The sequence below is a fragment of the Phalaenopsis equestris genome, unplaced genomic scaffold, assembly GCF_001263595.1.
Source record: "Phalaenopsis equestris unplaced genomic scaffold, ASM126359v1 Scaffold000006, whole genome shotgun sequence".
Lineage (NCBI taxonomy): Eukaryota > Viridiplantae > Streptophyta > Magnoliopsida > Asparagales > Orchidaceae > Phalaenopsis > Phalaenopsis equestris.
In genome coordinates this window covers 1,037,137-1,109,225 of record NW_018164448.1, presented here as the reverse complement: position 1 = coordinate 1,109,225, position 72,089 = coordinate 1,037,137, and the positions used below count along the sequence as shown (strand labels likewise).

At 35.3% G+C, this 72,089-nt stretch overlaps 3 protein-coding genes across 3 annotated transcripts; 2 read left to right on the top strand and 1 right to left on the bottom strand.

Moving 5' to 3' along the window:
- The first annotated feature begins 2,264 nt into the window (after positions 1-2,264).
- On the top strand, positions 2,265-4,209 carry LOC110018245 (UPF0503 protein At3g09070, chloroplastic-like). The gene has a single exon (XM_020715509.1). The coding sequence runs from the start codon at positions 2,520-2,522 to the stop codon at positions 4,098-4,100; it is 1,581 nt and encodes a 526-aa protein (XP_020571168.1). The 5' UTR covers positions 2,265-2,519; the 3' UTR covers positions 4,101-4,209.
- Positions 4,210-16,624: 12,415 nt separating this feature from the next.
- LOC110018296 (sedoheptulose-1,7-bisphosphatase, chloroplastic) lies at positions 16,625-22,875 on the bottom strand. Its single transcript, XM_020715566.1, has 8 exons — positions 22,643-22,875; positions 22,457-22,570; positions 22,175-22,360; positions 22,010-22,091; positions 18,910-19,131; positions 18,724-18,824; positions 18,036-18,107; positions 16,625-17,042 (listed from the first exon to the last, which is right to left on the bottom strand). The coding sequence occupies exons 1-8, from the start codon at positions 22,757-22,759 to the stop codon at positions 16,761-16,763; spliced, it is 1,176 nt and encodes a 391-aa protein (XP_020571225.1). The 5' UTR covers positions 22,760-22,875; the 3' UTR covers positions 16,625-16,760.
- Positions 22,876-32,026: 9,151 nt separating this feature from the next.
- Positions 32,027-59,167, top strand: LOC110018237 (probable anion transporter 3, chloroplastic). The gene is made up of 8 exons (XM_020715501.1): positions 32,027-32,539; positions 43,528-43,754; positions 44,126-44,489; positions 44,585-44,629; positions 44,718-44,864; positions 58,251-58,388; positions 58,478-58,511; positions 58,781-59,167. Exons 1-8 carry the CDS (start codon positions 32,111-32,113, stop codon positions 58,963-58,965), a joined length of 1,569 nt encoding a protein of 522 aa, XP_020571160.1. The 5' UTR covers positions 32,027-32,110; the 3' UTR covers positions 58,966-59,167.
- Positions 59,168-72,089: the final 12,922 nt, after the last annotated feature.

Genomic DNA, 72,089 nt, shown 5'->3' with positions numbered 1-72,089 from the left:
ATTATTATACTTGTGAATGACTAATGATTTAATTTTATTATTTATGAACTTGATTATACTTATTTTTTATCATGAAATATATTGAGAGAATTTCTTTCAGATGTTTGATATAACCCTACAAACACTATCATTTGATATCATTTTTGTTTCCTTTTTTTATTATTGAAAATATATTTGATTGGTTTATATTTTTTAAAAAAGAAAATAAATAAACTTGTTTTAAAACCATTAAAAACACTTAAAATATGTTTGTTGAGTTTGTTAAAATAATTAGCTCAATTAAACATATTTTAATTTAAATCAACGAGTTAATAAAAAACAAAAAAATAAAAAAATAAAAAAAAATAATCCAAAATAATTCTAAGAAAATATTTTCTAGAAAATATTTCCAATAAGTTTATACTTAAAAATGTCAAGTATATTATTTGTAATTAAATTTTAAATTTGATTTTAACTATGTTATCTAATAATAATTAATGATGAATGAAGACATTGACATGTTTATTAAATTTCATTGCATCCATATACAAAATGTATTAATATGTTCTCACATTTGATTTTTAAATTTTTATTAAAATAAATTATTAATGTATTTGGTAGTCATTCACTTAATTTATGCTTTTTTACTAAGCAATGTTACCTTTTACAATAATGAAATGATTTTTTTTTTTTTTTTTGTAAAATTTGAGTACTTTTATACCCTTAAAAATCATTAAATTTAAAATTTTAAGCAAGAAGTAAATTTAAATTTTTTATGAATTTAAGCAAGAAATAAAGTTTTGTTCAAAATTTTAGCAATGTTTTTTATTACATCAAACTCATATTTAAAAAATATTGAAAATTTTTCTCATTTTCTTTCTTTTTCCTCAATTTGTTTTTTTATCATTCTGATAAATTGTTATATAATTTTATTAAAAAATTTAAAATAGTTGTTATAAATTCACATCATTTTTTATGAACTTATAATTTTTAATGAAAAAGTGAAAAATTTATTGTATGCTCGATATACAAAATTAAATATAAAAAGTAAAATAATGCAATAAAAATATTTTCAAAGCTTAGTAATACTTTTTTAAAATGAATAAAATTTTTTTATTTTTTCTACTTATACATAGATTGACAACTATTCTTATTGACTCATATATTTGAGTCTTAAATTGATGGGTTTTTTTCTTGGATTATATTATTTTCCTTTTTGAAAATTAGATTGAACAAAAAAATATTTTACGCAAAAAATTTAAAACTTGGTATCATTATTAGAAATAGTACTCACTATTTTTAATTTTTTTTAAAAAAATAGAAATAATGTCATTCCAAAGTAAACCTTTCATAATATATAAGTTTTAGAGAGAAAAAAAAAAGAAGCTATTTAGTTGTATCATAGCAATTTATTTATTAGTGAAGTTAGTTTTTGGGAAAAATTCTCTTAAAAATTAAGAGTTCATTTGGCATAATTTTTTGTTTTTTGTTTTCATAATAATAATAATAATATTAATAATAATAATAATTATTATTATTATTATTATTATGAAAGTATGTTTGATTAGTATAATTTTTATATCTTTTTATCTAAAAAATAAATAAATATATTTATTTATTAAAAAACAATCGAAACATCTAAAAGATATTTTTGAGTATTTTTAAAATAATCATCTCTAACAAGCATGTTTTAATTTAAAATTACATAAAATTTAAAAAAATATATCAAGCTATCCAAACTACCCCTAAGACAATTATTTATATATTTTTAGTTTGGATTAAAGCCACTTTTTAGTAAAAATATATTTATAGATCAATCTGTTTTTTATTTAAATATTTGCATGTAAATAAATTTTATAAATAAGATGAACTAAGCTTTTTTACTTTTTTGTGTGTATATCTATATGTATGTATGTGTATATATATATATATATATCTATATGTATGTATATATAATCAATGTTGTATCTTACGAATGATGCATGCTATTACTATTTTCATAAAACAAAAAATAACTCCAAACTGTGTTTCTTTTTTATTAAATTATAACTCAAATATCAAATCACGACAACTCCAAACTCATATATTTTTTTTCTTTTAATTTAGTCATATTTGAGTTAGTCTGATCGTGGCACATTCAAATACATTCATTAATTTAATCTTTAAGAAAAGACAGATAATTAAATTGCAATTAACAATATTTCAAGGGTTCCACATGTAATCATTATTTTTTGTTAAGATGCAGCTCTCTTTAGTCCCGAGCTATAGATTCTTCCCTCCCTCTCTTCTCCATGAAAAATGACTCACTACCCGAGTCCCCTTTTCTTCTTCCCCAGCCCTGTTGCCTGCTTCCCCCCTCTGTATCTCCCTTGCCCCTTGTAATGCGTAAGCAAAATCACATTTTTTTTTCTCCCATTTCTTCCCCGTGTCAATATTGATGCGTGAAGAGGACCATTTGTTAAAAATCATGTCTTCCGCTTCAAGGGTTTAGAAAAGCAGCGGCGGCGATCAGCCGAATTGAAGGTCTTGCGGACATTGCCATGAACATGGAAATGGAGATCCAGCCGCCCATACCGGCTCCGTTTAACCACCATCTCCCTCAAACCTCCTGTGACCGCCACCCCGGCGAACCAGTCATCGGCTTCTGCGCTTCTTGCCTGCGCGAACGTCTCGCCGGCCTCGAAGCAACAGAAGTCCCTCGAAAATCTACCTCCAACGCCTTAAAGTCCATTTTTTTCCGTTCCTCTGGAGCTTCCTCGAACTCATTTCACCAGCCGGAGCTCCGGCGATGCAAGTCCTTCTCCTCCTCACGCGCCACCGCCGCCGCTGTTGAACCCCAACGCAAGTCCTGCGACGTCCGCACCCGTAACACTCTGTCATCTCTGTTCCACCAGGATGACAGGGATCACGGGTGTCTTAATCTTGGGTTTCCCCCTTCCATTACCGTCCCCGTGGAGGAACGGAGCGAGAATATCGACGAAATCGTGGCTGCTTCTGATGAAGAGATGGTGGAGGAAGAAAAAGAGGAACCTTTGGCGGAAATGAAGCCCATGAAAGACCACATAGATCTCGATTCTCAGGCGAAGAAGCTCCCACCCAAAGACCTCAAAGACATCGCCGGAAGCTTCTGGTTGGCCGCTTCCGTCTTCAGTAAAAAGCTCGGGATTTGGAGAAGAAAGCAGAAGCTGAAGAAGAAACCGGAGAACAGAGTTGACACCATCGGCACCCTCGGCACCGTCGGCCGGCGGTCGTGCGACATCGAACCAAGGTTCTCTCTTGACGCTGGCCGGTTCTCCTTCGACGACCCTCGCTTCTCTTGGGATGAACCTCGTGCTTCATGGGATGGGTACCTCATCAGCGGCGGGCGAACAATGCATCCTCGGCTGCCGTCAATGTTATCCGTAGTGGAAGACGCTCCGGCGGTGGTTGTTCAGCGATTTGACGGCGAGATCCCGGTGGAGGAGGATTTAGTAGTTCCAGGAGGAGCGTTGCAGACGAGGGATTACTATGAGGGCCGCCGTCGAAGCCTGGACCGCTCGAGTTCAACTAGAAAGCAGTCATTTGAGACCAATGAGATCCTTCTGTCCTCCCATGGAAGCAAGCATGAAAGAGATTCCAGAGAGCTCTTCGCCGAAAGTTTCGACTCTGGTTTGAGAGATCAACGACCAAAGGTGCCGCCTTTGAAGAAGTCACGGCGGTGGAGCAAAGCATGGAATATTTGGGCGTTTATTCACCGGCGAAATGTTGGTAGGAACAGGTCAAATGAGGTGGAGAGGTCCTTCTCCGAGACATGGCCAGAACTGCAAGCAAACAGGTATAATAGGAGCCTTTTCAGAAGCAACAGCAATGTGAGCTTAAGGAGTTCAGCTTCAGTTAATGGTGGAATTGGAAGTATGAGTAGGAATGGTTTGGATCGCAATGGCCATAGGATGAAGAAGAAAAAGGAGGAAGTCGTGTTGGAGAGGAATCGGAGTGCGAGGTATTCGCCGAGCCATTTCGACAATGGATTGCTGAGGTTTTATTTGCCACCCATGAAAGATGGCCGGAGAGGGAGAGGCTGGGGGAGGAACAAGTATAGCAGTCCTCATTCCTTTACAGGGAGCATGCTGAGCTTGTACTGAAGCTGAATCTTAGCTTGTTTTGAGGTTCTTGTTTTTGTCTGGATTGTGATGAGAAATATTTTCTGGTATTGGTTTTTCTTTCTTGATGAACTGGGATAAAATGTGCATTTTGGGCATTAATATCTACTTGTTTCAATGGATTTTTTTTTCTATTCTTTTGAATGAGTTGCTTTTATGAATTTGATTGCTGCTGAAATACTGAAACTGAGCTTCAGGGTTCATAATGGAAGGAATTGTGAACTTACTTTTAGTTCCTTTGGGGATTTTGCAGTTAAGTTTTGAATATTCAGAGTTTGTAGCCTGCAAGTAGATTTTTTTGCTGAAGTTTGAAGGCTGGATTTTGAAAATAATGATTATGTAGGCCCATCAGGTTGGAAACCAGGTTTTAAAACTATGTTTTGATTATAAATTTATAGTTTCTGTAGTTCTGTCAGAACTTGAAACGAAATTATTAAAATGCAAAGCATGTTTATAAAAATGGCAATTTTAACTTTCACAGATTTCATTACAAATCAAATTTCACAAATTTCTTCTCAACCCCCATAAAAATGGCAATTTTAACTTCACTGTCAAACTGATTCTGAAATCGAAATCCTATAATGTATGTTCTTAACTCTATGGGCAACCGAACGTACTCTTTTGAACTCTATTTTCTATTATTAGACGCTTGTCTTTTAAGCTTTATCTTCCTAATTCAGTCTGCAAAGTTCCAAGAAATTCCTCATTCCCTTAACTCACAGATTGCCTCAATGATAGATGCCTAATATTGGAGTGGAGCAGATTGTCTATAAAAAACTAGGTGAGAGGACAAAGCTCTGATGATGGGACCTCACTAATTCTAGGCCAGAAGACCAATTCTCTGTGCCTTTATTGAATGTATATTCTCTCTCATTCTCTTTGCCTTTATTGATAGATGCCTAATATTGAATTTACATACACACCATTTGATTCTGGTGTATTTTTATATTTGTACATAAACAAAAGTGTTCGCATTGATCTTGAAAATGTCTAATGGATAATTAGGAAAGAGTATGATAAAGACAAACCCACTAGTACGAGATCATGCGGCCACTTGACCAAATGAGCCAAGCCAATCAGGCCAAGACTGACTGAGCCCCGAGGCGGACAAGAAGACGACCGAATGATCCGAGCTGAGTCATCCGACCGAAAACAAGATAAAAGAGTATATGAACCAATCGCTACAGGAAAGTTGATTCGATACTATAGCCTACCCCTCAATAAAGTCAATACAAAGGAAGTTCAAGTTCCACAAATTATCCCTAACCATCTCATAGAGACTTCAAAGGCTCCTCACTGGGGATCGAGGACAGTCAACCAAGCTGAATCGGTAGACCGAACTACACTGACTAAGCTCAACCAATCAAGCTGAACTTGTCGGCCCAAAGTCAACTAAACGTAGTCCGACGAGCTAGAATGTGGCTAAATGACAAGTCAATACATCTAAAATTTCTAGAAACACCCTTGTACAGGCCCCTTCCTATCAAGGGTAAAAATATAATAGTATAATTGTATCATCTCCTCTATAAATAAGAGAAATATTTTATGAAAGAGACATTATTCATCACTATTCCTCTCTCTCTCTCTCTCTCGCTCTCTCTCTCTCTCTCTCCTTACTTTATGCTTTGTTCCTTAGTTGTAATTCATGGGCAATCTCAAATTTAACATTTTAAAAGATGCAGTAAGAGTAGATCATGCCACAAAAGAGAAGAGGAGTCAGACAAAGAGAAGATCCTCACAACAAAAAAATTGATGACAACGTGGAGTGCCACAGAGAATTTGTACCCCCAACAAATCGAGGATCTAAAAGATACGATGCTAGAAAAGATTTGAGGTGCCCTAAATTAGGAGCAGAAGCAGCAACCTCGACAGGATGTCCTGACACCAAACGACAGAAGAGTCCACCCGGTCTAAGAAAGGGAAGATGAAGCATAGTACCTCGATAGTGTTAGGTCTCCACCAATCAAAAGTCATCGGTTCATACATGTTGACGCACCGCGCTAACCATAGAATGTGTTCTCCCGATAGATCACTGGTGCCTAGCTGTTGGAACCGTTCAAGAACTTGACGCTTGAGTCTTACATGGAGCGGACAGACAACCCTTGTTTTTTAGTCAGAATTAAGCAAAAAGCTATTATCAACCTCCAAAAAGAATCGACAATGGAGAAGGGTGGAAATCGAGTCATAACCCTTGCTCTTCTACCCTAGCTTGCTTCTAGAATTTTTGGAGACACTCAAATAATCAGAAAACCGACATGTCCCATTACCAGGAAAATCAAGTTTGATACACCGAGAGGCAACTGACTCGATACGAGGAGTGACAAACACTTCTTCATGAGAACCCCATGGAAACTCCTTTAAGAGTTTCAATGGTTGAGATAGTGAAGTCCATCCAAAAACAAAGATTATTTTAAGAAGACAACTCTGATGAAAGATGGAGCGTATCTCCAGTACCTGAAGAAGCGTTGTGCATACCATTAAAACCACATTCAAAAATTGAGTGTTGGCACCTTCGATGCTTGATCAAGGATATGATCAAAACCGAGTAGCTAATGAAGCTTGTGGCATACAGAGAGACCACCTAGCAACAAGGAAAAGCTCCTTTTGAAGAAATTGTGAATGAGTCAGTTTTAACCCATGTAATATATCATCATAGTCCCTACCATCTTTTGAGTAGATGGAATAGAGTCATCCCATTCTGTCATTTAAAGAGTTCTTAGATGTATGAATTATGTGAAATTACCCTGGTGTCGTTGTTGGCGTCAATTTTTTTTATGTTGCATGCTCGAGATGTCCACACAAGTGATACAAGGTTGTGTTCAGTTTCATGTAGTCTAAGACATTCAATAGGACCTCCTGGTACGTGCCTCGGGCTAGAATCAGGATCAGTACCGATTTTGCCCTACCCAGGAGAATCCACCATGGGTAGATTTAAATTTTGTCATGGGACATGCTTGTTGCCCATTATGGTACCTTATAGGCCATATCGCTCTTATTCGGAGCTTTCGGCGGCCAAGGGGAGTCATCAAACTCTCCCACGCGTGCTTTGGCAAAATTCATGTTCTTAAACCTGACTACCACATGTGATCTGAATCCTTAAGGAGGAATAAAAGACAGGTGTCCTGCATCTGATCCACCTCCCCTCAAGTCATCATCAATCGCTCGGTTGCGACGATCAACCTAAAAGCTTTCAGAGAGTATTTTAAAACCATTTGAACATAACACAGAGAAAAAAAGCCGAGGGAATGAGGAGAAGTGAAGATAAAAAAAAAGGTAATAAAAAATAGCTTCAATCCAAACCCCAACCCTTATATATCGGGTAACAAAAGAAGTGAAACCATCACATTGAGGTCGAAACATATTCAATACACTAATTTTGAAAACAAGCAGATAAAAAAATATATCAACACAAGATTTGAGAAGGTAAAATAAATTTTATTTCAAAAATAAACATTAAAATTATGCTTGAAAGCTAATATGAGAGGATATATTTTACATGGGGATCATCTGCCGTCTTAATCAAGAAGTAGCCCAGCCGATGCAACCTTTTATACAAAACTTTGGACGTCTGACAAATTTGAGTGACGAGTAGCCATCTCCTCCATCTTCTAAAATCTCTCAATACAAGCCAACAGCTTGTGTATCTCTACAGCTCATTGAATCACAGTTGACCAAGCAAAGGAATTCTCAATCTTGTCCAAGCGGCGAGTCAACGAACTGAGGGTTGTTCGGTGTCTATTAGTTTCATTATGGGCCACATGAGGACTACCTAGGTGATCAATCCCATAATCCTAAATCAAGATTTAGCTACACTTGAAGAACTTATGGGCAGCCTCCACTGGTGTTGCGGAAGGATTCCCACCAACTTCTGCCTGAGGCAAGTCATCACTTATGTTTAGTGGACCAACTGCATAAAAAACTACATAAAAAAGAAGACCTAGAGAAAATCAAAACCCATTAAGTAAGATCAAAACTCCTCATATCAAGGATTTGATTCTACTCATGACTCATACGAAGTGATTGACACGGCACCTTCACCAAGTGGTGGCAGAGCACCAGCAACCTCTTGTGCCCCGAACGGCTGTAGAACTCCAGTAGCTTCATGCTTCCTGGGTTGCGGCAAAGCACTGGTAAAAACTTATGTGGTTTGATCAGTCAGCGGTTCTTTTGTTGCATTAGAAAGTTGAGCTGACAGATCGATGGCTAGGTTGGTAGCCCAAACTTTCCTTTGCTAAGGACCAAGGAGTGAATCAGATGACCCGCCTAATCTAATTGCGAGATTTCCTTTCTCTTATTGGCAGTTGTTTTCGTCTTCTTTTAACCTTCTCGTAAATACCAATTCTTTAATCTCTTAAAGGAGGCAAGAAGCATTTCTTTTTCGGGGGATCGATTGGAAGATTTAACACTTTCTCCATGATAACGCTTAGAAACAGACTGATCCAGACAAGAAGAGATGCAAGGAAAGTATGGAATGTAATAGAGTCCCATTGCACCCTATATATATAAATCAAATGCGCAAAAATTAAGAAAATTTAATTATTGAATTATTGATTAAGAATATATGTTACTTTTTGCATTAAATTTCGTATTCTTATTGTAGTATCGCTTTTAAGAAGTAGAAGAATTGAGAGAATAAAATATGTATAAAAAAAGTGTCAGCGTTGATTTTGAGGAGTTCTATTGGCTAGAATGAAGATAGTATGACAAAGGATAACCCTCTGACATAAGATCAAGAGGCTCACTTATTGATCGGATGTAGCCGACTGAGCCAGATTAAAGAAGGCCAATGCCGACCGAGTCACGAAGACGACCGAATGACCTGAATCTGAGCCACTCGATAAAAAAGGAGAAAACTATATATTCAAGATAAATACTATAAGGAAGCCGACGAAAGGCAACAACCTATCTTTCAATAGATCTGATATGAGGAAAAGATGCAACCTCACAATATCATCAACTATCCCACGAACGCCCCCGAGGCTCCTCATTAGGGATTAAGAATTAATAGTACAACAAAGAGTCTTATAATCATCTCTCAGGATCTCTTAATTAAAGAGCGAGCTATCTATTGAATTACGGTGATTCATCCTCTGTTCGATAGTCCAGCGTTGACACTCTGTCGAAAAGAGTTTCTCATCACGGATCAAGTGTCTACAACTAGACTAGATCAATCGATATATCAGCAACAACAACTAAGCCTAGCCAACCGAACTAGTAATGCCAACTTAAAACCAATTAAGCTCAGTCAACCAATGACTCCGACTAAGCCCAAAAAATTGATCTGGACCTATTGAGTTGAATCCATACCAGCTTAGCTGACCAACCCAGAGAGCAGCTGAGCTATAGACTCATATATATAAAATACCTAAAATATACTGTCCAACACTCATTAAAGTATGAACAAAAAATATAACATCACATATTGTACGCACTCTCTCCTCGATAAATAGGGAGATAATTTCATTAATAAGACACAACTATTACTGCTCATTAGTGCTCACTGCTTTATTAGTCTCTCTCACCTTTCTTACGCTTTATTACTCAGGGCGTACTTTACGAATAAATCAGGATTCTACACATACATTCCACAATTCCTGTGCATTTATTTATCCAACACCTAAATCTTATTTATTACATTTGTAACATTCAAATAGTTCATACCACTTCAAAAATACCATCATTTCAACTTTTATAAATGAAATGCATACTTTCATGAATAAAAAAGTGACATGCTTATAAAAATGAAAATTTAGATGCTACATAAATATATAGCAATTGAGGGGTATGTATGTAAATCTTTAAAGTTAATAATAATGATATATTTTATGCAATATTAAAATATAAATGTTATATATAAAAATATATACCAATTGTGTGTCACGTATATAAACAACCTCTTTTTAATATAAAATAGTTGGCTTAGTAGGCTTAGGCTTTGTTTTCATAATTGTTTGTCAATCTTGTCATCATAATTCATGCCCAGGCATGCCATTTCATTTTTATGTCTCTTCACTTGTCTTCTGCATGTACATGGAAATACTCATGTACTGTGTGTTTTCCTTGAAGACCACACCAGATTTATCAAATGCTCCTTTCTATTATTATTATCATTTGAAAAGTTCAGGTTTAAAGGGTAATAAGTATCTCATAATATAAAATTAAATCCTTAATCTTTATCATCTCTGCTCCTTATTTTGTAAGGCTCTTGAAGCTTCAGCCCCACCTAAAAATCATGGAATTCTAACACAGGTGCTGACAGAACGAATCAAAGCTATGAAATCCAATTCATTCTGAAGCCATCATCAGGTATTTTTCAGAGTTTTTAAATGTTTCATTTTGTTGGAATATTTCTCATGTACTCTAGTGTAATTTACATAAACGTCCTTTTATTTAATCTTTATTTAATAGTTGGTACAAATTTTGCATAAATTTACATACATACATATCTAATATTTGAAGTTTACTCGTGTTAAGAAAAGCAGAGGTAGACCTGGGAAGACTTGGGCTTACTGTAAAAAAAATGATCTTAATTTACTAGAACTAAATGAAAATATGACACTAAATAGGACGCAATGGAGAAAAATGATTCATGTAACTGACCCCACGTAATGGGATTAAGGCTTTGTTGTTGTTGTTGTTGTTGTTGATATCTAATATTTGAAGTTTGATATTAATAGTTATAACACTTTGGTGTTATAAATTCATGCATGAAGATGTGTACTTCACATTTAAAAATTTAATAATGATAGTATTTGGTTCGAGTGTTACAAATATAATTATGAAAGTTAAAAGTATGTAAATGTGCCTTATTCAAAACAATGAGTTTTCCTGTTATTGATTCTACTTTAAGATAAGAATAGTATATAAAAAAGTGTTAATTGTAAATCTATATTATATTTACTGCAAAGTAAATTTAAAAACCAGCCCAGATTTTAACAGAAATAATAGAATCAATTAGAATTGAGAACTCACCAATACCGTGAATCTGCTGCTCCATACTTCAAAAGTCAATTTTTGCAACATTTTGGTGTTAAAAAACTCATTTTGACTTAAAAAACTTACATGGCAGAAAGCTAATTATTGTGTAATTCATGTTTCGGCAGTGTTTATAGCTTGTTAGTACAGAAGAGGACCGAAGAAGGAGTAGCTTGGCTAGGCCTGCTTCACGGGGATGGGCTGCATGAATTTGAAAGCTGAGGACCAAAATGCAAAGAACTGAGACAAGAGTAAAATGCAAATGCAGTGCTACTGAATGCAGTATGTCCCTATTGAGATGACAATAATAGATGAATGCAAATGCAGTGCTACAGAATGCAGTATGTCCCTATTGAGATGACAATAATAGATGAAGAATATTTACTTGATTCTGGATTGAACGATGCGAAATAGCAGTTTTCTGCATGTTTTTTTTTCAGAAAATCACTCACTGAAAGCCACATGATCGGTTTTTATTTTATTTTATTTTTTTATTGATGTTTTGATAAAATGATTATTTTTATATTTTTTTGATTAGAAATTTAACTTGCATAAAAAGTATTTGGTTGGTTGAATTTATCTTTGTTTTTAAATTTAGATGTGTCTATCACAGAATACTTTCACGGGTTGTTGAATTTAAGTATTTTCAGATGGAAAATTGTACAACAGCAAAAAAATATGAAGGGGACCAAGCCAAGAAAATATTTTATACACCTGTGATCAGAAAATGAAAGAAATAGCATCTATATCTATAACATATCATAACCACATAAATGAACAAATAGAGACAATTATATCCAAAGAAATCATAACAAATATAATAATAAATCTCAACATATCATTTGATATAAGAGTGTTTGTAAAATAATGAAAAAGTACAAATGAATTTCTACATACATAGAGAAAAACTTAATTGTACTTGTGGTCCTCGAGCCTCCTCTACCTCTGCCTCAATCAATAGTCGTATGCCACGGCGATGTGCCTCGCACTTCAAATGCTCAATCATAGCTTTGAGCCTCTTGACTAGCATCCCTGCTTGCTTTGTTGCCTTCAGCCTAGACTCCATCACACATAGATGGGCCGCGAAGCTGGTCCTCAACTTTTCAGTGAATGCGACCACACTCCTTGCTACTTCAACTTCAACAAATGATACCTATAACCATAAATGGCGTGTTGTGCCTTCTCATTATCATAATGGATATTTCAACTTCAATTCTACCTCATTATCATAAAAGATATTTCTTTTAGCACAAACATCATAATTATTTGTTCTTTTTTCTTCAAACTAGAAGCATATGCGAAATATGTAATTGATCATATTAAATATTGGTCATGTATTTATGTTGCAATTAAGCCTCCAAGCAAAATTTATTAAACATTGATCGTTGTTGGTATCTATTTTTGATGTGACATACACGGGACATCCTCGTTAATCGACACTATAATTGGGTTTGTACTGTCTTAGTCGTGCCCCATGTTGATCACGGTCAAGCCGGCATTGCTTCCAATATCCTCTAGATTGACGGTTGCCCCTGTGAAACAGGGCTAGATCCCGCTAATACACACATTTCTATGATGCAAATCGTCGACAAGTGTACCCCGTATCATGTTCAAACCATAAGCCTAAGGTCCGAATAGACGAATTTCCATGAGGAAGTTGCTTTACTCGGCGACACGTATACGGTTCATCTTCTCAAACATTTTTAAACTTATCTACGATCCCTACGGAGGCCCAATGATCATGACCTGCTCTTATTTGATCTTCCAGAGATCCCACAAGATCTGGAACCCCCTTGGCAAGCATTTCTGAAAGTCAAAGTTCCCTAAGGGCCGGTGGGGCTATGCCCAAACTACGATATGACCACGCCTAAACCAGGCATGTCGACGCCAAACCTTCCAGAAATGCCCCAAATGGTCTACTGCCAGCATGTCCATGCTTGAAGGTCGTCTGACCATGCCGACCAAATAGAGCGCCCGACGTAATAACGTTTGGCCTCGTGCATGGCCACGTCAGGCACTTATTCGCAACACTGTGAACAGTGACTTGACCACACCTGAACTGTAGCGAAACATGACTAAACTGCAGCTAAATTGCATTGAGCTTATATGAAATTAAACGTGGTTCAATAATAACCCTAATTAATCCTAAATTGAACCTAAAATCAAACTAAGTAGTCTACAAAGTAAATTAAACCTAGACAAATCTTAGGTAGTTTGGATTACCTTGAGCTCAAGACATAACCATCCCCAGTTGGCCTACCCTACACAAAACTCATCATAATCAGACCAGAGAACAACCCCAATTTAACATAATCATCAATGATAACATTAACAAGGTGCACTTTATACTTTCTTGGAGCATGCTTAATGGCAATATTAATAAAGGGCATTTACATAAATACCACATAATTCTTCTATGTTTACATACGTCTTTGTTGTGAAAAACAACGCTAATAAAGCGAAAAAATCGGATCGAGAAAGATCGCAAAATAGAAAACACAGCGGAAATATACATATTTACGTTGTTCCACAAATTGCTTACGTAAACGGAGCTACGGAGGATTTTATTAGCATGAGGAATAACCTCCGTCGATCACCTCAACGATTAAAAGAAAGCACTCTTTCTCTCTCCTTTCATCTTCTTCTTCTCTCTCTCTACCCGAGAGCTTCAAACCGAAGCACGCCAGAAGATGATCTTGGAAAACTACTAATGCCGAAGAGGAAGCCTACGAAACCAAATCCCGAGAGCTTCAAACTGAAGCACACCAGAAGAAGAACCTAGAAAGCTACCAATGCCGAAGAGGAAGACTGTGAAACCAAATCCTAAGAGAGATCGCAAGGGGAGCTAGCATGCCTATTTATTAAATTCATCATGTCATTAGGCCCAATAAGAAATTAATCAAATAAGTAATGAAACTCATTAATTATTTTCTTTTCTCTTCTGCAGCAAATCATAGAAGGAATTAAGAGCAATTAATTTAACAGTAGACCAAACATGAGAATGACAATTAATTTAACAATTCAATTTGCTACCAAACATGAGAATGCCAATTTGAACAGTAGATTGGTTTCCATATTCAAAACAAACTTCCCACTTGGAGACTGGTACACTGGCGACATCATCCGCTAGCTGTGTTGCCTTTTTCTTCAAACGTGATATCCTAAAACTCTGCAACTCAAAGCCCAGGTCTTCATGCCAGAAGACCAGCTGAAGTCGAGCACAACTTCAGTTTCTCAAGAGTAACACCCTTAGTCGACATATCAGCGTCAACATAATCTTGTACCTCCAAGCTTTTTTCTCGGGTTACTCATGTTTTTGCTTACAACTCCCACTGCATGGGCAATATTCTCCCTCTGCTAAAAGCCCTTTTCAACAAGTCTAGTCTTGTGTCTCTTACTGTCATCAAGCGCAATCTTCGCCCGGTACACATACTTGTTGTGCAATGCCTCTTCCCTGGTGGAAGTTTTATCAGCTCCCAAGTCTGATTCCTTGGCAGAAAATCCATCTTTTTTGGTTGCTTTCCCAAAACGGAAGATGATGTTTTGTTTCCATAGAGGTAGTCCTCTATGTGCATCCTCCAGTAACCAAAATCTGTGTCATTGAACTTCTCGAGCCTCGATACTATCACTTCGACTCCACCTATCATTCTTCCTTAGATCTGAAACCACGGCTCTGATACCAGTTGTTGTGAAAAACGACGACAATAAAGCGAAAAATCTGATCGAGAAAGAACGTAAAATAGAAAACACAGCGGAAATACACAGATTTACGTGGTTCGAAAAATTGCCTACGTCAACGGAGCTGCATAGGATTTTGTTAGCTTGAGGAATAAAACCTGTCGATCACCTCGATGATTACAAGAAAACACTCTTTCTCTCTCCTTTCATCCTCTTCTTCTCTCTCTCTCTCTACCCGAGAGCTTCAAACTGAAGCACGCCAGAAGAAGAATCTGGAAAGCTACTAATGTCGAAGAGGAAGCCTAGGAAACCAAATCTTGAGGGCTTCAAACCGAGGCACGCCAGAAGAAGAACCTGAAAAGCTACCAATGCCGAAGAGAAAGTCTGGGAAACCAAATCCCGAGAGAGATCACAAGGGGAGCTAGCATGTCTATTTATTAATTTCATCATGTCATTAGGCCCAATAAGAAATTAATTAAATAATTAAGGAAACTCATTAATCATTTCTTTTTCTCTTATGCAGCAAATCATAGTAGGAATTAAGAGCAATTAATTTAGCAATTAATTTCGAGTAACAAATCCAATTTGCAAACATGAGAAAATGTCAATTTGAACAGTGGACCGATTTTCATATTCTCAAAAAATTAACATCTAAAATTTGATATTTACTCTACATCTGAAATCATTAATAGTTCATATCAAAATTTTGACATTAGATTATCACAATACATTAGAATTACTTAAATCATTAATGGTACATATCAAAATTTTGTTCGTAGTTATAGATTTATTTTTATCCTAATGATAATTTGTTTGAGTTGCATATGGAGTAAGAAACCAATAATATCAAGTTCCAGATTTTCATATTTCAAGTTCATGGTCAAAATCTCTGCATCACTCCCCAGTAACATTTTCTATATTATATGTGAAGGTGCGTTCTTTGCTTTTAGCTGTCTGGATAACATTATAGACATGAATTACCTACTTTTAATAAAGGCTAGCTTCTTTTGCACCATTATTATACTCATAAGTGCCAAACATGCTCAATGATTTCTTCTGCTTGTAGATTATATCTCCTACAAAGTATTCATTCTTAATTCCTCAAACTGAACAAAACTATCAGTCGCTTCGGTTCCTTCTCAAAAAAAAAAAAGATTTTTTGATTTTGAAAACCCCAATATTCAATTCTCACCCTTAGATATTGTCTTCAAGTAATGAATTTTGAAGAAAAATCTAAAAAAAATTTTGAGATTAACAGAGGATTCATAATATTAAATCAATACTATACATATAATATATATAATTCTTAATGTTTATGCATAACCTCCATAGCCGAACCGTTCAAACCAACCTAGAGCCGATTCAGTCGGCTTGGTTTTATCAAAGTTTGATTAGTTTAGTCTTAGGTTTCCAATACAATTTAAAAACCAATCCATCCAAAGCTAACCCAAGGTTTTAGGTATGGCTCATATACCAAATTAGAGACAGATGCTGGAGCGGAACTGAGCGAGCGAGCAGAGCGGAGCTCGTGAGCAAAGTGGAGCTGAATCATCTGTCCAATCGGGGGCAGTTTCATTAAGTAGGTTGAGGGTACGGGGAAAAGCCCTAGTTGTACGATATAAGAGTAATTCTGTAATTACATGTTGTACACTATTGTTATATATATAGGTTGTATTTGCAACCCTAAGGAGATTTACTTTTTTTCGTGAAATCAAAAAAAATCACTGCCGCTATTCACCCCCGAGGACGTAGGCGTCTTGCCCAACCTCATTAAATCCCTGTATTTGATCTTGATTGTTTGGTTCTTGATTCTTGTGTTTCTTTGCCATAATTTCTCAACACAAGGCCCACCCTTAGAAACTGTCTTCCTATAAACGGAACAAATTGCACTGTGAAACTTAAAAATGGACAGACATAAACATCAACATAAATATGACTTCAAGTAGTGTTGATATGCAGATCCATGGAAGTTATTAAAAGCTCAGGTTTTTAGGCTGCTGCGCCTACAGGCTCCCCAGCTTTAAGCCTGGAAGACCCATACAGAGTTTCTTCAAATCTAATGATCTCATTCTTGGATCCATACGCAACCTGAGTCCTCTCATCAAGAGTGGTGATCACCCTGTCCAGCACAGAGCGAAAGCCATCGCTGCTGTATCCTCCAGCTTTCTCTATCAGAAAGCCCAACGGGGCAACTTCGAACAAGAGTCTTAATTTAGCTTTGGCGCTCGCAGATGAAACATTTGTGAAGATACCCTTCTCCTTCACTATGATCTGCAAGCACAATAAAACAATGGAATTCTAACTTGGAGACAAACCACAGAGACAAATTATGGCGATGATTGGCTGCTTCTTAGATTTAAGTTAATTAGGATTCATCAAATTCAGTCTGCAATAGAAGAGCTTGCAAGGGACGATGGAATAATCTATCTCGCAGTCGGATTTATTAAATCCATATTTATGTTGTAATACTAATGGAAGGCGAGAAAAAAAGGGTTGGAATGAGGAAAAAATTGATTTAACGGAGCATTAGATTTAATTTTTATTTTCTTTAGTGTTTGGCTCGATTTAAGTTGAATCTATGGCTAAACCCTATTAATAGTATGCTATCAAACACCTCCTAAAAGAGATGCAAAATTAATTGAAAAATATCAATGAGAAAAATTACGGATATATCGAATGAAAAAAAGTGTGAAGTTGTGACTGATAGGCCATATATCATTCCAAATGCTAGTGAAAACACACACATATATAGGAAGATTTACATGCATATCACCCAATTCCTTATGTATTTACATATCTATCACATAAATTTTAGATTTTACATATGTGTTACTTTACCCATGCATGAAATGATATGTTCATTTTAAAAGTTAAATCATAGTATCGTTTAGGTGATATGAAAGATTTGAATAATACAAATGAAGGGCAAAACCAGATAATATTTAGGGTGGGCAATTGCCCACATTAGAATTTGAAATTTATTTATATAATTAGTAAAATTTAATAATACTTTCTTATGTAATTTAAGGAATGTGTGTATGTAATATGTCGCAATGCAAACTTTTCAATCCATGTTTAGTGATATGTCTCAAACTCTAACAATACTGTTGAATTATTGTAATATGTTAACCTAAAAGCTCAAGTCTATATGCAAAAAAACACTATTTTTTCCACCCACTACTTTTCTTACCATAAAATCAGCCAGAAAGCTGCCCCAAACAAAAATAGCAAAGTATGAATTTGTAAAGAAGAGTAAATATTTACCTGGTTGACATCTGGAACCATTCCACCAGTGTAGCGCAGTGTGTACTTCTCTCTTAGATAGTACTTGATCAACTGCATGGTTATATTGTTCATCAGTTAGTTCAAACCCTTATTACATCTTCATACAAAAATCTTTTATTTGAATAATTTACATAGATACCAAACAATTTTTATGTATTTACATATCTAACACCCAAAGTTTGATATTTACACTTATAACATCTTGGTGCATAAACCTATACATGGAAAGGTGTATATTTTTTACAAAGATGGTGATAATGATATTATTTTATATGATTCTAAGGATTTGAGTAGTATGCATGTGAAATATTTAGGTGTTATATAAATACATAAGACTTGTGTAGTATGATGTAAAAGCCCCTTTTTTTTAGGGGCATTTACATGCATAAAACAAAGTTCTCATGCATTTACATAAAAAAGAGGTATGCACGTACATAGCGCAAAGTACACCTATACTTTCATATTTACACACAAAGCACTTGAATTTTTAGTATCACATCAATAAATAGCGCTATTATCATTTTTTAATATCACCTTTCATGCAAAGTTTAAAACACCAAAGTGTAATGTATGTGAATATGAAAGTTTATGTGTGAGACATGTAAATCCAAAAGAATTGTCTGGTATATATGTAAAAGGCCCATTTAATGATTTAAGAAAAGAATGCCTTATCATAGTCTGGATTATCAAAAGTAGCCCTCAGATTTCCTGGAGAGAAAATCTTTCCCTCACCAATCGATGTAGTGTCCTTAACATGCTGCCATTTACCTTCACAGATCAATAAAATCAAATTTCTGAACTCATAATAAACCAATATAACCTCTCATATCCAAAGAGTGTTGAAGAAGAATACCTTCATCAAGGAGAAGGAACTCATGAGTACCAGGAATGTCTTTCACAGCAATAATATAAGTTGTTCGAGGTCCGTATATCCCCATGGCAGCAGCAACCTGGTCTCTTCCTGTTACACCTGTCAGTTTATCTCCAGGCCAGATGCCGAAGATCGTGCCGACTGTAAAGTTGGTGTCGACAATACTGGAGCCGTCGAGGGGATCGAAAGCGACGCTAAAACCACCTGAGTTGCAGAAGAGAAGCTCGGTGAAGTTTTCTTCATGCTGTTTAGATTAGCTTGAATGGGAAGTAGGAATGTTAAGGTGTGGTGGTTTAAGTGGATTAAAGAAGATTAGTTCTGGTTTTGCTTTCTATGGATTAAGTTAAAGGCATGATTGAAACAAACTGAAATCCATACATCAGGTTAAGGTATTCTCTGCTCTTTGAGATATTGATTTCATATTTCATCACCCATTAGACCTACTTCAACATTATGAAATTTATTCTTTCTTCGATTTTTTTGGTTGAAGTCAGTTTTTGAAAGGAAATTTAATACGAACAATCTTTTCCTTATCATGGATCTTTTAACAGCACGGGACATCTTTAACAACAATATGCATTTATTGAATATATGAAGTCAGCATGAAGCTTCTCTCATTAATTTAAGGAGAGCTCAAGGTTCTAATTTATGCTTTTATATAAAGAGGAAGTCAATAGAAGGCTTTTGCATCAGTTAAAGGGGTCTTGAAAGGGGCGGTAGGAAGCATGTAATTTTGTTCCTTCTTTCTAGCATTTAAATTGTGAGTTTTACATGGTCATGTAATTATGATTTTAATGGAGAGGATGAAAGAACTTGGCTTAATATAAGGGGTGTAAAATTTTTATACAAACACTCCATTCTCTTATACTTGTGCTCAAACATATTTGTGCTCAAACAAAGAAGATTGACTAAGTATTTTCCTATTTCAATTGGATTACAATAGGGATTGGCTTTAAGCCCATGGCTTTTTGCTTTGGTTATGAATGCTCTTACTAGACATTTCCAGAAGTATGTTATCTTGGTGTATGTTTTCAGCTTAGACTTGAAGGAAAAACATGAATTATGGAGGCCATCTTTAGAGTTTAAAGACCTTCGTTTGAGTAGATCTAACACTGAATATATGGAATGTAATTTCAATAATAATAGATCCAGTGGCGGTGTTGTAAAAACAGGTGATCGTATAATGAGGGGTGAACGTTTTAGATATCTCAGGTCTATTGTTCAAAGTGATGAAGATATAGATGGAGATATTACTTGTAGAATTCAAGTTGGATGGTTGAAGTGAGGATACATTGGGCCTATTGTTTGATAGAAAAGTACATCTTAGACTTGAAGGAAAATTTTATAAGATGGCAATGAGGCCTGTAATGTTCTATGGAAAATAATGTAAGCCTATATAATAGAAGCATAAATCTAAGTTAAGTGTTGCTGAGATGAGCAAGCTTATGTGGGTTAGTGGCTTTATATTTAGAGACAAATGAATATATCTTTGAAAGGGTTGGTGCAGCTCCATTGACAGACAAAATTAGAGAGAGTTGTCTTAGATAATTTGATCACATTAAACGTCAACCAACTAATGATTTTGTTAGGAGAGTAGATGTTTTAGATTCAACTCATGTTCAGATAGATAGAGGTAGGCCTAAAAAGACATGGGCAGGTTGTATTATAAATGATCTTAATTTGTTATAAGTAAATGAAAATATGACACTCAATAGGACACAACGAAGAAAAGGATTCATGTAGCCAACCTCACTTAGTGGGATAAAGGATTGTTGCTGCTGTACTCTATTGTCTTATAGTGTTTATATATTTGAAACCAAACATTATATTTAGTTCATTTATGGATAAATGTTGAGAATGCTAAGATGAACGTGTGATAAGAAAGATTAGGGTGGTATAAATGTAAAGAGTGAAGTTTAAGTGACATATATGTAGATACAAAACAACTAGGTAATTTGAATGTCGATTTAAAATACATAACAAAAAAATCATAATAGTACCAAACTTATTTTTTAAAAACATAAAACAAAAACAAAACAAAAAACAAAAAATGGAAAGTGAACCCAAACAGGGCAGCGTTCAACAAGTTACTTTTGATTTGGGTTAATTAGAGTTCATTCATGATTGTTTAATTAACTAATAGAACAAATTTGAATACTTTTATAAATGATTGATTGTTATAAGAACAAACTCGAATAGCTAATTCCTCATTTCCATTATGATCATGAACATATTATTTATAGTTCTGGAACAAGCACTTTAAGAAGCCCAATTAAGGCTCGATATAAAGCTTAATTAAGGCCTGATTCAAAAAGGCATCCCCTAGAGAAGTGATATGCACAAGCTCGGCTTATAAGGTACTAAGCCGAATTTATTAAGCATATTCAATTCAAGTCTTATTTTTTAAAAAGTTCGGCTCAATAAGGCTCATTTACTTTTTCAAGAGCTTCACATTTTAAGCTCATTAATCATAACATGAACAAGCTCGAGTAGAGCTTACTCGAATATGCCTTTGGTAAATGGAATACTATCACAAAATCTCAAATCGAGCTCAAGCCGAACCTGAATAAGTTTTTGGTAAACGAGATAAGCTCAAGCTAGCATAACTTCCTACTCAACTCGGCTCAGTTCATTTGCAACTCTAAGATATCTTTTTTTTTTTTTTTTCTGAACAAAGCCTTTTTTTTTTTTTTTTTGAGCAGAGCGAGCGCTTGAACCTAGCACCTGGGGATGCTTTACTCTGTTTCCAACCAATGTGCTACTCATTCAAGCATTCCCAATCAAACTCATGTTGCAAGTTCTTCATACAACTAAAATATGTATGATACATGAAGTTTCAAAAAGTAATATTGAACGAAAAGCTTAACCAAATGAAGCTTAGCAGCATGACAAATACAATGAATTAATCATAAACTAAGGCCAGGGTTGATTAGCAATAAAGCATATGGCCAAACAAAATTAGTAAATTCATCCAAATGAACATCCCCTCAGCAGAAAACTTTAATCAGAAGAACTAATTTTCCTTGATCGACATCAAAATTCCTCTACAATGAATCAACTCCGTTTAGCTAATGATACATACCTTCAGCTGGCCCATCCATGTCTTGCAAATCAGGAAGTTCCTCAGAGCAAGCATACTTACAAACATGGGAGTACCTCAAAGACTGCAGAAAATTGAAAAACTCCAGTTCCTGAACCGTAAAGCTAGAAAGCCAAGAATCAAATAAAAAACATAGAAGACTGAAACCTCAAAGAGAAGCTTGTCAGCAAGCACATCGACTGCAAGTTGCTCGTCACCAAAAGAATTCACACATGCCGTTCCTCCACAGGAAGCAGTCCTCACCTTGAAGGAGATTGTCCTCAATGCTTCTCCCATAGAAACAAGCAGCCTTATGAGGCTCTTATCTGGCGTTGCTTTGTTCAAGAACTCTTCCTGCAATTCACAAAAATATGCAAATTTCTACAACTTAAATATTCAACCATGGTTGACAGAAAGAAAGCTAGCAACTTTTGGGGTAAAGGACTTTACCAAGCTATCTCCAATCTCACACTTCGTTGAGAAAGAGTTTCTTTTTTCCGTTCTTGAAATGAACTTGGATTCTACTCTCAGTGATTCGCCGAAAAAGGTGGCAGCTTTAAGGCTCTGTGATGAAAAAAATTTTGTTTAAGCTAATGAGGATTACTGAGTGAATGTTTGGTTTGAAAAAGTACCGACGCTTTTTCTGTGGGAACGCTGCTGCGATGGAAACCAGGAGGGAGTGGTGGTACGATGGCGAGAGAGAACGGTGTGGGGGATAGCGCTGCCGGCGTAGCTGGTGACTCCGGTCTCCATGTTCGGAGAGTGAGGGCGGCGGGTAGAAGGGATGTGGGGTGGTTAAGGTGCAGTTTGATTTCATTGAAATGGGCAGAGGGGAGAAGAGGAGATAAGCCGACCGTTGGAAGATTGCCACGTGTTAGGATCCTGAAAGTTGGGAAGAGGTAAGATGAATTCCCATCACTCATTAGGCTACGTTTAGTGTTTGTTGAGGAGTTCGGTAAGGCCGAGCCATGTAAGTTTTTTTTTTAATTATTTATTTGTTTACATACGTTCCTTACCATCATTATGTATTTATGTTTATAATACCTATATTTTATTTTAACTATTATGTATTTATATATCTAATAGCTTAATTTTAATTTATTTTATTTATGTTTAAATCACTCTACTTATGTATGATTTTACTTTTTTTTTAATTTAATAATAATGATATTTGATGTGTCATCAACAAAATTTTATCATTTAGCATGAATCTTCATAGTTATTTTTTTTTTTTGTGCAAGAAATGTTTCAGACCCAAATAACGCAACTATGACTAACAATTATTAAAGCTTGCAGCTATGATCTTTTTGGTCAATTGACGCTACCGAGCTAGCAACAATGGCTTATTTGTAAGGCATATATGGCTAATTGCTACTGCAGCTACTAACTACAATCTATGTGAATGCATTGCAAAGAATGGATGCATCACAAGGCGCACTGACTCAAGGGAACAATAATCCTCACCGGGGAGAATCATACAAGTGGGTTGAGTATATAAATGAGCACTCAAAATATAACTCAAGCATGTGATAATGATTATGCAAGATATCATGCAAGCAACACTAATGGACATGCAAAAAACAAACTATGCAAGCGAAGTTGGTTGTTCGACCCGGTGGGTCGACTGGGGTGGTCCACCTGGGGCAACATAGCCAATGGACTCAGTCAAGCTAAGGTGGTCGACTGGGCCAAGGTGATTGGTCGACCAGTTTAAGGCGACTGGTCGGACCAAAGTGATTTGTTGATCGGTCCAGGGTGGCTGGTCAGACCACAATGATCTGCAAATCAGATCTGGGAGGTCGATCGAGGCAAGGTGTAATTTCAACTAAGTCGGGCGGTCAGCCGAGCAAGGTGTAATGTCGACCGGGACGGGGAGGCCGATTGAGCCAAGGTGTAATATTGACCCGGTTGAGGCGGACGATCGAGGCAAAATGTAGTATCAGCTTGGTCAAGGCTACCGTTCGAGGAAAAGTGTGGTGTCGACTAGGTCGGAGTGGCCAATTGAAACAAGGTGTAATACTGACCGGGTCGGGGGCGGCCAATCGAGGCAAAGTGTAACACGTGACTTGCAACATATAAATCACACACATGATTGGCCAATCAATATGTGTGTGATTGGGCCAACCAGTATCGTTCGAACAATTGAATCTCTAGTGATAGATGATCAACTGAGTCGGACGAAGTCGGACAACCGATAATACCTGCCTCGCGTAGATGACCAAACCCACGAGCATATAAACATGAAATACAATGTGCAAGATGCGGCTAATCATAATCAATACCGAGTCAAACTCAACTAATGCTCTCACATAGGTGCCTAGGGTTTTAGCTCTTTGATATGCAACATGGCCACCTCTGGCTTTGGTGAGGAATGTAGAGAACCGCATCCTCTGATTTCTCCTATGAGAAATCATTTACCGTTTGTAGGACAGGCTAGCTACAAAGCCTTTTTCATCCTACAACCCCTCAAGGATCTTGTAGAATGAGATAGCTACAAAGATTTCCCCATTCTTCAAGTTCAAACTATTTTAACCAATCCAAGGAAGGTTAGAAGCATCAAAGTTGTAGGAAATTGGGATTCCGACATACTAGGATTAAAGCCAAGACTTCCAAGAAATACTCCTGGCTTCGCTAGAGATTTGACCATGAACGTAAAGTCCTAACCTAGGGCTTTCTCTAAGACATAACTGAGCATTCAATAAGTGTATGGACATGCTGACTAGTGTCAGCCAGTCAACTTGCTTAGAGTGGCGACCAAAACCCACAGTGACACCACAATGCTGGCAAATCAAAAGGCATATGGTTGAGTCGCCATTACCATTCGGCCCATCAGATGTCCGATAACTGATCATCGGTTGACTCGGACGATACTGGGTGGATGGTCAGATCTATCTCGTGTGAACGAAGAAACCTACAACATCTAACAAAAACTATTCTTAGGATTGGCTAAGGAAAAAAAAAATATAAGGGTTTCAGAGAATCTCACTGCCGTGAAGTTTGTGGATGTCATAAGTCAAACCCTCTTTTTCTTAGCCAAGAATTAATCAAGGTATTGGATAATTATAAAAGTAGTAATTTATACTTTATTTTTTTTAAATCAATATACATTATTTAAATTTACATTATCATACCTAAAAATTAATGTAAAATTTTAAATATAGACTTGACGATTATCTCATAGTGTTTTAGACATATAATTTTCATTTGTTCTTTAAATTTAAATTCTTATATATATTACAAAATTTTGAACATATTTTATATTGATAATTTTGCTCGATTCTAAGTTTAAGGGCTTCAAATATAAATTTGCAGTAAACTTTTTTTTTTACATCTAATTTTCTTAATTTAGTCGACATACTTATGTCATAGTTCACACAATTATAATATAGGACCAATTAATATTATATTTAAATTAATTAGGATTAATACTTTGCTTAAATATATTAAAATTTAAGCACATCTTATATTAAATAATGATTTAGGCAGGTTATTAGGTTATCACTTGAGTGGATGTTACAGAATAATAATATAAAATGAGGATATACAAACAATTTATTTGGCAAATGTGAGAAGCATAACTCTAGAAGAAAGATCATCTTCCAAAAAGAAAAACCTCTACTCTTCCTTAATGAAGAAAAAGGAAAATAAAAAATCTCTCCTTTCAGCACTTTAAGAACTAAACATTTTATTTTCAGTTGGTAATACATTATTGCAATTGCATGTTAGAGGATACAATATTTAATTGTTATGGTATGACTCATATATTAGACAGGGACAGACGCTGGAATGAAGCGGAGCAGAGCGGAGCAGAAGATCTGTCCAAATCGGAAAGTTAAGTTATGTGGGTTGGGGGTGCGGGGGTAACGCCCCGTGGTACGATACATGGGTAATGTTGTAATTACATATTGTACTTAGGGTTTACTCCTCGAGGTATAAATATTTCTGTTTGTAACCCCAGGAGGTATCCTAAATTTTGTAATCTTTTTTCTGAATATTGAAAGGAACTTTCCGTTCTGCTCCCGAGGACGTAGGCATCTTTGTCGAACCTCGTTAAATCTCTTTGTGTTTTCTAGATTTGTGTCAATTTTTGTTTTTTTTCGCCCTAATTTCTCAACAAGTGGTATCAAAGTCAGGTTCTAGGGAAAAATGAAAGTTTTTGAAATTCAATTAATTAAAGAAAATATTTTAATTAATGAGGAATAATTAAGGAAATATCTCAATCTTTTATTTTCAAAAAAAAATTATATTATTTCTCCGGAAAACTTAATTAAGGCAACTTAATTAAGGGAATTTTTCAATCCTTCATTTTCTTTTTCAAAAGATTCTGAGCAAGGATTTGCAGAATAATTTGTTGCATGATCAATTTAAAATGACAACTTCTGGTGCAAAATTTGAGGTGGTGAAGTTTGATGGAACTGGTAACTTTGGATTGTGACAAACAAGAGTAAAAGATATGTTGGCTCAACAGAGAATTTTGAAAGTTTTACGGGTAACAAAACCAGATGTCATGAAGGATGAAGTTTGAGAAGAATTAAACAACGAGCAGCAGCAACTATACGCTTATGCCTGACAGATGAAATTATGTATCACGTGTGAATCTAAAATCTCCAGGGGAGGTGTTGAAGAAATTGGACACTCGGTTTATGGTTAAATCTCTGATGAATAAATTATATCTGAAGGAAAAGTTGTATGGGCTGAAAATACAAAAATGTTCTGATCTGGCGCAACGTGTTAATGGCTTTAATCAAATAATCGCAGACCTGTTACGGCTTGATGTGAATATTAAGGATGAAGATCGAGCGATGATTTTGTTGTATTCATTGTCTTCTTCCTATGAACACATGATGATTACTCTTACATATGAGAAAGAAACTATCAGTTGATGAGATTACTGCAGCATTGTTTGCTCCCAACCAGCGGAAGCAGAATGCTGGGGAAAGCTCTGATGGCGATAATTTATATGTTAAGGGTAGGCAGAATCGTGGAAAGAAGAAAGAGAAGGAGGGTTATAGAAGACGAAATTCCAGATCCAAGTTGAAAGATAAAAAAATAATTCATTGCTACAATTCTAAGAAGCCAGGTCATATAAAGAGAGATTGCCCAAAGCTTAAGAAGCAGACTGGGGAGAAAGGTGATTGATCATCGATAAGGCTGTCAAAAAAGCTCGTTGTTCGCGAACAGCTCGTTTTTAGCTCGTTAAGTAGCCCCAAAGCTTAAGAAGCAGACTGGGGAGAAAGGTGATTGATCATATAAGTTAACGATATAAACGAGTCGAACACGAACAACTATTTGTTCGTTTGTGTTTGGCTCGTTTTAGCTCGAAATAATATATATATATATAATTATTTATACAAAAATATATTACATATATTATTTATATAATAATATATTATATATATTTATATCTAAGTGTAAATTATAATTGCTCTTGTGGTAATGTGGTTAAATTTGCATACATTTGCTCCAGGTTCGAATACAGCAGTCTACATCTATTTTTTCAATTTAATTTTAATAAGCCAATTTTGAGCCAAACACGAACACAAATATTTAAATCAAGTCGAACACGAACACACTGTTCACGAGTCAATTTCAAACATGAACCGATTTCGAACACGAGTAATTTCAACCGAGTCCGAGCCGAACACGAGCCAAGCCTGAGCTCGCTCAAGATCGGCTCGTTTATAGCCTTATTTATAGCCTTAATCATCGAAGACTGTAAATGTGGTGCAAAGTGACAATTCAGATTGCAGTGATGGTGATATGCTTTCAATTTCATCAACTCAGTTCACAGATGCATGAATTCTTGATGCAGGATGCTCTTATCATATAACACCTAACAGAGAGTGATTTACTTCATACAGGTCAATTAATTCTGGCTCAAATTATCTAGGTGATGATAGATGCTGCAATATTATTAGTATTTGGAGAAGTCAGAATTAAGATGTATGATGACACAGTTAGAACATTATGTGATGTCAGACATATTCCAGATCTGAAGAAGAATTTGATTTTCTTGGGCACTCTCACAGATATGGTTTTATTCCTAAGACATATGAGGATAGAGAAACCATCAGAATTGTTAAGGGTGCTCTGACTGTGATAAAAGTAAAGTTGGCTACAAGTAATATCTACAAACTATTGGGAAGTATAATTGTATATTGAGTTCATTCTGTGGAGTCAGATGATGATAGTACAAAGTTATGACATATGCGTTCGGGTCATCTCAATGAACATGGAATGACAGAATTGCATAGAAGAAATCTATTGCATGGTGTTAAAAGCTGCAAGTTCAATCTTTGTAAGTTCTGCGTTCTTGGAAAACAGACTAGAGTCAGTTTTATGACTGAAAAACATAAAATTGAAGGTATTCTTGATTATGTACATTCTGATGTATGGGGCCCTACCAAGGAATCGTCACTGGGAGGATCTCAATATTTTGTTACCTTTATTGATGATTTTTCCAGGAAAGTTTGGGTGTATTTCTTGAAGTAGAAATCTAAAATCTTCTCTAAATTTAAGCTGTGAAAAGTTGAGGTGGAGAACCAAACTGACATAAAAATCAAGTATTTGAGATCTAATAATGACACAGTACACAAATTCACAGTTTCAGAAGTTCTGTGAGGAGCATGGGATTCATATGCATTTTTCAGTGCGCAAGACACCACAGCAGAATGGTGTGACAGAAATGATGAACAAGTCTTTAATTGAAAGTGCAAGATGCTTGAGACTGAATGCAGGGCTTCCTAAGAGTTTTTGGGCAAAGACTGTGAATATGACATGTTATCTCATAGATAAATCACCTCAGGCATCGTTGGGTGGCAAGGTCGCAGAAGAGGTATGGACAGACAATCCAGTTAATTTTGATCATTTACGAATTTTTGGTTGTCCTGCTTATGTGCATGTATTTGGAGATGAAAGATCAAAGCTTGATGTAAAATCCAAAATGTGCATCTTCTGGGCTACAAGAAAGGTGTGAAAGGATACAAGTTTTGAGATTTGATTGCAAAGAAGATGGTGATCAGCAGAGATACAGTTTTTGATGAACAGTCCATGTTACTGCAGAATCAAGACAATGTGCATGGGAACAATTCCAGTTCAGATGCAGTGCATATGAATTTAAAACAACATCCAGAAACAACTGAGAGAGTTGAAGGTTCAAATCCAACACCTGGTGATTTCATTCTAAATGATCTGCAAAATTATAATCTAGTTAGAGACAGACAGAGACGCACCAATATAAGACCTCCTAGCAGATTGAGTTATGAAGAATTAGTCTCTTGTGCACTTCTCATCAGCAGCGATGATCCATCCACTTTTCAAGAAGCTATCACTAGCCAAAGAAAGAGAAATAGATGGGTGCAATGGTTGAGGAGATGAAGTATTTGCAGAAAAATAGCATATGGGAGCTAGTTCAGCTTCCTGAGGGAAAAAAGGTTGTTGGGTGCAGGTGGGTGTACAAAAGAAAACCAACAATATCAAAAAAAAGAAGGTAAAAAGTTCAAGGCTCGACTGGAAGCAAATAGATTTTCACAGCATAAGAGGATAGATTATGATGAGATCTTTTCTCTTGTAGTCAGACATACTTCAATCAAGGCAATGCTTGCCTTAGTAACCATTTGAGATTTGCATTTAGAGCAGATGGATATTAAAAATGCTTTCATGCATGGTGATATGGAGGAGCATATTTACATGAAGTAACCAAAAGGGTTCACTCAACCTGGACAAGAGCATCTGTTTTGTTGGTTAAAGAAATTGTTGTATGGGTTGAAACAGTCTCCAAGACAAAGTTACAAGCGGTTTGACTCCTACATGATTCAGATTGGCTACAAGAGATGTGAGTATAATTGTTATGTTTATGTGAAGAGCCTTCATGATCGTTCTATTATTTTTCTGTTACTGTATGTTGATGACATACTGATTGTTGCAAAAAATATGAATGATGTCTGTGGTTTGAAAGCTTTATTGAGCCAGAAATTTGACATGAAAGATTTGGGTCATTCGAAGAAGATTCTTGAAATGGAGATTCATCGAGACAGAGACTCTGAACAATTATGTCTATCTCAACGAGGCTATATTGAGATAGTGTTGGACATGTTTGAGATGAGCAAAACAAAACCTGTAAGCACTCCTTTGACAAATCAGACAAATCATTTTAAGCTTCAGTGTCTTTTAAGCTTTCTTCAGAACAGTGTCCTAAGACAGATACAGAAATCGAAGATATGACAAATGTTCCATATGCCAGTTCAGTTGGCTACTTGATGCATGCAATGATATGTACTCATTCTGATTTGGCTCATGCTGTTAGTAGTCAAGTCTACAAATACATGAAAGTCTACAAATACATGACTAAACCTGGAAGGCGCCATTGGGAAGCAGTCAAGTAGATTTTTAGGTATCTGAAGGGTATTGTAGGACATTAAATTATTTTTGGTAGTCAGCAGAATGATCCTTCAGTTGTGGGGTATGTTGATTCATACTATGTAGGTGATTTGAATGACAGAAGGTCTACGACTGGGTATGTGTTTACTCTTGGTGGATGACCTATATGTTGGAAATCAACAATTCAGTCTATTGTGGCATTATCTACAACTGAAGCTGAGTACATGACAGTAGTTGAAGTTACTAAAGAAGTCTTATGACTTGTTGGGCTAGTAAAGAAACTGAGCATTGAGCAAGGTAGAGTTTATTTACATTGTGACAGTCAGAGTGCTATTTACCTGACTAAAAACCAGGTGAACAATGCGAGAACCAAGCACATTGATGTCAGGTATCATAAGATCAGAGAATTGATTGCTTCTGGTGAGATACTGTTGTAGAAGGTTCATACGAATGAAAATGCAGCTGATATGTTGACCAAGCCAGTTACTATCAACAAGTTCTTGCATTGCTTGGACTTGTTGAATGTCTGCAGTTGCTAGAGAAACACGGTGGTCCAACCCACATTGGTGCAGGCGTAACTCCTATGTATCCGTTCTCCTAAAAGGGTTGAATATTTGCCAAGGTAGAGATTTGTTATGGTATAACTCATATACCATATAGGGACAGACGCTGGAACGAAGCAGAGTAGAGCGAAGCGGAAGAATCTGTCCAAATCGGGAAGTTACGTTATGTTGGTTGGGGATGCGGGGGCAACGCCCCGCATTACGGTACAGAGATAACGTTGTAATTACATATTGTACTTAGAGTTTACTCCTGAAGTTATAAAAATGTTTGTTTGTAACCCCAGAAGGTATCCCAAATTCTGTAATCTCTTTTCTAAATATTGGAAGGAAGTCTCCGCTCTGCTCTCGAGGACGTAGACATCCTTACCGAACATCTTTAAATCTCTTTGTGTTTTTCTTGATTTGTGTCGATTTCTGTTTTTCTTCACCCTAATTTCTCAACATTAATGGTTGTCTCTATTATTTCAAGGAAAATGTAATGATCTTACTCCCAAAAGTGAGGTGAAAGGAATGAATAAAACAAAGAAGAGAAAAAGTATGGAATTTTCCATATTCACAACGATCAATGATGGTTAAAGGTCATGAAGTGTTAAAGACATAGAGAGGTTTTTTAAGGTTTTTTAATGATAAGAGAAAAAAAGATGAATTTTTTGATGTAAGGAGAGAAGAGAGACAATGAAGTGTTATAGCTATAGTCAAACACAATTTTTGATCACAGTCAAAGACATACTAAGAGCTTTGAGAGAGTAAAAAATAGACAACATGGGGGACATAAGCCACCTTAGCATATTGGTTGAGCGTTGAGTCATTCAACCAAAAAGTTTGTAGTTTAAAGGCTTGCATATGAAAAATTATTACATCTGGACTCCATACCTGAGTCCAGTGTGAGTATGCCACCTGAAAGTCGGAGTTTTACAATGCTAGGTGTAATAAGATAAGTCTCTCGCTTTCCTTGTTCTAGTAAGACTCATTTAGATCTCAAGTCTTTTCCTTTTTTTTAATTTAAAAAAATAACACATGCAAAATTTAAAACATATAATTGTTAAATTAATCTTATAAAGAAATGAGGTGGCTGCCGACGCCCGTTAGCGTTTGGGGTCCGCTTTCTCGATCTAAGGAGTCCGGACTCAAGTGGCTTCAGAGTCGCCGACTCGCCGCAGCTATGAGTCTTCTCCGGCACTCCCTCGATCGAGTTATTCATCCTTCCCTTCCTCCAATATCTCGAGAACACACTCGCCGAGTGTCCTCTAGGTTCATCACCAGCCATGGTTTTCCGCCTCGCTTCTCCCAGGTCGCTGTCGGAACAGGAAGTTCACATGGGTCCCTTCAATGGGTGTTTCCGCAAAGTCAGGTTCGAAAAAAAGTTCGACTGGGGATCTCGAGAAACAGCGCCTCTGGCTCATTCTTGCCTGATAAAGAGCTGCATAGCCCAACCTTGTTGGAATTCGTCACCTCTGAGAGGGTTAAGGTGGTTGCGATGTTGGGGTTGGCTTTGGCACTCTGCAATGCCGATCGGGTGGTGATGTCCGTGGCGATTGTTCCCCTCTCGAAGGTGCGTGGATGGAGCCAGTCGTTTTCTGGGATTATTCAGGTAGACTTTCTCAAACCCCTTGAAATTACGGCAAAATGCATTGAGGCAGTTTTTCCTGTTGTTCCAACGTGTCTGCCTGAAAAACTTCAAAATTATGGTTTCAATGTTTTCTACGTTGTAGGGGTCAGTTGAGCGATGAAGATTTGTGGAGAAACACTCATAAGGATCTTTGGTTTCCTGCTGTGTTTCCTGCTGAAATCTTTTATGTAGGGCATTTTTGAGAAATAGATTATTGCGGTGGAGAGATGGTCGTTGGGCATGTATGGGAATGATTTTTGGGTTTCTAAAGTGGGCTTCTACGAAAACAAATCAGTGCTTATATCCGGGGGAAGGAATAGATGATATGGTCATGTGATCATTTTGGGTGGTTCGGGGGAGAGCTATTAGTGACAAAGAGAGTTCCCCAAATCATAAAACCTTTACCCAATTTCTTTAAGAGAATGCAGGCTTTGCTGGGTAGCGTTAGCTAAAATCCCAAAAAAGTAGGCAAGATGAACGGCTCAATTGTGGGGAGAAGAGGACAAGAAGTTGTAAAAATATCACCCATTAGTGATGCTTATAGTTTAATTTAATTGTGATGCCATATAGGTCAAGGTTGGTTGCGGTACGCATTACAACTTAATTGTTGTGGAAAGTGGACAAGTGGACAAGGACTGTTCTAAACAAAATTCTAGATTTGCTAAATGATATTTCAAGCCTTTGAACAAGAAGGCTAATAGTTGGTGAAATAAAGTTTGGATTTTTACTAGAAACCTAGTCAAAAGGAAAAAGAACTTAAAATGTGTTAGAAATCTAAATAAGCTATTGTTTTATATAGAAAATTAAGTATTAGGAATATAATAGGGATAACGGTGGATATATGACATGGTTGAGGTGAATATGTTTTGTGATAATGCTATTAAGTTGATTATTTTTAAGGGTATCATGATACCATTAATGCTTTTCTTTATCTATTTCAATTATAAAACAATTCACTAATCCATTTGTAGGAAGAAATGGATGAACTAGTATGTCCCATACCAAATAGGGATAGTAATTTACTATACATGTTGATTATGATGTTATAGTTTGTCATCTTCATCATTAGTTTCAATCAGTAGTTTGTCGTTGACATTATTTATTCTCAATTTTACATTTGTTGATAATGAGTGTCATTAGAGATTTTAAAATTCTCCTTCACATATCATTTTTAACATTTAATCTTAATTATTAACTCTTTTTTTATTTGAATTATGTGACAATAGTTTTCATTGATCATTAGTTCTGGATTTTAAGATAAGGAGTTGTAAGATAAATAATACAATGAAACATTGTTATAAAATTAGATGTATGCACCTAAAAGACACAAATGAGTAAGCTTTAAGATTTTAAGATTTGGGATGTTCATGAAAAAACTAATTTTATATGAGATAAATAATAAACACTAGAAAAATAGAAGTAACAAACACTATTAAACAAGTGACAAAAAATGTATTTGGAGAATTAAATAGTAAAGTTTTTATAAATAAAAATAGTTGGTGGTGGAAAAATAATGTGCAAGAAAAGATAAAATATAAAAAGTTGTGCTATAAATATTGGCTTAAATGTAAAAGCTTAGAAAATTGAAAAAAATATAAGGTAACCTGTAGAGAGTTTTAGAGAATAATTTGAGCGCTAAGAATTTTACTTTTCGTGATCCTTATAACATATTAATGAGGGTGAAAAATATATGTATAAAGTAGCCAAATAATGAGAACAGAAAAGTAAAGATTTAATTGAAGTGTATTAAAGATAAAAATCAAATGTGCTTTTCTTAGATGAAAATATTCAACACAGATGAGTGGGCTATTTTGATTGACTTTTCAATGAAGTTTCTGAAAATAATATCGACCTTAGTGATCTTAATATCATTAATAATAAAAAACATTTTGTTTTACCATCATATTAGTAAAAAAGAAGTTGAGGGTTTAAAGAAAACAAATGGTAGAAAATCTGTAGGACCTGGTGATATCTCAATTGAAGTGTGAAAATATTTAGGTGATTTGAGAGTTTTTTGACTTACTAAACTCTTTAATATTATATAAAAATTAAAAAGATGTCTGAGGAGTGGATGAAGAGTATTTTGGTTCTCATTTTTTAGAATAAATGGGATGCACAAGAGTATGCAAATTATAGAGAAATTAAGCTAATGTGTCATACTTTTAAATTATGAGAGAGGGTAATTGAATATGGTTTAAAACGTGATACAAAGATTTCTCATAATCAGTTTGAATTTATGTCGGACAAGTCTACTATAGAAGTTAATATTTATTGAAAGGGTTGATGGAGAAGTACAGATAGAGTAAGAAGGATCTACATATGATTTTTATTGATTCAAAAAAAGGTTGCGATAAGATTCGAGTTTTTTGGAGAGTTATAGAGAAGAAAGGTGTTGATATGACTTACATTCAACTCATTAAATATATGTACACTAGAGCTGTTACTTGTATTTGAACAAAAGGAGGATTGGCCAAGCATTTTCTTATTTCAGTTGGATTACATCAGAGATCAACTTTAAGCCCATACTTTTTTGCTTTAGTTATGGATGCTCTTACCGAACATTTACAGGAGGATGTACCTTGGTGTTTGCTTTTCGCTGATGTCCTTCTTGTGGAGAAGACCATATAAAGAGTTTGGGAAAAACTTGAATTATGGTGGTGCACATTAGAGTCTAAAGGTCTTCATTTGAGTAGATCTAAAATTGAATAAATAGAATGTAATTTTAGTAGTAGTAGCTCTAGTGGCAGAGTTATAAATGTGGGTGATCAAATTATTAAAAGGTGTGAACGTTTTAGTTATCTCGGGTCTATTGTTCAAAGTGATGATGATATAGATGGGGATGTTATTTGTAGAATTCAATTGGTTGGTAGAAGTGGAGGAATGCATTGGGCCTATTGTGTGATAGAAAAATACATCTTAGACTTAAAGAAAAATTTAGAAGATGGTGGTGAGACTTGCAATTATTTATGACGCAAAATGTTGACCTTTAAAAGAGAAGCATAAAATAAAGTTAAGTGTTGCTGAGATGATGTTGCTGAGATGAGAATGCGATGAGAATGCTTAGATGGATGTGTGGCTTGACACTTAGAGACAAATTCAAAATGAATCTATCCGTGAATGGGTTGGTATAGCTCTAGTGACAGAAATGATTAGATAGAGTCATCTTAGGTTAAACATCGACGATCTGATAATCTGGTTAGAATAGTAGATGTTTTAGATTCGACTTATGTTAAGAAAGACAGAGGTAGATCTAAAAAGACTGGGGCATATTGTATAAAAAATGATCTTAATCTATTAGAATTAAATGAAAATATGACACTCAATAGAACATAATTGAGAAAAAGGATTCATGTGGCCGACCCCACTTAGTGGGATAATGGCTTGTTTTTGTTATTGTTGTTGTATAATTGGCTCATTTTCTACCCTTCATTATATATATCCAAACCATCTAATCTACTTTTAATCACTTTATCTTCAATAAATATCCCTCCTATATTTTTTTAAAATTTAATTCATTAATTTATCCATTATAATGTTGTCTATCTTATCATGCTCTTTCTTTTTCATATTCAACTTAGATGTCATATATGGTATTGTTAGCCTAATTGTGATTTTATAATATTTACTTTTAAGCCTCTATGATATTCTCTTAGTACACTAAACTATTGAGGCACTTTTGGATTTTAATCATCAATCCTTAACTCTAAAAGTTATATCATCATCCATGTCTCCATTATTCTATATAATTCATCTAATAAATTTAAAATATTTTTCCTAAGTATCACCTTATCTTCTAGAAAATAGAATAATAACTATTAATATCATGCTAAATAAAATTATATATTATATACTCAACTTTTATTTTTTAAATTATAAGGTCTCTATCTTCTATATACTTCCTCAAAAGCTCTCTCTATATATATTATTTCAGTGGAGGGCACACCAATTAAAACCATATCTTCAATAGGCATATAAAAATATATTCTGATCTGAATTTATTTCGTAAATATCTTTATAGCCAATATGAAAAGACACTGATATAAACTTATGATAATTAGAAACACTTGGGTCACTTCACAATTGCGTCTAATACTATTTAATGCTTTATCATGCATATCTTTGATAATGATAACATATCTTTGACACACATTTCTTTTTTAAAATGCATCAAATTAATTCTCATGGCCCTCGATTAAGTGCATCACTTATATAGTAAGTCTTTCAACAAAATCAAAATGATACTCCAAAATTGATGTAATTTTTTCGAGTTTATATTCCATTGCTCACTTCCATTATATGGCATACTACTTTCACATAAATGAGAAAATTATTTTGATGGGTGTATTGGCCATAATTATGAAGAGGTGCAAAGTGTTGTATAAGGCCCATTTTTTTGTTCTTATTTTGCCATATGCTAGGTTTTTGAAAAGCGATGTACCAAAAAGCTCTTCAAGGCACTACTTGCGAAGTCAGCACTCGAGCTCCGTCTTAGGCGCTCATGCGCCTAAGTTTCTGGGCGTGACTCTTTTTCTTTCCCTTAAGACGACGTTTAGTCGCCAAGTCTGGGTGCCTAAGTGCCCGTAGCAATTAGTACACAGTTTTTTTGGTTTTATGCCAATTTTGAGCGGCTTAATTTGTACTTTGGCGTTCTTCGACAAGCATCCCGGTGAATGTGAGAAGAGTCGAAGAGATGAATTTCGGTAATACAACGTGATTTTTGCGTCGGATCGGATATCGAAAATTATGGAGCGTGTAAGTTTCTTTGTGTGTAGAGAGAAAATCGGTGTTAGTTCTCTGTAAAAACTTTTTGAATTTCATAGTGGAATTTTCTGGTGGTGTGGCTCTATGTTTATTTCCCATTCTCTGGTTTGTCCACATAAAATTCTCATTTACTTTTCTGGTTTCTTTGATTGTTCTTCCATTTAGATTTTATTCTGGTTTTCTCCAACCTTATGTGATCCTGTTATTCCGTGGTGTGTTTTAGTTTCTAATTGCTCATAAGCCCTCGATAAAGTTGAGAATTGTTCACATTATTTCTATCAAACTGGTATCATAGAGGGGTTCGATTCGAGTGATAACAATGACCAAAGAAGCATTGTTCCAAGTGGAGAAGTTCACTGGGATGAACTTCACATTCTTGAAGATGCACATGGATTATTTGTTGTAATAGAAAAATTATACTTGCCACTATAAGAAATTACAAGAAATTAAAAGTCTATGCCTATGGAGTAATGAGAATTGCTGGATCGAATGACAGTAGGTTTGATCCGGTTGTCACTTTCCTCATCTGTTGCATTCAACATTATAAATGAAAAAACTATGGCAGATCTTATACCGATACTGATCAAGATGTATGAAAAACCTTCTGCTTTCAATAAGATTTTTCTAATGAATAAATTATTCAATATGAAGATGATGGAACACAATTTAGTAGCAAAACATTTGATCAATTTCAATACTGTGACGAGCTAGTTGTGTGTTGTTGGGATCATGTTCGTTGTAAGTCAAAGCACTGGTGATATTATCTTCATTGTCGAATAGTTGTGATGGTTCGGTAACGGCGGTGCCTAATTATTTAGGCACTTCAAATTTTAATTTCAATGACATCGTGGGTCTGATGCTAAATGAAGAAGTTCGCAAAAAAAAAAAAAAACAAATGATGAGTTTTCAAGTCTTGCGTTGAATGCTGATAATAGGGGAATGAATCTGTGCAGGAATATTGATAGAGATAATTCCAAGTCCAAGAGAGGAAAGCCCAAGCTAAGTAGAGGAGAATGCTGGAACTACGGTAAGAAATGTCATTTCAAGGAGGACTGCGAAGCTTTAAAGAAAGCCAGTGGTGGAGGGCAGGAAAGAAGTCTCTCTACAAATATTTCCAATGGTGAAATCAAAAATGACTTCGTTGTGTTATCCCTAGTCAGAACTGAACCTTGGACAGTAGATTCAGGCGCTTATTTTCATATTTGCTCAAATAAAAAGACATTTAAAAGCTACACTCAGTGTAATCTGAAGAATGTTTATTTGGGAGATAATAAGGCCTGCAGTATTGTAGAAAATGGTAATGTTGATATCGGGTTACCGAATGGAACAATCTGAAAGCTTACTAAAGTTAGAAATGTTCGAAGTTTGAAGAGAAATCTCATCTTTGTGAGCTAGTTGACAAAATAAGAACTCGTGACTAATTTCACAGCTGATTCGTGAAAGTTGATCAGTGGGCATTAGTGATGGCTTAGAGCAATATTGAAAACACCATTTATCCAATCAGTGAAATATGCAGCTGAAATCAGGGTAGTTGCAGTTCTGTGACATCAAAGACTTGTCATATGAGTGAGAAATATGTCCATACTTTTTAAAAATAAATTTTAGGATTTGAAATTAGTTGATCCAGATTTTTATGAAGACTTTATTTATGACAAGTAGAAGAAATTTTTTTTCTCTTAGAGCAGGTCAGTAATGAAATCAAAGAAACTGTGCATACTGGCGTATGAGGTTTTACTCCAGTTCAGTCCATTAGAAGTTCTAGCTATTTTGTCATGTTCATTGATGATCACATGAGAAAGATATAGATTTGTTTCTTAAAGCAAAAATTTGATGTATTTGAAGATTTTAAGAAATTAAAGACTATGGTAAAAAATGAGACAAGCCTGAAGCTGAAGTGTCTCAGATCAGATAATGAAGACGAGTATCATGATTAGAAGTTCATGAATTTCTATACTACAAAGGGGGTCAGGCGTGAGTTCACTGTCTCAAGGACACTGTAGCAGAGTGGTGTAGCTAAGCGCATAAACAAAACAATCACAGAGCATGTTAGGAGCATGAGGCTGCATGCAGACTTGCTTAAACAGTTTTGAGCTGAAGCATTAAACATTGCAGTTTATCTGATTAGTCGTAGTCCATCAGTACCTTTGGAGGGTCTTACCTGAAGAAGCATGAAGTGACAAAAATGCATATCCATCTCATTTAAGGAGCAAGCTTGAATCAAAATTTAGGGGTTCTGCATATATGCATATTAATGTAGAGTCCAGGAGCAAGCTTGACTCAAAATTTGTCAAGTGCACTTTCATTGGATATGATCGGCTGAATTTGAGTACAAGTTTTGAGATAAGCAGAATTAGAAATTCATTAAAAGCAGGGACGTCAATTTCTATTAAATGAAGATGTACGAGGACAGGGTTAGAACTCAAAAAAACTATTTTTGAAAAATCCAGATATGTTGAGGTAAATGACATTGGTGATCAGGAAGGTGGAGAAAGAAGAAGTGTTCAACTAGAAGAAGCATTGGAAGTTCTTTAATCACCTGCTTTAGAAGTCAGAAGATCCAACAGAGTGATACGACCCATACATAGACATTCTTCCTCTTTACACTTTTTGTTACTAATTGATAGTGACGAACCAAAGTGCTTTGAAGAGGCTACTTAAGTTGAAGTTTCAAGGGAATGGGAGCTTGCCATTAATGAAGGAATGCAATCTTTAGAGTCAAAACAGACTTGGGATTTAACAGTACTTCCAAATGGAAAAAGAACACTACACAAGAGGTGGGTCTATAGACTGAAAGAAGAGTCAGATGGTTGCAAGCACTATAATGCAAAACTTGTTGTGTAGGGTTTCTAACAGAGGGAAGGAGTGGATTATACAGATATCTTCTTCCCAGTGGTGAAGATGACGACTGTCAGGGTTGTATTGTGGTAGCAAAAGAAGATCTAGATCTGGAGCAAATGGATGTAAAAACAAATTCCTTGCATGGAAATGTGGAGGATAAGCTTTACTTAGTGCAACCACAAGGTTATAAGGCTCCAAGTAAAGAAGTTTTAGTTTGCAAATTGAATAAGAGCCTCTATGGCTTGAAACAGGGCCCGTGACAGTGATACAAGAGTTTTGACAGGTTCATGTCAGACAATGGGTACTTGAAATGCCAAGAAAACCACTATTATTTTATCAAACGCTTTGGCAATTGTTATATACTGCTTCTTTTGTATTTGTATGACATTTTGATTACAATGATAGATATGGAGAAAATCAGTAACTTGTAGAAACAATTATTAAAGATGAAAGATTTAGGTCTAACTAGGAAGACCCTCAGAATAAGAATCAACAGTGACAGAAGTGCAGTAACACTAAAGTTGTCTTAGACAGAGTATATTGAAAAGATTCTACAGAGGTTCAACATGAGTGGGGTGAAATTAGTTAGCACTCTCTTAGATAATCATTTCAAACTATGTAAGCTATTGCCTAACTCTGAAGCAGAGCAAGCACAAATAGAGAGGATTCCGTATGCTTCAACAGTTGGAAGTTTAATGTATGCGATAATTTGTACCAGACCAAATATTACATATGCAGGAGTGGTCAGTAGTTATGTGGACAATCCAGACAAACATCATTAAGAGACGGTAAAGTAGATTCTCAGGTATTTGAGAGAAACAAGCAACATGACATTATGTTATGGAAGTGCAGGGGTCTCAGGGATTTGTAGATTCAGATATAACAGGAGATGTGGACAACATAATAAGTACAACGAGATATGTCTTTACATTGGGGAACACAACAGTGAGTTGAGTTTATAGGTTGCAGAAGATTGTTGCACTTTCAACTACAGAGGCTGAATATATTATTATTGCCTAGGTTAGCAAGGAGATGGTTTGACTACAGAGTTTCATGACAAAATTAAGCAATGAGCAGGGGATTGGAAAACTCTACAGTGACGGTATGAGTGTGATTTATCTTGTTAAGAACGTTATTTTTTATGTCAGAACAAAACACATTTAGCTTCATTCTATTCATGAAGATGGGCGGTTGTTTCTAAAGAAGATACACACAACTCAGAATTCTGTAGATATGTTGGTGAAGGTGGTGACTATTAAGAAACTGAAGCTATGCTTGACTTCAGTTGAATTTCATGAAGGTTGAGACTGAAAGTGAGCCATATCACGGTACATGACTATGAAGGCAATTCAGATGGAGGTGCAGGTACAGAGGACTGATGTTGGGTGTTATACTCTCCAAGTAGGAGATTGTTGGGTTTGTGGAGCCAAAGCACCTGTAAGTACACCCGACTGTGGGATGTTCAAGCGCCCACTTTTGGGTGAATACGAAGAAGGGGGCGACTTTGCGCCCCACTTTGGGGCGTTACTTTTGAATCTAGCACTCGAGCGCTAGCTTGGGCACTCATGCGCCCAAGTTTTTGGGCGCAACCTCTTTTCTTTCCCGTAAGCACGACACTTAGGCGTCACGTCTGGGTGCTTAAAAGCCTAGAACAATCAGTACTCGAATTTTCTGGTTTTAAGCTAGTTTTGAGCGACGCAACTTGTACTTCATTTGGCATTATTCGACAAGCATCCTAGTGAAGGTGAGACAGTTGAAGACGTGAATTTCGGTAAATCGACGTGATTCTTGTGTTGGATTGGAGAAGAAAGATCGCGGAACATGTCCTGTAAGTTTCCTTGTGTGTAGAGAGAAAACTGATGTAAGCTCTCTGTAAAAACTTTTTAAATTTCATAGTGGAATTTTCTGGTGGTATGACTCTGTCGTTTTTTCTCATCATTAGGTTTTTCTGCGTAAAATTATTGTGTTTTTCTGGTTGTTTTGATTGTGCTTCCATTTAGATTTTGTTCCGGTTTTCCACGTAAAATTTTTGTGCAATCTTATTATTCCGTGGTATGGTTTAGTTTCTAATTAATTCTATGCCCCGGTAAAATTGAGAATTGTTCTCATAATTGCTATCATTTTCTTTTACCAGACATCTTGTTGTTAGTACCCTAACTTCACATATTTTCTCATGTTTCTTCCTATTTTTAAAGCAGGAGCTTTAGTACTGAGTCCTAAGTATGAAGGAGTTGTTAATTGTCAAAATTCTATAATATGGATGACAGGGGTTCTTTGTTGGACTACTATTTGCTTTCCTTCCACATGGTCTTGTTATTCTTCTGTTGACACCGACAATAAGAATTGCCAAAGAGATATTGTTGTAGACGCAAAAAGACAGAATGTTATCCATAAATAACACATCACATGATAACTATTTAAGGTTAACACTTACAGTTGATTATATATATGAAGTAGGGAATTGAACATGCTAATGATGTTTAAAAGATTGATTTACTAATTTTGCACTATTTATCTTCTTGTTCAAATGGAAAGGAATTTGCATGTTTGATGACCTATACCAAATACAGGCTGGTCTAGCTTTATCCAATGCAACGAGGAAATTATTATTTAGGTTTAAACAGTTTAAAATTTGTTAAAATCAACAAATCCTAGAGCCCACAGGAGTTGGGGCTTGCAACTCCAGGTTATTTTTTATTGCTACCGAGCAATTCATTGGTCATAAAGGCCATGTGATTTTCTTTTTTTCATTTCAGCAGAAAAACGTGTAAAAGCCTCATGGCAATTCCATACAACAGGTAGCATAACACTCAAAATTTCGTGACTATCTCGTTCTTGCCATGACCTTGGCTCTCAGATTATTTGTAAATAAGTAGGATGAAAAAACTGATATGATACAAGGCATGGAATATGACAACCTTCTATATCGCTCTGTAAACAATGAATTTTTTTTTTTTAAAATAATGGGTGATGCATAGGATGCAATGATGGGGTACTTTTGACATTATGTTAAAAGGGCTTAAATAAAATTGAAACTTTAGAAAAAAATTATCAATAAAATTACTCTTAAATAAATAATTTTTTCGATCAGCTTGTGTTCTTTTTTCATTTATTTTATCAATCTATCTTTCTATCATCTAGGGCTGAAAATGCTACTACTAATTAGAGACTGGAATTAGTCCATTCATTGAAATAACAATTATATTTATTTACAAATTTTGCAATGGAGAATTCCTGGCTTTACTTTACGAAACTCCATGCTTGCCCAGGTAACTGGCGCATCAAGTTCATCGAACTATTTAAGGCTTAAATGATTCCCTTTTCCTTAGATTACTTGTATTCTCTGATTCTATCTCCGCTTCTAAACACAGTCATCTTTCCTATGGGGATACATGATGTCACCAATAATTGGCGGGGCATTTGTTGATCATTATGGTGGTAAAGTTATCATGGCATGGGGAGTGACTCTCTGGTCCCTTGCAACACTTCTTACTCCTTGGGCGGCAGAGACTTCTGTATTGGCGTTAATCACAATGAGAGTCCTTCTAGGAGTAGCAGAAGGAGTTGCTCTTCCCAGTATGAACAATATGGTCTCTAGGTAGTTTTCGGTTGAGACTTTTTCTTATAAATAGTCTATTGTGAGTATTGTGCAAGATATTGTCATTATCTGAGTTTGTCCTCTATTGTTGTTGTGTACAGTTTAAAAACGGTAAAATTTTTAAAATGGTCCCCTTACATTTTTTGCATTGGGCAAATTTTGCCCGAGTCTATAAAAGTGTTAATTTACTCCCCATACTCTTTTAATAGGGGGCTAAAATAGTTCAGTTCATATTAAAAAGTCAGTAATAATTTGGCACTTTTATAGACTCCGGAATTAAAATGGCCCCATGTAAATAATCAAGGGATCATTTTGGCACCTTACTTGTTTAAAAACTTATTCAAGTGACTTATAGTGGTCCTTTTTTATAGATGGTTTCCTCAAACTGAGAGATCAAGAGCTGTTGGAATTGTAATGGCTGGATTTCAACTTGGCAGTGCCGTTGGACTTCTAATTTCCCCTATAATTATGTCGAAGGCAGGAATTTTTGGGCCTTTTGTGATATTTGGATTATTTGGGTTTCTCTGGGTGCTGGTATGGCTTCCTGGAACCACAAGTGCTCCTGAAAAACACCCACAAATATCAAGATATGAGTTGGACTACATCACTAAAGGTCAGAAACCTCTGATTTGCTTGGAAAGAAATGGTAAGTCTGAAATCATACCCCCTTTGGTGAAATTGCTTTCTAGGTTTCCAACATGGGCTTTAATTTCTGCAAATGCAATGCACAGTTGGGTAAGTTTGTTTCAATTTGAAGCTGGTAAATCATGTGCTCTGTCCTCCTTTGTATGATATGGAAAATCGGACAAATGTTTTCTCTTAATTTGCAGGGATACTTTGTCATTCTCTCATGGATGCCAATCTACTTCAACACTGTATGTTTCCTGGTTTGTTTTATGAATAAAATCGGAAAAGTTAAACTTCTGACATCTTAAATTTCTACGGAACTTTTCCCTGGATAAGATTCATCATGTTGATCTTCGGCAAGCTGCATGGTTCAGTGCACTCCCATGGTTCATGATGGCTTTTTTGGGTTATGCTGCTGGTACTGTTTCAGATATGCTGATCAAGAGAGGTGTTAGTATTACTTTTACACGCAAAATCATGCAGGTATTGTGTATAGTTACTTTGACAATTCAACAGAGCTAAGATATAGGTCGAATACAATCCATTATACTTTTCTTTTAGAAAGGATGAATGCTTTAACTTCTATTCACATCAACAGATTTTTCAGCCAACTCAATTTCCTGTCTACATGTGTCTCTGAGTTATTTTTATTCCAAGCTGATTTTCTAGGAAATTTTTTAAATCTATCCTCCTGCAGGAGATCTCTTAAAAATATTTCTCTATCTTCCTATTCCTACTTGCGTGTAGGAACTTGTAGCCTTTCTAACGAGAGAGTATTAACTGTGTCAAAATGGAAAGAACCAGACGATGCATAAATAATGATGATTGTTTATTACTTTCTATATGATGAATGGCTCTGCAATTATTCTTCTGCGAAAAGTTGATCACTTGATATGCTGTTGGATAATCTATGCTTTAGTATTCAATTTTGTGATGAATAGAGATTTTACTGGTCGTTTATTTCTATGAAATAGGAGATTAGTTGGCTTCATTACATTAAATTTTTTTGAACAAATGACATAATCCAACTGTCAGTTCAGGGAAGAAAAATGAGCATGGTCATGCAATTGGGAATTATTCTATTAGAAATGTGTTAGCAATGAGTTGAAGTTTATTAAGCATAGGTTTTCATGATTCTTCACAGTTGTTTTTTGTTGTTATAATTAGAGTGCTAAATAATAATGTTAAATCATTAATGAGGATTTAGAAGAATGTGCCATAAAGTAAATGACAAAAGCAAAAGATAATATAACCGCAAAGACACTGAAATTTATATCAAACAACTTCAATCAAATCTAGAATTATAGGAGAGGAGAGAGAATTTGATTCACTAACAAATTTTGAGAATTTATAATTTATGGCGTACAAGACGAGCACTCACCCTATTTCTCAATTCCCAGGTGCACACACAAGAAAGATCTCTAATTTCTTACCTCAAAAACCCTAAAAGCCAAATTCTTAGCTCAGCAGCATGCATTGTGCAAGCTCATTTGACCAAGTTGTTGCTGAAGTCAAATTCCTACGAGGAACCTTTGTAGTATTGACCCTGGCTATGTATCTACTGTTAAATATTTGAGCCCCTTGTTATGATCATCGTCTCAACCTAAATGTTGCAATTGTATGACAGCCCCAAGATAAATTTTGCATTGTAACATAATCTATCTATTAACCTGACATACTCTCACATTTCATTCGTAAACTTTTTCGAAATTTTTCATATTGCCTGGAAGTTAACTCTCCACTATTTCCTTGAAGTACGATATATAAAGCAAGAGAAGAAATTATTGAAGTAGCCTACAAAGTTGCACCCTGTAATACATATAATCCTTCAACTCTTTTAGCTCTCATGAAGACTAAGAAACCTTTGCAAATCTTGAGTATCTGAGCATCCCTATTAAGTTTTTACCTTGTATGTATCACTCAGAGCACTGTTGACCTCATTTTTGTGAGGTCTAGTCTTCCTCTTAGGGTTTAGGATCTAGCCTTAGGGACCTCCCTTCGACTATCTTAAAATCTTAGACGCCTCAAATGGGACCCGCCTCGTTCTAGAAATTGAACCTACTTCTGTACCCTTTTGGAGTTTCGCATGTGTGGTATCGACTTCTAGCACTTTAAAGGGTGAAACCAACATGAGGAAACTCAAAGGAATTCCTATAGGACCTTTTGAGCCTTAGGGTGGCCTTCTGCACAATTCGCACTCCCGCGCGCACAAGTCTTGCAATTCGGAGAATCGACACGTCCGATCACCACAATTTGCATCGCTTGCACCATTACCTGTCGAAGACTTGAATAAACTTTTTGAAACGATCGATCACGGGTTGAAATTTTGTGAAATTTGAATTTTGACGCGTTTTTGACCCGATTGTCGACGACGTCGTTCGAGCGACCCCGGATGACAAAACGGGCTGCACCGGCGCGTCCAGAACTTCTATTTTGCCTAGGGAGGACACTCATTTTGTTACGACGCCGCGCACGAATAAATTGCACGAAATTTGATATTTTTTTTATATAAATAAAAAAAATCCTTATTTTAAATCTCTAAATCCCTAAATCCCTCATTCGCACCCCAAGCCCCGCTGATTTCGTTGGCGAACCGACCGAGCCCTCCCCCTTCCTCTGCGATCGCAAGCCCTAGCCGAGCAGCCCTCCCTCTTCATCGTGAAGCTTCGGCCCGCGGTCCCCTCCTCGTACGTCTGCCGCCCTGCGAAAAGCTTCGACCTACTTCCTCTGTCGCGCTCCGGCTTTCCCCTCCCACGCCTCTGCGATTCTTGTCGTCTTCTTCCACGCCGTGCCACGCGAGCTGCTCCTCTGCGACAAAGCTATGCCGATGTCGTCATCTTCCCCCCGCGCGACTCTTGTCGCTTCTCTCGGCTCGGCTCACCGCCCAGGTGAGTGCAAGTAACTCCTTCTTCTCCCCCTTTTGCTATAAAAACCCACTTGGGGAAGAGTTTAGGGGTTGGCTGAATTTTACTTGGAGTGGGGGAGGTGTTGCTATTTTTGTGTCTCGTTTCTTCATCATGTGTGTGTGTATTTGAGGCATTGTGAAGGCTTTTCCTTCTCTTGGGTAAAGCTCGAAGGAGGAGGAGAGCAGAAATTTTGGAGGAAAGGGGAGGTGCTGCCAGATTGCTTCTAGACCTATTCTTGTTTTTCTTGTGTGCTCTATACCAAGAGGTAACCTTTCTTCCGTGATCTTGCTAGTCTTTTGATTCCCTCGCATGGTTACTCTGTATTCTGGCTTGGCTGTTCGATATACCTGCTCTACTTCTTGATGTTTTTGTTGAGTTGCTGGAAGATTTAATTTCTTAAGCATGAAATGTGGAGCATGTGTAGCATGTGTAGCATTGGGTGGTTTATTTGTGAAATCTGAAATATTTGGGTGCTCTTTTTGCAAAATATGAAAGCTTTTGGGTGGCTTATTTGTAAAATCTGAGGGCTTTTAACTACCTTATGTTATGAAGATATGAAAATTCATGCATGAATTTGTTTTATGGAAATCATGGAAATTAATTTGTTGCTTGCATAATTTCAAAGATGAGGTTTCCGCGATTCATCTAAGTGAAATTTCTGGACATGTTGTTTGGTTTCGACGAGTGTTGGGCTGCGGTTTGGCCCGCTTTTGGGAAGGTTTAGATACAATTCTTTGGTCTATTTCATAGCTTCTAAAGGCCACAGTTTCACTGTTTTTTGGGCTGAATTTGCTGCACTTCGAGGCTCGCTTTAGTGATGTTTGGGTGACACTTTGACACTTTATTCATTAAGGTTGGAGCTGCAGTTTTAAAAAAATCTGAAAGGATTCTATTTAATATTTGCAATGGTGGGGGGACCTTGGTGTTTTGAAACTTTAATTGGTTATAGTTTATGTGTGGCCGATTTATAAAAATATGCAAGCTTTGGTGTTCGATTTGTAAAAATCTGCAAGTTTTGGTATTCTATTGGTAAAAATAAAAAAAAAATTTACGTGTTCTCTCGATACTTTGGTCCTCCAAAAAGGAAATTGGACATATGACATATAATTCTTGTGAATTTGCATGTCACATGGCTAGCATCTTGAATGATTCCAATTATTTACATTGGGTGGCTCATTTGTGAAATTCTGAAACTTTGGGTGGCTCATTTGTGAAAATCTGAAATGTTAGGTTGGATTTTGAAAAAAAAAAAATGGGAAAGGTTTATTTATCGTTTTCGATTGTTGGAGGACTTTGGTGCCTTGCATTTTAAAAACATGAAAGGATTCATTTATCATTTGCAATTTTAGGATTTTAAAATATTTACATATATAACATCCAAATTTTGAAAGTAAGTGTGTGGATTTTCCTTTTTTTTATGTATTTACATATCTAACACCAAAACTTCAATCTTTACATGCACACCACTTGTCCTTATGTGTTTAATTGCAACACTTACGTATATACCACGTAATTCTTATGCAGTTACATATGTAGCAAATGGTGCCTTGCTTTTTGAGAATTTGAAAGCTTTGTTTGTCAATTTGCAAAGGTTTGAGAGGTCTTGATACGTAGTATAAGATTCCTGCATATTTTTATATCTCACACGCAAGCTTTCATATTTACATACACATCATTTTGGTGCTTTTGAAAGCACGAATATGCCTTATTTACTAAGAAAAAAAAAAAAGAGAAGAACTTGGAAGAACTTACATATACGCCACCTAGCTCTTATGTATTTGCATATCTAACACAAACATTTTGAAAGACGAGACATTGGTTATTCTTTTATCAATAAACAATTTATTGGGCAATAAAAAAGAGGAACCAATACACATTGCAATTGTGTTATTTCTTTGGACTATCAAAAAAATTTGGGTGGTATATATTTAAGTGCTACATCTGTAAATGCTTAAGAATTGCATGGTTTGTATGTGAATTTCTCTTTTCTCGTAGGCAAGATTTTGTCACTTGTTCTTGTGGGGGGCAACAAAAACATTCGTTCTAAACTTTTAATGTGGCTGCAGTTTCTAACCTGTTTTAGTTATATTTTGGGCTGCGGTTTTGGCCTCGTAGTGGCTTGGTTTTGGATCCTGTTTTGGGGGCTCGGTTTGCTTCATGTTGCTGCCCTCTCATGTTTGAAACTTAAGTCGAATGAAAATTTTGGTTTTAAGCCTTTTCGAGGCTTGTTTTTGGGGCTCGGTTTTGCTTCATGTTGCTGCCCTATTTTATTTGAAACATCAGTTGAATGAAAATTTTGGTTTTAAGCCTTTTTAGAGCTTATATGGTGGTTCGGTTATGCTCCTTGTCATTGATTCCCTATTTGAGATACATGTTGAGCATGGAGTTTAATCTCTCGAAGGCTTTTGGAGCCTATTTTTGGGGGGGTTTGATGATATCCCTCCTATTGCCCCTCTATTTGAAGCTTATTGATGAAGTTTCATTTAATTTTGGGGTTTTGGAGGTATAATTTTGAGGCTCTGTTTTGCTTCCCCTACCCAAAACATGTGGTTTGGACACTTTTTATGTTGGTTTTGTTCACCCTCCTTACTGCCCTTACCTGAGATCCATTATTTGGGCATCTTATGCGTTGGTTTTGATGGGCTTATTAGTAGTTGAAGTATTATGGTTTTCGCCCTATGCTGAAATTATATATTTTGCAATCTCTCTTGATGGATAGATTCCTCTTTTGGCGCATTGGTTGACTGTCAAGAATGTTGGAGATGTTGGCAAAGCAAAAAAAAATTGAGAAAAAGAAAGCTCACGTATTTATTCTTGAATTGGGCGAAATTGTTGATGGATGGGAATTATCCAGGGACATTAAAAGTTTATGAAATTTTATGAATTTTTGAATTTTGATTTGCTTGAAAGTCTTAAACGCTACGAGCAATTGAAGAGTTTGTCCATCGTCTCATGCAAGGATGTAAGCTATACATAATTGTTGGAATTTGCATATGAAACATCAAAGAGGCTTATAGATTGGAAACTTCGACGAATTTACTTTTTTTTTTTTTCTTGGAAATCTGAATTTGATCGTTTTATTCATGAGAATTTCTGAAGCTTTGACGAGGTTGACGCTATATAAAATTTGAGGTTGTGTGGGTTGCTTTAATTGAGTTGGGATTTTAGTTGACTTTCTTTGGGCTTCCTTTGAGTTGCAGTTATGAGGCTATTGATTAAATTGAAAGTTGGAAGATTTCGATTTCTTGCATGAGTTTGGGAGTACTAGTGGTGGTATTCTCCGAGTTATTTTCTTTTCGTGAAGTTTGGGAGATTTCTATGTAGAAGAGAAGATATCCAAAAGATGAAGAATTTCCTGATATTTGAGAATGATTGGGAATTTTCTAAGTTGTATCTTTTGGAAATATTTCATGGCTTGCAGGGGGGAGTGTATTTCACCTCTTCTACTCATTCGAGAAAGTCCTGCCAATCAGATGTTTTAGGCTAACCCTCTTGCTGCTTTGGCTTTTCTTTTATAAATTTGTTTTGGAAGAGGGTTGGTCTTCTTTCTTTTCATTTCTTGATTTTTTTGTTTGATTTCCTTGTTTCTTGGTTTATGTTTTTGATGCTTATGTTTGATGCATAAGTGTCCACGTATAGCCTTTTACTATACGTGAAACCATCAAGCAAGGTCGTAAGTAGTCGTCTTGGGGCGTACGGTGTTGATGATAAAGGCACACCGAAGATAGAGCAGAAAGATGCCCTATCATATAACATCAAAATCCATGCTATAACATCAAGATTCAGGCATTTGATGAACAATAGGATATGGTTTCCTTCGCCGACATAAGCCTAGCGGGAGTTGGCTCGAACCTCCTCAGATGATTGGCAGTCCCACGCCCGACAATGTAATCAACTCGTGGACAACAAAAATTTCTTAAAAAAATATAAGTTTTGATAAACCCTTTTCAAGCAAAAAACATATTTTTCTACGAAACAAAATTGATAACTCTTCTTTGCATGTTTAAAATTTGTATGCATGTTAAAAAAAAAACATAAAATATACTTTAAAGCTGGTTGTCCATCTGACGAATATCTATGTAGGCTGGGAAGTAGCTCTCTAGGTGAGGTTCAAGACACACTTCTAGACGAGTGGCGGGCTTTATATATTCGGGTGACCGAGTAGCCTTCGTGGACCCTCAAGAATAAATATACAGCTGAGCCTAGCCCTATACGAGTGCTTGCGGTCCCCCTCATCCGAATCTTTTTTTCTTTATTTTATCGAAGCTTTAGGACAGGACACTTCTGTTACTTTTTCTTTCTTTCGGGATTTCTCCAGGATTTTTGAGGATTTTCTTTTTCTTGAGTCTTTTTTGTTGATTTCCTCGAGTTTTCTGTCATGAGTCGTTGTTACACTCTTCTTTGGATTTCTTGGATGACGTTTTCTTCCGGACTTCGCTTTTGAGATGCACTTAGGCTTGTTATACTTAGGAACATCGGACCTCACGGGCGTACAAGTTTGCTTTATTTTTTACAGTGTTTTATTTTTCTGTTGCTACTCGTTACTCTTCTTCCTGTATAACATGTTATATTATTTGGATTTCTACTTGCTACTGTTCTTCCTGTATAGCACGTTATATTGTTCCTGTTTCTAATTGTTATTGTTTCACATGCATTCTCTTGTTTGTTCCTGCATTACATATTTTATATTATATAGCTTTAAACATGCTTTCTTTTTATATAGGATGTTTAGAGGACTATAATCATAGGGCCGTTTGATTTGACACCATAACTGGACATCCTAGAAAATTTAAACTCGTCACGTCGGGGAGCTTGGAGTTAGCGCGGTGGGCAGCACGACCATCTTCAACAGCAGAACATGTCTTCCCCAGCAAAACCATTCCTTTCCTAGAAATTAAACAACAAGCCATTGGATTTCGATGTTGTTTGTCTAGCGCAACATAAATCCTCACTTTATCTGTTAGGCCTTTGCACATTCAGACTGTGCAATTTAAGCCCTAATCACAATTTAAGCCCTAACTTGACTTAGGCTCCTAGGTTGTCGCCCGATACGACGTAAACCCTCATATCTTTCAGGTGATTTGTGTGACTATGTCACGTAAATATAAGCCCTAATTAAATAAAATTGGCAGGATATAATTTCTGAATAATTTCTTCTCGAAACTGAAGCCAAACCATAGGATAGACTGGAAAGTCACTGAGGTTCGCCTTCGGATCTATGACCTCCCATAGTTTATCTTCACTTGGATTCCTCAACATTGTTCCAGATTCGAGCATTTCTCCTTTCACACCTCTTCGTTCGATTTCGTCGAAAAGTCCTAGCCTTTTAACCTCTTTGAAGATAATATTCTCTGATTTTTATCGAGAGTTTTCTTAGGTGACTTCGGTCATTTAAGAAGTAATTAACTATAGGGGCTTGCCCTTATAGGAAATTTTTCCGAAACCAGCCTAAAATAAACCCTATTTAATTATTTGTATTAAATAGGAGAGTTTGTTGGCAAATAAAACGGTTTCGCAGACCAAACAGATGTCATATGTTTTCTTAGTTTATTTGATCGAGTCTCATCCTCAAGTCTTGTATTTATCCCTCGGGATAGATACAAGATTTGAGGTGGAGCGCTTTTTCATTTAAACTGTGAAAAATATGAGTATATATATATATATACTCATATTTTTCACAGTTTAAATGAAAAAGCGCTCCACCTCAAATCTTGTATCTATCCCGAGGGACTTCACTCCCAGCGACCGACAGCTTCTTACGGGCAAACCCTCAACTTTGACCTTTTAACTTTACCCCCTTTTAGCGCCGACAAATTCTGGTGACTCCGCTGGGGATTAACTTCTCTCTCCATTTAAATCAGAGAATCTTATCTTCATACATCGGTAATGTGTCCATGTCTCTTATGGACCAGATTACCCTTCTTCCGTTGACATGCTCCACCCATTTCTTTCTTGGGTGAGTACAGTCAACTCTTTGGGAATTCAGGACCGTCTGTTCAATCACCTTTGAACAGAGAGGTTCAGGAGTTCATTAGGACTTTTATTTTTTTATAGGGTCGGACCCCCAATAGGTGTGTTGGTGGACTAGTTTCGCTTGGGCGTTGTGCGTTGTGAAGTTGGTCCCGCACTGAGTCCTAAATTTTACGTTTCCCGTCGTATCTCTTCGGGTGTGGTTTGATTTTCTGCAAATCAAGCCAAGTTGTTGCATCTCTTCACACTCATTTAATTTGTTAATTGCAACTCTTCAATGCTTTAATCACAAATAATTAATAAATTTAAAAATTAAAATAATAAAGGATATGCCCAGTTTACAGGGCAAATGCGTCAACTTGAGTACTTCTGTCGAAACTGTACGACACGGGACATCGCTGACGTTCGAAAATTCTTCAAATGACATGGATAATGTCTTCGCCAAGGCTGATCTTTTCTTTTGCCTCTGGAATGAAATTCGCTGTCAACAGGGATGAACTTCCTGACCTGGCAGTTATTAAATTTGCAAGAAAGCAACAGGGATGATCTTCATTTGGATCTTTAATATGTTCGTTCACTACACCCACTTAAAAAGCAATGTCAGGTCTTGAGGTGATAGTTAAATAAGTTTCTTCCCAAGTCTTTGATACCTCTCTTTTTCAACTGGGATGTTATCCTCTCTTTTTGATGTTCGTCGATTAAGATCAATAGGAGTATTTGCTGATTTGTATCCTAACATTCCTATCTTCTATAAGAAGTCCATAATATATTTTTTCTGAGATATAACAGTGTCTACTCGGATCTAGCTACTTTCATTCCTAGAAAGTATTTTAAAATTCCAAGATATTTGCTTTCAAACACAAAAGTTATTTTTTTTTTTATAGTTTCAAGTTCCATCAAACCATTGCATGTAAAAGTAATGTCATCTACTTTTACAATAAGGATGATTATTATACTTTTTTATTTGATTTCACAAACATAGCGTGGTCAGCTGACACTGATAGTACTCATTGGCAAGAATAGTCTTGGTGAACTTTTCAATCTATGCTCTAAGAGATTATTTCAATCAATGTAATAATTTCCTTAGTTTGCGCACCAACTGATTATTTGTGTTCTTTAATCCTGGAAGTATCTCCATGTACACTTCTTTCTCAATATCTCTATTAAGAAATATACTTTTAATGCCAAGCTAATGTAAAGGTCAATTATGATTGACAACCAATAACAATAGCATTTTTATTGTGTTGAGTTTTGCCACTGGTGCAAATGTCTTCTAGTAGTCGATCCCATAAGGTTAAGTGAACCCTTTTGCTCCAAGTCTAGTCTTGAACCTTTCTATGATCCCATCTTCTTTGTATTTAATAGTGAATGTACATTTGCATCCTACAGTTCTTTTCTCAGGTGGCAGAGTTGTTATGATCTAGGTACCATTCTTTTCAAAGAAAAAATCTCTTTTTCCACAGCTTTTTCCAAGCAGGAATAGATAAGAATTTTTTAATTGAATTTATGACTTGCACGTTGTGCAAGTTTTGAACAAAAGATTTGTAATATGATGATAATCTGTCATATATTATACATTCTTCTATCGGGTATTTTGTGCATTCTTGTGCTCCTTCCTCTTGGTGTTCATGATATGTTGACCCAATCTCTATTTGAATACTTAGGGTGTGTGGAGTTGATGCTGGTGATTTGCATTCCTAATTTTGCATATTATCCCTTACATGCTCAGTTGGTTTTTTTCTTTTTGGTGTACACACAGAGTTTTTAGTTCTTGATGGGAGCTATGAGAGGATTTAATGGACTAATAGGATCATTTTCAGGTATTTGTGATAGTGGGGACAAGAGTTGGTTCATCAGGGATATAAGAGAGACCAGTTTGAGGTTTTTGAACGGTATCCCAAATTTGATACTCTCCAACTCTTCCCTAAATGTTAGATTTGGAGGAATAGGTTCATTTTCAGGTTGATTTATGATATTGGGGACAAACGACTGGGATGATCACGAAACGTGTGATATAGGGAAGGACATGAGTTTCAGAGGTATCATATGCAGCGATTTTGTGGCTGCTTCTCTAGAAAACTTTAGTTGTGATTGTATCGCGAGAAGATGAGAGCAAGAAGAAAGGGAGGTAGACACTGTGAGATTTGGGGGCTTCGTCTTCTTCATGTGTATGGGGGTTCGCAGAAGGCAAGGCAAGACGAAGATTAGGAGTGGTTTCGAACACGAAACGGAAGGGGTTTCATGGAGTTTGAATAGGGACGAGGCTTCTTTTTGGTCTCCGCGCACGATCGAGAGAGACCCAAAGGAAACATGCAACAATAATATTTTTAAAAGTTTAAATAATTATTTAAAAAAATAAAAACGAATTGAATTTATTTATTACGAGATCTATGAAGCAGGTGTCGTTTTACATGTTGCATTGTTCGATCATTTCGTCCACTGCCCCTGTGATATTAAGTCGAGGTTATCATCTCTTTTCCTTCCCATTAGAACTCAACAGAGGAAGCGGTGGGAAAGAGCAATAGCCTTGAGAAAGAGAGTGCATGAATAACAGAAGAAGAGAGAAATAGGACTATCAAAATGGCTCCTTGTTTGTGAACAACTCTTGTTCAGCTCGTTAAGAAACTTGTGTTTGATTTATTTGCTAAGCAAACGAGTTGAACACGAACAAATTTTTTGCGCTTGATATATAAACGAGCCGAACACAAAACACAAACAAGTTTTGTTCGTTCTTGTTTGGCTCGTTTTGACTCGAAATAATATATATGTATGTATATATATATATATATATGTATATATATATATATATATTTGATGAGTATTATTCTTAAATGTATTTGATGACTTTTACATCGTGATTATAAGTGCACTTAAGGGTTAGTTTCTTCTAAGGGAAAATGACAGCCGAGTGACTATACTGGTGGGTAAATATTTTTATTTTACAATAGTTCTATTTAATTATACATGTTTTTGTTGTTTCTCAGTTTTTTTTTTAAATACAAACGATCACTTTTTCGTTTTAAATGTTAAATGCAAGAAAAGAAATAAAATATGATATATGCATACATATGAGAGTCATCTCTGGATGGTGCTGACAGGAGAATGCAATGCACCGATACACTAAAATGAAAATGAAAATGCTTGTTTGTCTTTAAGGTGGGTTGAAAAAGGGTAAACCTATATTCTTTTAAAGTCTGCATTTAGACGGTGATTCCTAATTATAAAGAGTGTAACATAAGTAAATAAAGTAAATGAAACTAATATTTTCTTACAAAATATTTTAAAATAAGAATTATTGTAATGTAGAAATATTATTTCTTGAGTAGTTTTAAGTCTACCTTTAGTTACTAACATTTTACAGGAAAATCAGTTGTATACTAGATGTACCTCATAGAGTATGTGTACATGTGTCGTGGAGTGTAGGATGATAGGTACTGTGTGTTAGTTTTATTTTGTTCATTGTATATATTTAATAATTTATATGAACTTGTTGTAATTTCAAATTTTATAAACATGACTTCTTTGTGTTTTGGATTTCATTTTAATCATGGAATGAGGCTGTTAGATAATTTTACTCCGTTCAACTGACAATTCCCACATTGGTAATTTCAAGTTTCCGGGTCGGGTCATGACAGAACAGCTTGAACAAAGAGGAAGAGGTCAATCTGCTATTTCGTTTGAGGCTTCTAGAATGAGTAGGGGAGCGGCGGGGGTAGTTTTTAATCTGTAAGTTTAAAACGAGACAGGGAGACTCAAGCGGGAGTAGTTTGACATGCAGATGTTAATTATACAACAACAACAACAACAAAGCCTTAATCCCACTACGTGGGGTCGGCTACATGATTCTTTTTTTCTCACTACGTCCTATTTAGTGTCATATTTTCATTTAGTTCTAGTAAATTAAGATCATTTTTAATACAATAAGCCCAAGTCTTCCTAGGTCTACCTCTGTCTTTCTTAACACAAGTCGAATCTAAAACATCTACTCTCCTAACCAGATCATCAGATGATCGACGTTTAATGTGACCAAACCATCTAAGACGACTTTCTCTAATTTTGTCTGTCACAGGAGCTACACCAACCCTATCACAAATATATTCATTCCGCATTTTGTCTCTAAGCTTTTTCTCCATTCCGCATTTTGTCACAGGAGCAGATGTTAATCATGTTTAATTAAAATTTATTAATAATATTAATAAGCTTTTTTTTTTTTTGAAACGTGGACACACTCAAAGAAGAAAAAGAAAAATTCCAAGAACATAGATCTTTCTACACATTTTAGTGGGCATGTCAAACTCCAAGCATGAATTGTCAAACTCATTGTCAAAGGCACCAATCCTCTAGAAACTCTACATTTTCGTGGGCATTTATGGAACCAAAATATCTCCTCACCTCTCAAACTCTAAAAACCAACTTCCTGTATGTAGCCACCTGACACCAATGAAAGAGGAAAATAACATATAAATTGACACTAGTAGGATCACACAATACCCTAGATTTCACATAAATGAAGTGTGGGGAGGTGTTCTCATATTTGGAGTCATGCAAGGTGATATGTTAATAAGCTGTGGAGTCAAATCAACTTTTTTTTTTTTATGGTAGACAAGAAAAATATAGGGTGTTAAGTAAAGAGTGGTGTTGAGTTTAGTTTCTTGAGCTTGATAGAAAATATATTTTTTTATATCAGTCATTATTTTGCACTGTAGTTGTTGAATCCTCTATGGGCTCCTTTTGTTACTTTTAAATAAAAATATGTTTTGAAAACTAAATATTTAAATTTCACTCATTTTAAGTGAGTAAAATCATTATTTTTGAGGGAGTTTGGAGAAGGTTTGTGAAGCTTTAACAATATTGGTGTTTAATTTCATCCAACTAAATAATGAATTTAATAAATGTTATCATTTTTAAAATCATGATTTCTAAATTAAAGCAATCAAATTGAGCCCTTAGCTCATAGTCTTATATTTTGACTGACTTAAATTTCTTTTTGCAGACAATTGGTTTTATCGGTCCTGCCATTTGTCTTCTTGGTTTAAATGCTGCAAATAATCCTTCTGCGGCATCTGCTTGGCTTACAGCAGCTGTTGGATTAAGCTCTTTTAGTCATTCCGGCTTCCTAGTGAATTTCCAAGTATGGAAAATGACAATGTTTGAAGTCCAAGTTATAATTTAACTTATTTACTCCTCTATTTACCCACATTTCTATTAACCTTTTATCAGGAAGTTGCTCCAAAGTATGCAGGCGTCCTCCATGGTACTAAGTTCCTATTTATTCACATATATAACATTTTAATCCTCATTTTTATTTTTATAACACTTTATTGTCTAAATGACAAAAAATATACTAGTGAGAAAGCATGTTTCATTCTAAGCAAGTTAAAGTCAGAAGTATTTTTCATGTCATTTAGCAATTAAAATATTATATAAATAAATATAATGATTTAGATATCTTATTTATATTTATATACGAATTTATTGGTATTTATGTAAATTACCCGCATCTAAATTGTTTCATCTTTATAGGAATGTCGAATACTGCTGGAACATTGGCTGCTATCATGGGAACCGTTGGCGCTGGCTTTTTTGTTCAAAAGATGGGTTCATTTCGAGGATTTATCCTGCTTACTTCACTATTATACTTTTTTTGTGCTCTCTTCTGGGATATTTTTGCTACGGGAGTGCAAGTTGATTTTGATGCAGTGGCTTGAATTGGCTATGCCTGTGCTCTTCTGTTCAGTTTTTAAATTTTGTCCCCAAAAATTCTCAAATTGTCCCATTGAACAGGTATGTGTTGCAAAATACTGTTCCTGGTGTATTTTATTCATTCGTTGTAAAAATTTTTTGTGCCAGCTGATGAAGCAACACCCATTACAACTATGGTTCAATTTGTGTTTTGCATTATTGCATCATCAATATTGGGTGTGATAAAATCTAAGCTAATACATTGAAAAATAGGGGGATGATATGTAGACCAACCCTTTTTTTATTTTTTTTTCAAGGAAAGTTGAGGGCCACACCCATCCAATTTCATTAAATTGAAACTTACAATTGATTACATGTGTAGAAAGAAAAAAGAAGAAAAGGGAATTTAGGGAATGAAAGACTATTAGATCTTACAATTCAATGCAATTCAAAGATATAAAGCTACCCCAAAATAAGCAAGGAAGATTTCAATACATTACACTTAGATCTCATGTGTATCAATAAGGAGTAAATGAAATATTATATTTGCATGGATTCTTTCCTTTTAGTTGAATATTTAGATTAAGAATGTGTATTAATTAAGTTATCTAAAATAAATTATACAGAATATTATGTACCTAAAATAGATTAAACAAACTATTTTTTATTGGAATGAAAGCAAAGGAAAAGACATTCAACCTATTTGCTCAAAATATTCAAAATATCAACCTATTTGCTCAAAATATTGACATGGTATCAGAGCTTGAATCGGTCTGAATCTTTGGTACTTGGTATTCTTTAGCTTTTGTTATCGTTCGCCGGCATCGTCGACTACTTCTAAGGTCCTCGTCGGGAGCGCTCGTTCTTGTCATTGTTTGAGTTCTGCGACATCTTCGTCCGCCTTTGTCAGAGTCCAAAGAAACCCACTGTTCCTCTGCCTATTCAAATCCGCTCTGCTGCGATCCACTCTGCTTCGACCGTGGCAGCTGAGATCTTCTCATCTGCCCCGACAGTCGCTGCGATCTTCCCACCAGCCGAGATCTTCTCATCTGCCCGCGATAGCCGCTGCGATCTTCCTGCAAGTCGAGCTCTTCCCACCTAGCCGAGACCTTGTTCGATCGCGACAGTCGCTGCGATCTTGTTTGAGTTCTGCGACCTTGTTCGATAGCGACAGCCGTGATCTTCCAGCCTTGTTCGATCGCGGCTGCTCCTCTGTCTTGTTTGATTTTTTTTGGATCTCTTGCTTTTTCCTTGGCTTCGAATTCCTCGCCTAATTTAAGGCAGTGCACGATTTTTTTTAGGTTGATTTAGATGAACGATTCAGATTTTTGGATATCTTAGCTTTCTTTGATTTCTGGTTGATTTTGATCAGCGACAATTCTAGTTAGAATGTCTTTTGAAACTTTAGCTATTAGATTTATGGGAAAGAATGCTTCATGGGATTTTTCAGCTTAGAATATTCTTAAAAGGGAAGGAGCTTTGGGGTCATATTGATGGGTCTTCTCCAGCTCGTACTGAGGCAAAAGATCTTGGTCAATGGGAAACAAAGGATGCTCAGATTGTTTCCTAGATTTTGAGATCTATTGAAGCTCATATAATGAACAATTTACGATCCTTTGACACAGTTAAAAAAATGTTAAGACAATGTGGGAATACTTGAAGCGCGTTTATAATCAAGATAATTTCGCGAAACGCTTTCAATTGGACCTTGACATGAGTAATTATAGTCAGGGTAATATTTCAATTGAACAATATTATTCTTGTTTTTCAAATTTATGGAGTGAATATATAAACATTATCTATGTTAAGGTGACAAATGAGAACTTAGCTAGTCTTCAGGCTATTCATGAAGAAAGTCGCCGTGATCAGTTTTTATTGAAGCTCAGGCCTGAATTTGAAACTGCTCGGTCTGGGTTGCTGAACAGAGATCTGGTTCCTTGTTTGGATATCTGTTTTGGTAAATTTCTGCGCGAAGAACAAAGATTGGCGACACAAGCTGTTATTAATACAACAGGTAGATCATCAGAAATAATTAATATGACATATGCTGGTTAGACCAAAGGGAAGGGACCAGTGCAGTGCTACAGTTGCAAGAAATTTGGTCATATAACACGGAATTGTAAAAATAAGAGTTGTAATTATTGCAAGCAAAATGGACATATTATTACAGAGTACTCTAAATGAACTGGGAAATGCAAACCAAAAGCACTTATGCCACGATATCCGACACTCACAATCCTGGCTCGACATCCACAGTTGCTGGCAATAATCACTGGCAATAATCAATCAGTTAGTTGTCACACCAGATATGATTCAACAGATGATTCTCTCTGCCTTTTCTGCTCTCGGCCTTCAAGGAAAAGGTAAAAATATTACTTTCGTTCCTTCTCCTTGGTTTGTTGATTCAGGCACCACAAATCATATGACTGACACAACTGATTTATTGCATAACCAACGTTCGTACACTGGTACTCAACATATTCAGGTTGCTGATGGAAATAATATTCCAATTACGACAGTTGGTGATATTAACTCCTCCTTTAGACATGTCTTGGTTTCTCCTAAATTATCTACTAACTTACTTTATGTTGGTCAAATTGTGGATAATAACTGCGTCGTAGATTTTTCTCGTAATGGTTGTATTGTGCAGGATCAGGTGTCGCGGAAGGTAATAGCGAAGGAGTCTAAAATGGGTAGACTGTTTTCATTATAAGTTATTATTTTTCAAAATACATCATTAACTTCTTCGGTTGTTGAGAATAAGACAAACATCTAGCATAAAAGACTAGGTCACTCAAATGATATAGTGTTGAAATATTTTTTTAAAAGTGGTGTTTTTCATTCTACAGATAAGAGTTTAGTATTTGATTGTTCTGTGTGTAAACTTGAAAAAAGTAAGACATCACATTTTTCTATTTCAGACAGTCGTGTCAATAATGTTTTAACATTATTCATAGTGATGTTTGGGAAATTATACCAGTTACTTCACATACTCAATATAGATATTTTGTGACATTTATTGATGATTATAGTCGATTTACTTGGATCTATTTTTTTCATTCAAAAGCAGAAGTATTTACTGTATTTCAACTTTTTTAGCATATGTTCAAACTCAATTCTCCACTTGCATAAAAATCTTACAGTCTAACAATGACGGTGAATACATGTCTCATGAGTTTCTCTCATGAGTTTCTGTCTCATGAGTTTCAAACATTTCTCCATAACAAAGGTATTGTTTCACAACGTTTATGTCCCTATACACCGCAGCAAAATAGAGTTGCTGAACGGAAAAATAGACATATGTTGGATACTGTGCGCGCATTTCTGATAGAATATTCTGTTCCAACTAAATTTTGGACTGAAGCTTTATCTACGAAAATTTATCTCATTAATCGTTTACCATCTCAACAATTGAAGTACGATTCTCCCTACTATCGATTTTTTAGTAAACATATGCTACATACTTTCGCATGTGTTTGCTTTGTTAATCTACCTGCTCATGAACGTCATAAGTTGACAGCTCAGTCAGTACGACGTGTCTTTATGGGGCACAGTACTAATAATAAAGGTTTTGTGTTATGTTTCGATTAATAGTCGTTGACATATTTCTCGGAATGTGATTTTATTTAAACATGAATATTACTTTCAACATCATGTATCGACACCGGATACAATTATGCTTCCACAATTTCATAATTCTTCTGCTGATAAATGGTTCAATTCGGACATTGTCTACACACGACGCCTGCCCCCTTCACCTTCCATCCTCCCCGACCCTGATCCAAAAATTGCTTCAACAAGTCTTCGACGATGAACTCGACGTATCCATCCTCCAGATATATATGTGTATTCAACAATTTTAACTAATACTACTGTTCCTACTTCTTACTTTCAGGTTGCTAAACATATTTGTTGGGTCAAAGCCATGCAAGAGGAACTTCAAGACGATAACACTTGGGATACTATTTCATGTTTTACAGATATTAAACCCATTGGTTGTAAATGGGTTTACTCTCTTAAACTTCGATCTGACGACTCTCTTGATAGATATAAGGCAAGATTGGTAAATCTTGGCAATCGACAGGAATGCGAGATTGATTATGAAGAAACATTTGCACCTGTGGCTAAGATTACAATTGTCCGACTGATGTTATCTACTGCTGCATATAAATGCTGGTTATTAAAACAGATGAATGTTAATAATGTATTTTTACATGGGGATCTCAAAGAAGATGTTTATATAACTTCTCCTCTAGGCTTGTTTTCTATACCTTCACATGATGTTTGTAAGCTCCAACGATCCCTATACGATTTGAAACAGACTTCACGGGTCTGGTTTGAAAAGTTTCGTAATACCCTTTTTAGCTTCTCTTTTATTCAAAGTTAGTAGGATTCATCATTATTTCTTTGCAAAACTGACAAGAGAATTGTTTTGTTATTAGTCTATGTTGATGATATTGTCATCACAGGATCTAACAATCAATTGATGTCTCAGCTACAAAAGTGTCTTCAGGGTTTTTTTCATATGAAAAATTTGAGATCATTAATTTATTTCTTAGGACTTGAGGTTCACTCTTCTCCCACTTGTATTTTTCTTCATCAACACAACTATACAAAAGGACTCATTGCTTTGGTTGGTCTTTAAGATGATCGCTCTGATGATACTCCTTTGGAAGTAAATGTCAAATATCAACAAAATAATGGTGACTTTCTATCTGAACTATCTCTATATCGACAACCTATTGGGAGTCTCAATTATCTGACTATTACGCGTCCTGATATTTCATTTGATGTGCAACAAGTTAGTCAATTTATGCAAGCACCTATACATCCTTATTTAACTGCAGTTTGACGTATTATTTGGTATTTGAAAGGTACTTCTCATCGTTATTTTTTTTTTCTGCGGAGTCTCATATCACCTTAACAGCCTATAGTGATGTCGATTGGGCGGAATGTTTTGATACACGCCGATCTATTACTGGATGGTGCATGTTTCTTGGCAACTCTTTAATTTCTTAGAAGAGCAAGAAACAAGATCGAGTGTCTAAGTCATCTACTAAATCAAAATATCGTGCTATGTCCTGTGCTTATTCCGAGATCATTTTGCTTCGGGGTGTGCTGGCTGAGCTTGGTTTTCCTCAGCTTGAGTCTACTTCTTTTCATGCAGATAATACTAAAGCTATCCAGATTGCTGTTAATCCCGTCTTTTATGAGCGCACGAAACACGTTTAAGTTGACTATCATTCCATTCGAGAAGCCTATGAGGATGGTGTTATATCTCTTCCTCATATCTCCACTGATTTTCAAACAACTGATATATTTACTATGGCTCTTTCTCGACAGCGTCATCAATTTATTGTCGGCAAATTGATGCTTCTTGATTAGCCAACATCAATTTGAGGAGGGGATATCAATCAGGAGTAAATAAAATCAGTCAGAATAAAGAGTTTTCTTCTTTGTAATGTTGCAAAGAAGGAAATATTATGTTTGTATGGATTCTTTCCTTTTAGCTGAATATTTAGATTAGGAATATGTATTATTAAGTTATTAAGTTATATTATTAAGTTATCTAAAATAGATTATACATAATATTATGTACCTAAAATAAATTGTACAAACTATTATTTATTGGAATAAAAGCAAAGGAAACTACTTTCAACCTATTTGCTCAAAATATTGACAATGTGTTTACATATCTAATATCTAAACTTCAATTTTTACATATATGATACCTTATCTATGCAGGAATATTTGTATTTCACTTTTAGAAAAGTTAAATAGTGAAATTTTTTATGTAGTAGGAATGATTTGGGTGGTATAAATGTAAAAAAGTAATGTTTAAGTATTAAATATGTAAATACATAGAAGTGTGATGGTGTGTTTACAATGAACAAATTTGTTGCCCTCGGATGAAGAAAACCAAGAAAACTCTAAACCTATGTATATGATAGAAGAGCTGCGAGAGTCTCGATTGCACAGCCACAATAAAGCAGATAGAAGAACTGATGGGCTGAATCACATGTAAGAATGGGCTTTTATTATTGCTCAACTAAAAGTTCAGAATACACAAAAATAAATCTATAGGTGTATCCTAGGTTTGAAAGTTAGTGAGGCTTCTAGAAGAGCTAATCACCTCAAGTGGACTTTTTTCTGGTAAGATTCTTTCATTGATGCCTTTTAGGCAATGGTAGTTTTGGTTGTTAGGACTCAGTGACTCTGTAGCAGTTAGGGACAGCGACAAATAGCTACTAATGCTTTGATTATACAGATTATTTTTGGGTCTTAGGATTTTGATATTGCATCAGTTTTCAAATCTGAAATGCCACGTGTCAATTCGTTTTATTATTATTATTTTATTCTAAAGAGTTATATAAGAAACGACATAAGAAACGGCGTGGCTCGACTCAGACCGTCATATGAAAATGTTGTAGGGTACTCACGTGTCATTTTAACCTAAGAAAATAATGCCCTAGAAATTTGAAAGTAAAATCAGAAAAGCTGTACAACCTTTAGGGTTTAGGTTTGAAAGATTTTTTGATTGTAAAACATTAGGAAGAAACTGTTGTAGCTGCTGAAACTCAAGAAGAAATCTTAAGGTTGGAGATCAAGTATAGTTGTAACATGAACAAGTCTGAGGTCATATCCACTTCCCTTATTGGTGATGATATTATAAACTTTAACTCATTCGTAAGTTTGAAACAAAAATTTTGTTTATATTGTTAATTTGTAAGCATTATTTTTTTTTATTAGTTGGAGTGATTTGATGCATGTATAATTTAATATTCCGATGAGACCATCTTGATTGGGTGCTAACGAAATGCATAGATAAAATCATATTCTTACCCATCAAACTAGTTAAATCAACTGAAGTTCGCTATAAGAAGCGTTGACTTTTATTTTGTAGCGTACTGCTGTATATATTATTGAATATTTCCTTAAATACAATCTTATTGTAATGGTTGCACTCATATATTTAGAAAACATAAGTTAAAATAACTAGAAAGCAAAGATCATTTTGTTGGGATTAAGTGCAGATATTATTGAATGTTTTTTTAAATATTGAATTTTCTATTTTAAAGTTAGTTTATGCTTGAAATAAAAAATCTGAATACAACATGATCTGAGGAATTTCTATCTACAAAACCATGCATTTTTGTTTTTTCTCGAGCTTACGATTGACTGATTTATCTCTTTTACAATCATGTTGTATCGGTTGTACTGAGTTATCTTCGTGTCATTGATACAGTACTATTGTACTGAAGGGAAGGCTGCAAAGTTGAGTCTGGTTAAAAAATCTGAATAAACATAAAAAAATTCTATATAGAAATGATGAATTTTTAATTTTTGATTTTCTTCAATCCTAGGATTTACTGATTTATGCATTGTACAATCGTGTTGTATTTGTACCTCTGATTTATCTTAGTACAACTTATATAACAAAGTTGTACTGAAAGAAAGACTGCAAAGTTGAGTTTGGTTAAAAATCTTAAAAAAAAAAAAAAAAGATTATTTATAGAAAGGATGGAATTTTAATTTTTGTTATTCCTCGAGCATAGGATTGGCTAGTTTATTTCTTGTATAATCATTTAGTATTTGTTGTATTGGTTGTATTCATTTATCTCGGTGCAACTGATACAACACGGTTGTGCTGAAGGGAATACAACAATATTATATAGATTGTAAAAAATTCAAATAAAAAAAAATGTGTATATAGAAATGATGAATTTTTTATTTTTGTTTTTTTTGGTGCATACGATTGATTGATTTATTCCTTGTACAACATGATTGCACTGATTTATCTCAATACAACTGTTACAACATAGTTGTACTGAAGAAAATGCTGTAAAGTTGAGTTTGATTAAAAATCTGAATAAAAAAAAATGTATATAGAAAATATAAATGTTTAATTTTTGTTTTTATCAGTGGCTAGGATTGACTGATTTATCTCTTGTACAATCATTTTGTATTGATTATACTGATTTATCTCTGTGCAAGCAATACAATATGATTTTACTGAAGGAATGATCGTGTTTGTTGCTAGCTAAGTACAAGGAATATAAAATCAAAGGATTTTGTATGCTCAAAAGCTGCTTTTAAGAAAGAACTCAATCTAAACACCAGATTGAAATTCCAGAAATCACACTAGGACTGTTTGTCCGACAATGAATAGATTTGTCGTTGATCTTGAAGGTAATTGGACTCTGAATAAATTTTTATATAACCACAACCATTCATTAGTTATACCAATTGATCAACATTTGTATCTTGCTAAGTAGGAATAGGGAATATTGCTTTTTACCGAAAGTGATGCATATAATCATATACAAACAATAAAGAGCAAGAGTTAACAACGGGGATACTAATGCTCTAAGGCAATTATTCAAGGAAAGACAGGTTGAAGAAATATATTTGCATGAGATGTCCAATTTGATGAGTAAGATAGACTAACCTTTTTTGGACTAATGTCTACGACTGCTTTGAGATGTCATGGTTTTATATACAAGTTGTCTACTTAAAAAATAGATATCTTAAGAAACTAATAAAAAATTATTGATTCTGCACAAATCATTGTGTTTTCAGTAAAAAAAAATTATACAAAATGAAAATAAAATTCATGTTTTTCCATAACAAAAAAAAAAAATAAAAGGGTGAAAAAATATATGATATAATCATGTACAACGTTGTTGTACCGTTAAAAATAAGTTGGAAACTTCAAATTTAAACGTAGAACCACTAAAATAAGGTTGTACATAAGAGAAAAAAGGAATATAGAAATAAAAATTGAGTCCTTTGCACTAATCATTAGGTTTTTAATTCAAAACTCATAAAAAATGCAAAGAAAATTGAGGGATGGATTTAATAAGAATAAAACTCGACAGAAAAACAATTGTTATAATCTTGTATAACATGGTTGTATCAAAGAATATAAGAGGGACAAAAAAATCACATGTACAATTATGTAATAAATGGCTGCACATTAAGTCAAAAAAGAAAAAGAAAAAAAGAGTTAATTTTTTTAGTTTCATCTAATCATTGTATTTTCAATTAAAAAACTATACATAATGAAAATTAAATTTATGTTTCTCCATAACAAAAAAATATAACAGGATGAAAAAATACAAGGTACAACTATGTACAACATTATTGTACCATTAAAAATAAGAAGTTGATTTTAAATTTAAAAGTTACAACCATTAAATTAAGGTTGTACAGAAAAGAAAAAAAAAATGCAAAATTGAGGTTTGACTAATGAATGGTTGTGCAAAAAAAAAAAAAAAACAATTTAAATTAAGGTGGTACATAAAAGAAATGTGTCAATAAAAATTAAGACTTATGTACTAATCATTGGGTTTTTAATTCAAAATTCATAAAAAATGCAAACAACATTGATGAATGAAGTTAATAAGAACAAAACTCGATAGAAAGAAAATAAGATTATGACAAAAAAATTACATGTATAAATTATAAATTACGCACTAATCATTTTTCAATTCAAAACTCATAAAAAATGTAAATTAAATTGAAGGATGCGATTAATAAGAACAAAACTCGAGAGAATGACATTCGGTACAACCATGTATAACATGTATTGAAGAAAATAAAATCCGGACAAGATAATCACATGTATATAAATTTTGCACTAACCATTGGGCTTTCAATTCAAAACTCATCAAAAAGTGAAAACGAAATTGAGAGATGAATTTAATAAGAACAAAACTCGAGAGAAAAACATTCGGTACAACCATGTACAACACATGATTGTATCGAAAAAAATAAGATTCGAACAAAAAAATCACATGTATAAATTATAAATTCAGTATTAATCATTGGGTTTTCAATTCAAAACTCATAAAAAAATGCAAACTAAATTGAGGAATGAAGTTAATAAGGATAAAATTCGACAGAAAAAATATTCGCTCCAAAAACAAAAAAGTTTAGACTTGAACAAGAATCACATGTCTAAAATGTTAACGAAGAACATATTTGTATATAAAACAAGAAAAAATAATAAAAAAAATTCTCGATTGTTGTACAAAAAAAAAAATGATATATAAAAAATGCAAAAGTACGTCCATGTTCGAGCATAGAGGAATAAATAAATAAATAAAACATTTGAGCTCATTTAGATACATCACCTAGTTTTACGATGATTAAAAAACAAAATATTTATGTTCATTTAGGAATGGATATATAAACATATAAAAAGGAAAATTTTGGCACAACTATGAACACTTTTAAAATAACATTAAAAATTTGAGAAAAATTGTTTACAGTATATATATATATATATAATGAATACAATAGTTGTACTTTAGGAAAATGCACAAAAAAACTAAAACGAAAAAAAAAATTACTTAAGTTAGAAAACAAAATAAAAAAAAATTTTAAAAATAACAATTAGGTCACATTTGCAAGCGTGCTTATGAATCTACTTACCAAAAAGAAAATGATTTGGTCATATCCAATTGTCGTATGTTGTATTTTGAATCTAATGAGAATCCCATCTCTCTTTCGATTTTAAGCTGGGAGAGGAGCAGATAGGGCTGTCAAAAAAGCTCGTTGTTCGCGAACAGTTCGTGTTCGGTTTGTCAATGAGTTCGTGTTCGATTCGTTCGATAAGTAAATGAGCTAGTGATCGGTTCGTGTTCGGCTCGTTCGTTAAGAAACGAACACGAGCTTATTTCAAACAAACTAAATTTTAAACGAACCGAACACAAACACAAGCTTTGTTCGTTCGTGTTCGATTCGTTTACACCCCTAGGAGCAGATATGTGGAGCCCGATAATGAGAGAATGTCAACAAGCATAAATAAAGGAAAAAAAAAACAGGAAAATAAAGAAAATCCCAAAGTTTAAGCTTAGTACGAGAGGAATCTTGACAAATCTTGACAGTGAGGTAGAAAATGCCAAACAACAAACCTAAGGAAAAACCTTAGGGATCTAGACGCCGATCTCAAAAGATGGAACATGGAATGAACCCTAGGCTCCAAAAGCCTCGATCTCTATATTTGTTGTATTCATTTTTTTCTAGACAGGTCGGGCCACGTTGTTTCTTTCTCTCATTTTAGAATAAAATATATTCTATAGAATAAAAAAATAATAGAAAATAATTAACATGTGGCATTTTCGGATTGGCTTTCTCACGCCCACACTTTTTTTTCCCAATATTAAAAAAAAAAAAAAGATATTTAATAATTTTGTCCGCCCTAAGAAATAATGCAGTTCTGCCCTATATAAAATGAAATTATTCATGCTTATGTGAAGAACAAATAAATGTCAAATAATGGTTCATGGCATGTCGGACCGCAACAGCTTCATCACAATTAAGTGGCTCGAGAAGGCTATTTGCACCAAGTTATGAGGATTATCTTAGCCATCTGATTGATCGGCAAACCAAGTAATTTTGTACGTTGGAATTGTCTGTGTGAGAAATTTAGAGATCATTTGGCACTTTGAATGGATTATTTGGTTAAAGTTTTAAGCTCTTTTTTAAAGCTTTTTTTTCCAAGTAATTGAATGATATGTCCGGCATGAAAAACAGTGAACAAACAACAAAAATTATATAGAGAGGTGGGGAAACTTCAACGGGAGCTAATTTTACTAATACTAACAAAAAAAAAAAATAAGATACAACGTTGATGTACTGTTTGAGTGATAGGATGAACACAAAAAAGGAATTGTACCAAATATGACATGAAAATAAATCCTAGCTAATTAGCCCTCCTCAATACTCTTCAAGTCCCCTCTCGTATTTTCCTCCCAAATTTCCCCTTGATTTTCCTCCTCCTGTACGTGATTAGCAGTTGAGTGAGCCCTGCTTGGGCACTGGGATTGCACTCAGCTTTTCCCAGGAAATTGATGGTCGAGGCTGACTTCGTTGGGTCGCAGGCTGGTTTGGCTTGGTCTGGCCGGTCTAGACGGACCCCGCTTGGATCGACTTATCTATAGGGAAGACTCTCCCGTCGGCTGGAGAAAGAGCGGGCGTGTCGTTGAACTCTTTTGATACTGGAGGATTCATTTCCATGAATTTATCATCTTCACTAATAGTGTAGTATCATGAATTCTTATCCATCGGGATATGCATTAACTCTTATCCATCAGAATATTGCCTGTTTTGGCCTAATGCCTCACGATTTTTTCCTATTGGTGCAACTTCTTAAGAGGTCACCTATCTTGAGAGCACTCCCAAATTAACACACATAACTTTTGAGTTTTTGATGAAATTTCAGTTATTATACCAAAAGCCTCCTTAAATGTTTACGAGTTCAATTTTATTCTACTTGAGAGGCTTTATAATCTTTTTTCGCTTACGCAACTGACATCATCGTTAATCTTTTTAACTCAAAATCACCCATCTAACAGATAAAATTTTAGAGACAAATCCATGTAGCACTTGTCCCATCTAGAATTCAAGAGGTAGCTTCCATGATAGAACACTTTGTTCAATATGACACTTAGTTTTCATCTTTAAACTTGTGCTTTCCTCTAATATCATTTGTAATAGCTTGAACTCTCACTCATCGAGATATTTGTCATTTTCGCCCAATGGCCTCATATTTTTGTCCCAATAGCACACTCCGTTACACTAAAATTAGCCTTCGATGTTTAGGAATGCAATTTGATTCTACATGACAAGCATTCACAGGCTGTTTATTAAAATCAAAATTCCAAGCATTCACAGGCTGCTTATTAAAATCAAAATTCTTACATTCCAGAATTAAATTTTGAGATGTCTGACTAATACTCTCCGCATAATTTACAGTAAAAATCGCCCTTCAACTCATTTACAATCTACTAAAACGTTAAGCGCCACCGAAATTATTTCCAGGCTATGTTTATAAATGAATATAATAAAAATTGTGCCGTATTGGTGTGAATCTCAAACTTTTTTGACCTATTTTATAATTTTAGTTTGATTTGATCGAATTTCAAAATCACATCTTAGTGTGATTTGCTCAATGGGCACCACTGAAGCTTACCCACCACCACTGTCGTCTGCCGCTAACCATCGTCTCCAGGCAACACCGCTATCGGTCATCGTCGGGTCCCCCTCCGGCTGCTGCTGATGGGAACGACCACCATCATCTTCCACCATCACCACCATCATAGTCACCGTCAAACACCACCACCGCATCCTTCTGCCGACGTTG

Coding starts and splice junctions, on each gene's coding strand:
- LOC110018296 (XM_020715566.1), bottom strand. CDS start 22,759: ATGGAGACCGGAGTCACCAGCTACGCCGGCAGCGCTATCCCCCACACC. Junction 19,132..22,009: donor CATGGATGGGCCAGCTGAAG/GTATGTATCATT, acceptor TCTGCAACTCAG/GTGGTTTTAGCGTCGCTTTC. Junction 17,043..18,035: donor TGGTTCCAGATGTCAACCAG/GTAAATATTTAC, acceptor TTGTGCTTGCAG/ATCATAGTGAAGGAGAAGGG.
- LOC110018237 (XM_020715501.1), top strand. CDS start 32,111: ATGAGTCTTCTCCGGCACTCCCTCGATCGAGTTATTCATCCTTCCCTT. Junction 32,540..43,527: donor CGTTTTCTGGGATTATTCAG/GTAGACTTTCTC, acceptor TTCTAAACACAG/TCATCTTTCCTATGGGGATA. Junction 43,755..44,125: donor ATGAACAATATGGTCTCTAG/GTAGTTTTCGGT, acceptor CCTTTTTTATAG/ATGGTTTCCTCAAACTGAGA.
- LOC110018245 (XM_020715509.1), top strand. CDS start 2,520: ATGAACATGGAAATGGAGATCCAGCCGCCCATACCGGCTCCGTTTAAC.